The sequence below is a fragment of the Catharus ustulatus genome, chromosome 16, assembly GCF_009819885.2.
Source record: "Catharus ustulatus isolate bCatUst1 chromosome 16, bCatUst1.pri.v2, whole genome shotgun sequence".
Lineage (NCBI taxonomy): Eukaryota > Metazoa > Chordata > Aves > Passeriformes > Turdidae > Catharus > Catharus ustulatus.
In genome coordinates this window covers 10,754,456-10,825,754 of record NC_046236.1, presented here as the reverse complement: position 1 = coordinate 10,825,754, position 71,299 = coordinate 10,754,456, and the positions used below count along the sequence as shown (strand labels likewise).

The window sequence follows — 71,299 nt, the reverse complement described above, 5'->3', positions numbered from 1 at the left end:
TCAGGGGTACCCTGTTGGGCACTAATGTAGTGGTCACTGCCCTCCAGCTGCCTTGCAGCACATCTCTGTGCTGCCTCCCGTTACGAAGGCATGAACGGTGAGAAGCAGGGATATTCCTCATCAAAATTCATGGATTACTATTGCGTTTGCATAACTTCTCCAGAACTTGTGTGAGAGCAGGGCGAGGCCACAAGCCAAGAGCTTTGCAGCATCACATACCTTTGTTGCCATGTAATAAGCAGAAGATTTGAGGATATTAATTTTGTTTGCAGGCTTTCCCTCTCTATTGCTCATGTTTCAACTGTACATAAATCCAGAAGAAAAGTTTGTATCATTTTTATATGAGATTAATAGGTAAATTATGGTGGTTTCTTGACCACTTTCTGCAATGTTAAGATAATTTCAGAGTCCCTGGAGCAGTGACTTGTGGAGGCATCAGGAAAGGTCTGGGGATGGGGTAGGAGGCTGCAGCAGCTCCAGCCCATGGAGCAATTTGGGTGATGCTGGACACCCACCAGGGCTGTGCTGGACAGCCTGGAGCGGCTCCAGCAGGGGCTGTGTGTCCCTCCCAGCCTCACCTCTGTTTTTATAGAATCATGGGCACTTAAGGATCACCGAGTCCAGCTCCAGACCCCACACAACACAACCCAAAAATTCCACCCTGTGTCCAGGAGTGTTCTCCAAACACTTGAACTGTGTCAGGCTTGGTGCTGTGACCTCTCCCCTGGGGTGCCTGAACCTTTTGCTCACACCCACCCCAAACCTCCCTGCCATGCTTTGTGCCACTTTGCTGTGTTTTGATGGCTGTGCCGCTGCGGGGTTAGCTCACCCACCCCACCCCACTGCAGATGTGCTGGGAGGGAGGATGGCTGCCACAGGAGGAGGGACAGGTCTGTGTCCCCACTCTGTCCATGGTGGGCAGGTGGCCTTGGCTGAAGGCCGCCCTCGGGATACCTCAGGATACCGGGCCCGACGAGGCCTCCGCGGCCTGCGCAGCGCCGGCCAAGCAGCAGCGCCGGCAGCTCCTGCCCGAGATAAGGCAGCGTGCTTTCAGGATTTATTGCCTTTATCCCCATGTACTACCAGCCTGAATGTTTCAATTATCTTTCTCTGTGGTGGCATTTCCCTAACAAGCAGCATTATTTTGTTGCTGCTGTTTCGGCAGGGACAGACAGGGCCTTGTTTTCCAAACATGACACACATGCATTGAAAAGCGAGCGGGCCATGGCAAAGCATATTTTGGTCTGCCTTGGTGGTTTGAAAGGTTATTATCTGACCCCACACTCATCACCTCAGTCCCATAAATCTAGCAAAGGGGCCATTCTTAGTCCTTTAGAAATGCATCCTGTTTCCTCTGCAGTGGACTCATAATTTCATTGCTGACCCTACCCAGTAATTCCACTAATTCATTCACTCAGAGTTTCTTAGAAGTTAAACCACTCCTCGGCTTGACTCTCTTGAGGCAAATTCAGCCTTGGGGCAACTTCACCCATAGCTGGGATTAACATTAGCATCAACTTTAGCCCATGGATCCTCCTTTTTTGGTTGAGGTGGCATCTCAAATTGCATATTGGCATCAGATGGTTGTTTTTGAGACCTCACATTAGCTCCAAGTTCTCCTCTCTGATGCTGCATGTGCTGATAACGAGCTGTGTTAGCTAATCCCCCATCAGGATTCATAATGTCAGGAGAAAAACCTGGTAGAAAAGAATGTTCATCACAGTTTGTTCTACAGCACAAAAGGTCGTTCTGGCTGAATAGTTTGTCAGAAAATTTCCATTTGGTGTGAAAGTTTTTCAGGGAAAATTGTGAGTTTCTCCTCAGTTTTCAATAGCTACCAACTGTCCCCTGCACCAAAGTGTATGTAAGGTGAGATGCAAACACAAAAGACCACTTTCTTCAAAAGTGCTCATGAAAAGTGTTTCCAGCAGCTCTTCTTGTGACCCTGAGCTATCTATTATCTGCTGAAACCCCTCCAGACAGTCTCTAGACCAGCACAGCACCGTCATGTCTCCAGCTCCCACAGGCAGCGCATAGATTTCCACAGGGCACAGCCACAGTCGTGTTAACTGGGGGAGGATTATCTGTATCTGGATTCCACACAGCGATGTACAAAATTAGATTGTTAAAGGGAAGAAAAGCAGAAATACAAACTGATGAGAGCTTGCCTTATGTTGCTGCCAAATATGATCCTTTTGCATTAGGAGATTAACCTAAAAAAGTTCTGGCCTCTGCTTTTAAATCCATTTTATATCCCACCCATCATTAGAGGCAAGGCTGTTGGCAGACCTGGAGGTGTGTCTGAGGCAATGGGACCGGTGAATGTCCTCAGGAGGGGACGTGTGTCATGTGGGGTCCTGGAAAAACTACATTACATTTCTGCTGAGCAGGGTGTGATGGAGACAGGGTGCTGGGATGAGAGTGGATGGATCTGAGCTCTGATTTCAGCCCAGACAGCAGGTGGGGAAGGAAAAATAGTCAGTACAAAGCAGGAGGTTGCTGCACCATCGTGCCCAGAAAGGAATGTTTGATGTGCTTCAGCCTGAGCAAAGCCACAGGCTGCCCATCAGCCAGGATGTGTGGGAGCATCCCAGTGGAGCCCCAGGAGAGACCTGTCTGTCCACTGTGCAACACACCCCCCTGAACACAGCCTCAAACAGCCTCTGGCAGCCAATATGCTTCGTTTTACCAACAGAAAAACATTCGCAACCTCAGCTCCCAGGAGGGCATGATTAAAGGAATGTCTTCTGGCCAAAGGGTGGAAATGGATCAAATCTGCACATTTGCCAGGTCTACTGGGTGCTGGGCAGGTGAGGGGAAGGAGGGCTCTCTGCAGAACAGGGTTTGCCTGGAGCTGCTGCTAAACTCGTTTTTTAACACAGCATTTTCGATTATTTCCTACCCATTTGATACGCCACCAAAATAGATCCAGTTCTCCCCTGTTTTAGCCTCTGCTAAAACCCTCAGACCACATCTTCTCCTATAACAAAAAGTATGTGGAATTGGCTAAAAGAGAAACATTCCTGTTCTCACAAAACTTAAAAAAAAAAAAATCTACTCCTTTCCTAAAGAAAAAAATAGCACTTATAAGACTTTATAAAACTGCTTCTGTCCAGAAAGCTCCTGCATCAGCTCAGCTTTGTCCCTTTAACCATTGCTGTGCCAAGCCTTGCTGTGAATTATTAATCATCCCAAAATAGCTGCTGAGAAAAGAAGCAAAAAGGGAAGGCTGGATAACAGCAGCGTGCATGGCAAAATTAATTTTGATCTTACTGGAAGTCTTTAAGGAAATCTTTAAGAGGTTGGGGCAGGATGAGGCAATGATGAAGCTGGAGGGATGCTGGCAAGCAGGAGCCCATGGCCTGGTGGGGGGAATGTGGGATGTCTTTGCAGACTCGGGGAGTAACCCTGAAAGGGAGAAGGAGAGAGAGAGAGAGAGAGAGAGAGGGGAAACCGAGCGGCGAGCTGAACTTGCAAATGTTTCTGGCATGAAATCATGAGGGCAAATGCAGAGCTACCCGCCCACCAGCACATGTGTGGAGCTGCCACTATATGGGGATAGCCCTATATATATGTTTATATGGAATAGAGAATGGAGAGGGGCTGTCATGGGCTCCACACCCAGGGGAGAAGGCTCCTGGCCCCACTGCATAATTCTAGGGCTATGCAATTGCAGAGACAAAAGGGCATCAAGGCACTTGGGATGAAAGCTGGGTAAAAGCACTGTTTTACAGCAATGCAGTGACTCTGGGAAGGTGCCCAGACCCTGTGGATGGGGACTGTGAATGGGTGTTTGTGTCCAGCCATGGGGTAACCCTGTCCCTGCAGTGTGAGTGTTTGTGCCCAGCCATGGGGTGACCCTGTCCCTGTAGTGTGGGTGTTTGTGCCCAGCTGAGGGATGACCCTGTCCCTGCAGTGTGGGTGTTTGTGCCCAGCTGAGGGGTGTCCCTGCAGTGTGGGTGTTTGTGTCCAGCCTGGGGTGTCCCTGCAGTGTGGGTGTTTGTGTCCAGCCTGGGGTGTCCCTGCAGTGTGGGTGTTTGTGTCCAGCCATGGGGTGACCCTGTCCCTGCAGTGTGGGTGTTTGTGCCCAGCCATGGGGTGACCCTGTCCCTGCAGTATGGGTGTTTGTGTCCAGCCATGGGGTGACCCTGTCCCTGCAGTGCCAGCGGGAGCAGAGCTGAACAGACTCCACGCCTCAGTTGCGGGGGAGTGTTGGGAAAACCGCACCCAAGCGAAGCTGCCGGAGAGAGAAGGACATTTTGTTGTGAAGGGGTTTTTCTTCTCAGATTTTTTTTTCCAAGCTGCATTTCTTTGAGAGGCTTTGTGGACAGTGTGGGCAGAGCCATGTGGAAGGAATTTAAAGGGAGAAGCCAGTTCAGGGTCACGGCCTGATAGGCGAATATAAACCAAACAGTTGTGGATGGTACGAAGCAGCTCCCTGGGGCTGACACAGGGCTGTGGACGTGTGGGATGGGACCAGCTCTCAGGGGTGCAGAGAGCAGCACTGGCAGGCTGTGGGCATCTCACATCCAGGAGTGCTGGGGGATGCCTGGGTAGTCAAAACAAGGAGCACAGAATGAGAACAACCTGCACAGGGTGTCAAGGCAGGGCAGGAACCCATGTAACAAGGAGTCCCTTTGGAGTACAGGTCTGAGGAGAATCATCTGAAGGGGATGCAGAAAAGGAGGCTCAGTGGGAACCTTCTTGATCTATACAACTACTTGAAAGGACGTTGTAGCCAGGAGGGTCAGTCTTTCCTCCAGCGAGCCATAAGACAAGAGGAAATGGCCTCAAGCTCTGCCAGGGGAGGTTTAGATTGGATATTAGGACACATTTCTTCACCAAAGGGTTGTTAAGCGTTAGAACAGGCTGTCCAGAGCAGCGGTGGAGTCACTGTCCTTGGGGGAATTTTAAAGGGTGTAGGTGTGGCCCCTGGGGACATCTAGCTAAAACCTCTGCAGGGCTGGGTTAACAGTTACACTTGATGATCTTAGAGGTATTTTCCAACCTTAATGACTATGATTCTAACAAGTCTGACTAAGCTGATTTGGTCTTGGCCCTTAAGCTGTGGAGGGAGTTCCCGGGCAGCTTTCCAGTGGGGGCAAGGGGAATCTGGGAGAGAGCAGCCGGGTGAACATGGGCTGAGGACAGACAACATCCACACCAAAAAGCCTTGCAAGAAAAAGCAGTTGTTTGCTCTGTTTCCTTCACATACAGTTGAAGACTACCTCTAAGGGGTCTGATGCCCTATCAGACTATTATGGCTTTAGTAAATGAAACCTGGGAGGCTGGATTGCTCTTCTGCTCTGTGTAATGACCTTAGCGCCATTTTAGAGTCACCTCTTCTCTGGCACCTGCTTCTTTCCAATTCCTGCACAGCAAGGTTAGAAAATAACCATCAGCAGGAAGGAAGGCTGTGCTGCAAGAAATTGTAGCTTAGTTTAGTAACGCTTTTGGCTCCTGTGTGCATGGCCAGATTTTGTTCTCACACTGTTTTAATCTTAGGGATGCTCCAGACACAAATTCTTACTTGCTTCTTATTTTATTGACACTTTGGCAATGTTCTTTCACCTGTGAGGAGCTTCTCACCAGGTACACATGGGATCAGTCAGACCACTGGGACAGCAGAGTTACAGTTTTCGTGACACTTAGGCACAAGGCAATTTTAAAACTGGTTTGAAAGGTAATTTGGAAGAGAAGCTCCCTGTGGGAGCTGGCCAGGTGGGCAATGCTGCAATTTGAATTTCCCTTGCCACAGAAGGTGCACAAGCACTGCTGGCAACTGCATCATCCATGTGCAGCAGGTGACTTTTCCTCTGTTTTGAGGGACCCTCACACACCTCTTCAGGCCTCCTAGCCAAAGAAGGGGGTGTTTATAAGGGAAGATTTTCTACCATGACCATATGTACACTAGAAATTGGACCGAGCCCACGAAGTTCACTGTGGATCAGAGCTGCATTTTGGAGCAGTGATGTTGAGGTTCTCAATCTCTTGAGCCATCTGCCTCCTTATCAGTATTTTATTTTTCTCAACTGCTTCAAATGCAGAGGCCCTGCTCTGGCGTGAAGGCATTTTGAATTAAATCGACAGCCAATTTGGATTACGAAACCATGAAACAAAGAAGCAAAAGTCCCTCCCAGCAATAGGTGTTTGATGACACTTATGGAGTAGGTGGCTCAGAGCCTTCAGGGGAAATTCCAGATGGATAGGAAAGTAGCAGTGATACAGCAAACCTTTACAAAGGGTGGGAAGGGGGCACGTGGTGAACCACCAGAGGAGCTGTGGTTATGAGATCAGATGGATGGCCTGGGGAAAGTCAGAGGAGATGTGTGGAAAACCAGTGGGCAGCTCAAAGTGTGATACTGAGATAAGCATGAGATGGGAAGGGTGTGGTAAGACAAACTCCAAAGGACTAAATGCTTGCTTAACGCCAAGAAAAGAAGCAGGTCCATCCTAATGACATTGAGAGAATACTCCATGGCCTGGCTTAGTCATGCTCCCAAGTGCTGGGTTGAATCTGGGCTGTGTTTGACCCTCCTGCTCCATCCCTCAGGAAGCCAGGATTGAGCAAGACCACACATCACACCGCACACCTCCGGAGGGAAGTGATTAAGCCATGAATAAGAGATCCACCAGCTGTTGCGCTTTGTGTGTGTGCACACACCATGGAACTACTGCAAAAAGCTAAACCTAGGGCCAAGAGAGACTGGGACCAAAGGTGAGACCTCCATGAAGGACCATGACAACAACTGCACGACTAAAAGCATGAGCAATGGAAACAGACACCATGCTGGCATAGATGTTTGAATTTGGCATCTTAATTTTAAACAAAGGAGGATAGAAGAGTATTTTTCAAATCCTTCTCGTTAAGTAATGCCCAAGCTCCCATTTCAGTGGAAGTTAAACACACACACACACACACACACACACACACACACACATATCTTTGGTGCCCTTGGAAATTTCAACATAGCTTTAGTGTCAGCTCTACAAAGACAGGAGGGGGTTTTTGTAGAAATCAATGATAGCTGGCTTCAGATCAGCCCTGCCATGTTTCTGAACAGCTTTTATGCTGGGCCACAACATAGTTTAAAATCATTGATAATTGCAACAGAAGATTGATCCCCAAAGACTCCTACCTCTGGCTTCTGTAAAAGCAGACTTTTACACTAAGGGCATATATTTTCTCCAGTAGCTTTGGACTTGGACTTGCTGTCTGCACTGAGAGTGGAAGTTGAGCAGGCCTGAGTTGCCCTTTTTCACTGTCACAGCAAGCACACAGAGTTGAAATGGTAGCAACCCCACCCAGCATGTCCCACGGCACTGCCCCCAGAATCCAAACATGCACTGGCTGGAGGATTATCTGACCACTCTGGGGCTGTTGGAGTGTGTTGGAGGTTGGCTGGTTGCAGCTTTCATTCTCTCTGGCATCCACAGAAACTGAAATGAAACAGGAAAGACACAGCAAAAGATGGAGAAAATAAAGTCATGGTGGGAATCTGGAAATCACAAACTAGGGAAAGGATGGGCAGGAAAGAGGGAAAAATGCAGTGAGAGGAAGAAAGAAAGAAAGAAGAAGTCACATTGTAAAAAGCACAGCAGTAACCCCTGTGATAGAAACAGAAGCAGTTTGAGGTTTGTATGCATTGTGGCTGGGCTCTTGCCCGTGGTATTTAACTTCACAAACTAACCCAGCCATTATGCACCGAGGGATCGTTAATGCAGTAGATGCAGCCAGACATACGTAGGAGTGTGTTAATATAAGGCCTGATGTAAAAAACACCTGCTAGTTTGGCAGGGTGTCTCAGGAAAGATACTTGTGGCTCGTGTGAGGGTGCAGTATTTACAAAGGTATCTGCTGCTTTCCCACCACATCATGTGCAACTCCCATTTGCCTTACTGGGAGCTTTGCACAGTAACAGTACAAGAGACTCCAGGCTGAAGCTGGAAGGAGCTGGTCTCATTTACACTAGAAGGGAAGATGATGTCTTAAATGTTCTCCTTTTTCTTTTTTTTCCCTGTCCAAAATATTTAGGACACAGAGAGGAATTCTCTTTCTACAATACCCAGGCTCCAGTGCTGCCTTGTTTACAAAGGCTTAAGCTTTTATAAGTCTGAAGGAATTGCACTGATGCCATGCAAGGGGAAGAGGCACTTTTGGAAGGTTATAACAATGTGGTTGTATTATCCCAACCCCTGACGCTGCTGAAGTGTGTGCCATTACTGAAGTGTTAGAAGGGCTGGCACACTGTGCCAGGATGAGATTCTCTCACAAGCCAAAGACGGGGCTGGTACCAGGCAATTAGGCAGCAGTACAGGGCCTGGCTGCTTGCAGGAGCATCCCAGGGATGGAGGGCTCTGGCTCTCATGCAGAGAGCAGACAGCTGCAGTGGTTTAAGATGTTCCCCCACAGCTGTGAGTCCCAGCTCTCGGTGGGAGGCTGCCTGTGAGCAGGGCTGATGGAATGGGAGGGATGCCTGTGCCTCAGCTGTCCCAGCTCAGGGCCCAGGGGAGGCACTGAGAGCACAGATGGAGAACTGGAGCGGCTGCAGCGTGGGCACCTCCAACACAAACTGGGGAGGCACCTCTGGCACAGATACAAAGCATGATGAAGGCAATACCATAATTGTCCCGTGAGGACTAATAATAGCTCATTTGCTAGGACCCTCAGCAAACAGGTTTATTCTCTGCTTCCCTGTTTTTCCATGAAATTTTGTTGCCAGGATTTGCTCACTTTTGCCTCTCTCCTTGCCTAGCTGTCCTTACTGGAGCTCTGTGATCTCCTACTTCTGACCTCTCCGCAAGGTGCCCACACAGGGAAGCCTCTGGCACAGGTAGCCGTGCCACAGGAGCTGGTGCTGGACAGCCAGAACCACAGCCAGCCCCCACAGTGAGCCCAGACACAAAGCAAGGATGCAGAGAAAGCTGCTCTTTTATGTCCTGTCTCTTGCCTTTCTTCTTGGCAGTTTAAACCTTTTCTGCTCACCTTTCTCTTTCCAGATTTTCTCCCAGCCCCAAATAAATGCAGCAGCACAACCCACTGCCTCGCCTTTCATTCTCAGTCTCGCAGTCGCCGCTTTATTTTGCCTTTTCCCACTTTCATGAAAGAACGCAGTCGCATGAATAGGATTATTTATCATCCTCTCCCTCCCCTTCCAGGATGACTTGCTGTTTATGGAAAGCACTGGAGTGAAGGAGAGATCGTGCTACAGTTAAACAGACAATGCTTAAAGGGCCATTGCCTGCTCTCTGCTTTAGCACTCTACTGCTCACTGACTTCCAAGAAAGAAGGAGTTCTGTATCCCAATTGATGGGAATGGCATCACAAACCACCACCGAAAGAGAAACAAATGCTACGTTCAATAGGATGGAGAAGATGGTTGGGCTTGGTGATCTTAGAGTTTTTTTCCAAGCTAAATGATTCTACAATTCTATGGTTCTACACTTCACTTCTTTAAAGAACTAAGAAATTCAGTTCTGGTGTAAATGTAGATGTGTGTATATCAGCAGTATATCAGGAACACGCTCCCAGGGACCATGTGATGGTGGCTAGCAGGTGACAGAACAAGTTAAGACATGTCCATGTGATGCAGCCAAATGATGTGACCAGAGGTGCTTCTCAGAGGTCTGCTGGACCTGGAATTCAGCAGGGCAATGATAAAACTTGTCCTGAGGTGGTGAGAAAAGGGTGTTGGAAATGGTTGCCCCCAGCTTCTCACCCACAGCTTGGCCATGGCCCCATGGCAGGTTCTCTACATTCTCCCTGCATTTCTGATTACTGATGTGTCTCGTGGCTGTGGAAGATCTTATCAGCTCTCAGGAAGAAATCCCCTAAGTACAAAGTGTTGAGAATAAACAGCTGGAAAGTGCTGAATTCCCTGGGAATTTCTGCTGAGCAGCCACCACATGGATTGCCTGCTGTGGTCTGATCACCACCATCAGTGTGTCTGTGGACACCAAGGTGTCTCAAAAGGATGGAAGTGCTCAGGGAGAGTGAGTTTGGAGACTCAGAATGGGCTCCATGAAGCCTTTCTGTAGAGCTCCTGCTCTGGGCTGGGGACTTTAGGTGTGATCCTTGAATGATGTGCAACCACTGAGATCATGTGAGAACCAAGCTGCTGTAGGTCTAAGAAAATCAAAAGAAAAATGCAAAAAAACTCTATACTAGAGTTTCTGTTAAAAAAAACCAAAACAAACAAACGAACCAATCACCAATCTTTTATTTGCTCTTCTCCTTCCCCTATATTAACTGCGTTTCTGTGTCAAAAAGGGTCAGAAATTCAATTAGGAAGCTTCACATCCTTTACAAACACTTGCAGTTCAAAGTTAGCAATCCCACTACAGCAGCCTCCATGTCTCCAGTGTTCTTTAGGTACTGCTGGATTCTCCAGTCTCCAGTGTGTGGGGAGTTGAAAATGTGTGTATCATTCTGGTGAGTTTTTATTGTAAGGGAGGGAATCTCACAGGACAAATGTGTAATGTTATAAAAGCAACAAGGTTGCATGGATACAAGAACACAAACGAGGCGGCTCACACTTTGAGAATACAAATTCTTCAGGAAGAACAACTATCTCACTGTGTTTGGATGGAGCTTAATAAAAGTGACTGCTCCAAGCTAGGCCTCTACAGGCCTCCAAAGCTACAAACAATGAAGAATAATATCACAATTTTATGGTACTTAGCATGGCTGAGTTACATCCTGGATGGTCTCCACAGAATCACTGCAAGTGGTGTTGATGTGAGTCAGAGGAGAAGAGCTTTACACCCCCATTGCTGAGGAGACATGAGCACACCACGCACAGGACCCCAGGGGCTGAGCCCTGTGTGCTCTGCTCTCATTTACAGCGTCTATCAGCGTACCTTAAGCTGGGCTGGTACTTTTACAGTCATTCAGCTGGATGAACTCTGTATTCCTGACAAAACACAGCCCATTTTTAATAGCTGTATCCACCAGGCAGAGGATATCCCACACTCACAGCAGCTCCCTTGTCCCACAGGGGTGGGGAGCAGGGATCAGCTTCAATACCCACTAAAATAGCGGCCAGTGCTGGTATGCAAGTGCCCTAGTTTAATGCCTAAACATGGTATCTTGCTACCCAGGCTGGCAGGGCTGCCAGTTCGTGCTCCAGCCCTGAAGGTGAACTGTGTGTCACTCAGCAGTGGCTCCGGCAGCAGGGAAGGTCAAACAGTCCCTTGCTTTCAGCCACGCTGCTGGAGCTCCTGGGTGAGGAGAGCTGGGCACTGGGGGAGAGAGGAGCACACTAGCAAGAGCCTTGCTAACTGTTTCTCTTGGCTATTAAACCAAGTCATGTCTCCAGAGACAATTGGCTCTAACCCCCACTGAAGTCAAAAGGGCAATTTTGGCTGGAGGATCAGCTCTACCGGGACCCTGCCCCATTCATAGGAGGGCAAAACATCTCCAGAAATAATGTAGCTTTAAGTGTCAACCCACAAAAGTGGATGCTGGCCACGGCCACCCTCTATGTTTGGGGCAGAGACATCATAAAACTTTTCCACACCACATCTGATCACTCCTCTTAGCTGAAGCCTTGTAGCAGATTTGCATCTCATGACTGTTTAATAAAATTATCAACTGTGAAAGCATCTGGAAAGCTGCACCAACAAAAGTTACAAAGACAACAAAGCTCAGCCAGAAGAACGGAGCCAGTGCAAGGATCCAAAATGAAGAGCTGGAAAAGAAGGCAATCATGTATGTAGGTGCACCAGCTGGAATAATAACAGCCCTGCTTGCTCTCCTTGCAGCTTTCCTTGCTGCTCTTTATGGGCTGAGATTCAGGTAAGGGAATTGTGTGCCTGCCATCAGTGCCTTCTGCATTTGTAATCCTTGCCTGCACTGCACCTGCACCTCTGCCAGACTCATGCCTTTCCACAGGCAGGCAGTAACCAAGCTGCAGAGCAGGAAAATTACCTCCCCTCACTATGGACACATGGTCCTCTGAAGCTACAGGCCAAAAAAATGTTCAAAACCAGAGAGGAACCACCCAAAGTTGGTGATCTTCCTGTCCAGCTTTCTGGATTTTATGTTCTGTACTTTTATCCTTTGTTATACACTGTGGGCACTGATGGAATGGTGCAGGTCCAAATTGCTGAGAGTATTTCCTATGGTCCCTTTCCAGAGCCAGGACAGATGTGGTGGCAGGATGTATCCTGCAGAACACACTGAGCAGCTTTGGCCAGCTCCAAACACACACTGCAGTAAAAGCAAGCCACCCTTCCAACAAAAACCCTTACCCAAACCCACTGTTATGTTAATTTTAACTGGACTATCTATGAGGCAAAATCTCCACTGAAATCAAATCTGAAGAAACTCAGGTGTCCCAAGACTCCCTCAGCAGGAATGTCATTGCAATGAAACAATTCCTCTTGAAACCTCAAGACTTGTCAGGAGGATCAAGCAAGTGCTCCAGCCTGAGCTCTGACATAGATGCCCTGGGTGAAATTTTGGAACCAGCCCAGTGCCTCCCGTGGCTTCAGCCCCCTCCAAGCCCCACAGTGCCCACCTTGCTGGCCAACCCTGACCACACCTCTCCCAGTGACCTTCCCCCAGCCCAGCACTCCTCTGTGAAACATGACTTGGTCCTGTGGCATTGCCTGGCCTGTGTTTCTAAAAACCAAGCCAGTAGAGATTCAAATGAGCTCTGTAGTGGGTGCTGGGCACCTGGCTTCGGGTGACTCCACCCGCAGAAAGCAGCACTGGTGACACTGAAGTGGTCTCATTTCGTGTCAAAGAGCTTCTGCAGCCCATCCCCCATGCCAAGTGCTGTGCAAACCCTGGGAATCCTCCCTCTCAACACTCTGTCATGGTGTAATTCTATTATAATTCCTGACATTTGAGAGACTTCTAACAGTGCGTGCTCTAAATCAGACAAGCGATATCTTGCTCGCTGCTCTCAGATAAGTACAAAAGTGCAAAACCTAATTTTCTGACTCTCTGTTCTTGGTACTGACTTCCTTTTAAACCTGTAACCACCACCCTGTCACTCCTTCCTCATGTGTGGCTTGTGGGTATTACTTAAAAAATGATATTTCATGTCTGGTGCACACATGTGCAATAGACGTGCAGACCACAGGAAGGTGCCATGCTGAAGCAAGCATGCACTGATGTTTTGTTTTTCACACAGCTGTATTGAGGGACTTAGAGGCAACAAATGCAATTTTAGATCAAACAATAGACAAGGACAAAATGTGTTTTGTAAGGCAGACAGACAACCTAAGTATAAAGTTGTTTGCAGAACCTGTGTGAATTTTATTTATGTTTCCTGGTCTTTGCTCTCCTCTGGGATCTTACATATTTCGCATTATTATCAAATATTTGTAATAATCCCATATAAACAGTCTAATGTTAAAAGCTACTCCAAGTGTAACTTGACCCAGAGGAAAGATGCTTATCTGAGCTCCACAATGACAGATTAAAAAAAGATGCTGATGCAGTATGGCTCTTGTAAAATGAGGGAAATATAAGAAAAATCAAAACTGCATAGAAGTTTTTTTTATTATAAGATAAAGCAGGAGTCATCTCTGTTGGCTTTTGCAGTGAAATACCACTAGCAAGAGCTACAGCACTTCTGATCCCAAATGCACTTGCCAACCAAGGAAGGAAGGAGAGGAGTAAATGCTCAGCCAGCCTGACTGTCAGAATCTATTTCACTGTTTAGCAATTATATTTTTTTATTACTATGACAACACGGACCATAAGAATTGCTTCTTTAACCCCAGCAAATGAGACTGTGCAGATGAGACTTATTTAACTGAAGTAGTTGCTTTTTACTTCTGCCATGTAAGAAAGTGATGGCACTACCAGGGTCCTGCCCTGCTCTGCCTCCTCCTGCCCTGCATGGGTGACTCTGCTGCAGTGTGTCACTCGGGTCATTTTTTTTATATCAGGAGGCATTTGAGAATGGCTCCACACTGGCTCAGCATTTTCTGCCTTAAAAAAAAAAAAAAGCAGCAGCATTCTCCTTTTTAAAGTGCTTCCAAATCTTTTACATCTCTTTTCCTTTTCTCTCTTTACAACCCCCACCTTTTTTTCCCCCCTTGTGGTCCTGGAGACCACCCTGTAAGTCTACATGACATCATGAGGGAGAATTAAACGTACTTGAAAGGCCACTTCTGTTTTGGTGGGAACTTCTATGCAATTGCAAAGTGCCCATTAAAGCACAGGTTGTTTCCTAGAAGCATGTCCAAGCCAGTAGCGTGCAAACCCCTTCAGGGCTTCTAGAAAGCATTCGCTTTTGAAATGCTGAAGGAAATTCAGAGATGAAAGGATAAGTCTCCCTGGCTGTGCATTTACAGTCTATTGTCTTCCATGAAGGATAGTATCACTCCTCAGTTGTGTTATTGCAGTTAATCCACTTAAATGCTATTGGATTTTCAGATGAGCTGAATTCTTTGCATCTGCTATTAAGAACCTTTGTTTAGATGAGAAAGGGCTGTTATTTAAATCACAATGAGTTCAGGGAGATGTCAGGGTGCAGCAGGCACCTTGTGCCAATCCGCGCCGGGGGAACGGGGGCAATTTCTCGCCGGGGAGGCGAGGCGGGAGGATGCGAAGGGAACGCGAGCTGTCCCCGCGGAGCGCCGCGGCCGGCTGCGGGGTTCGGGACCGGCTGCGGGGCTCGGGACCGGCTGCGGGGTCCGGGACCGGCTGCGGGGCTCGGGACCGGCTGCGGGGTCCGGGACCGGCTGCGGGGTCCGGGACCGGCTGCGGGGCTCGGGACCGGCTGTAGGGTTCGGAACCGGCTGCGGGGTTCGGATGCGGTTGCGGAGGGTCGGTGCGGGGTGGGTGGCCAAGGCTGTTGCGGGGGTCCAAGGCAATTGCGGGGCGCCGGGGCAGTTGCGAAGGCCGGTCCGGCTGCGGCGGAGCCCCGGGGCGCGGCGTGCCCGCGGCCGCGGCGGGGAGCCCCGCACCCGCGCATGCCGCAGCCGGGTGCCGCAGGGCGGAGGGCTCCGCTGCCCCCCGCCCGCACCGCCTCCCTGCCCCCCGCTGCCTCTCGTGCAGTTTGGGGGTGCTTTTGTATTCCTTAAGGCTGTGCGTGCGTGCTGTCCTTCGCAATGAAGGCTGCGCCGCAACAGCGACGTTAAAACCCGCACACCACAGCCCTCCGCCGCTCTGCCCCTCCCCTTCTGCAAAAGGCAAGGCCCCCCCGCTAAAACAGAATAACAACGATAAGAAAGCGCACACACACGCACACACGATCGCGCCGTGGCCATGGCGATCCGCTCTGCCTTATGTAAAGGCAGAGCACACGGCCGAGCCCGCCAGGTTACACGGCGGCTGCTGCGCAGCAGCGCCCGCCCCTGCGCCCGGTGCCGCAGAGGGCCGGCGGCGGGGGCTGCCCCGCTCCCCCCGGCCCCTGCCCGCCGCCGGCTCCTTGTTTTCCCCTCTCAGTGGGCAGAGCCCCTGGCCCTGGAGCAGGCGCCGCAGCTGCCGGCACCCCCACGACTTGTTGTTGGTGGGTCTGGTGCCGGGAGTACCCGGGAGGAGGGGCGGGGGCGGTGCACGGCGGGGCGGGAGCGGTATATGCTGCTCCTCGCCGGGGCCACGCTCCAGACCGGCCACCGCTCCGGAGCGAGCCCTGAGCCTCGCTCTGCCTGGAGTTGCAGTTCGTCTCCGATCCCCTTGGGATTTAAACCTTCTTGCATATATATATATATATTTTTCCCCTCCTTCCTCCTCCTCCTCCTGTCTTTTTCTCCAGTGCAAAGTGGAGCAGGAACTGCACCAAGGCAGCCCGCGAGATCCTGCAATACTGCTCCGATTTGTCCCTGCTATATTATTCCTAATTAATTATTATTTTTGACCTCGCCCCAAGCCGGGGAGGGAAGCGGGACCATTCTCGGCAAGAGAAACATTTCGCTCCGTATCAATAAAGATTTTTGATTTTTCCCCTCTCCGAGGAGGGGCCGGGTGGAGGGCAGGCACGGCGGGGGGGGCCGGCCCTCGGCGGAGAGCGCAGCCCCGCGGTCCCGGCGCGGCGCGGAGCGGCGGCCGCGGCGGGGGGAGGCGGCCCCAGCGCCGCCCGCGCGAGGGGGGCAGCCGCCCCAGACAGGTGATGGGCGTTTCGGCTGCGCTCCGGATCGACTCCTTGGGTTTCACTTTGGTCTGATCTAAGCAAATATGCAGAAGTACCGGCTGGTCTAGTCCTAAGAGCCAAGAGGAGCGAGCGAGAGCGGCAGAAGGGAGAGCAGCCACGCTCCCGTAGCGAGGGGAACGTACAAACAGCGGCCGCGCCGTCATTGAGCCACCGCCGCCCCGGGCAGCCCCGACCCACCCTGGATGCGGAGGACCCCCGAGCCACCCCGCTGCCTTTCCCCTGAGGGATGGTACTGAATTCCTGCGCGGCAGGAGCCGGCCTGCAGCCCCTCTCCATCAGCGTTGCCTTCCCTCCGTGTCTAAAGTGCACTAGACCGCGATGAGGACCTGGGCTTGCATTTTGCTGATAGGTTTTGGGTACCTGTCCTTTACCTTCTCCGAGGTAGGTGAGAGCGGCTCCCTGCGCTGCCGGTCCCCGGGGCACGCCGCAGCCGGGGGTCGGGGCGAACGCGGCGGAGGGCACCGGGGAGGGAGCGGGCTGCCCACCTGGGCTCCGCGGGCATCTCTGCGCCCCGGCCCCGCCGGGAGCGCTGCCCTGCCCCGGGCCCTGCGGGGCCGAGCCTTGGGAGCAAGTTGCCATTTCATGCATGGCAGAAGCGAAGGGGAATGACCGTGCATTCCGCGCCCGGGCTGCTGGCTGCCCTTAAGAATTAATATGTATATTATATATATAATATTTATAATAAATATATGATAAAATATCCACGCCCCGAGGGTGCCAGCGGGCTGCGGCTGTGCGGAAGCCGAGGGTGCGCGGAGCCGGGCCGCCCCCGCGGCGCCCAGCGCTGCACACGGCGGCCGCGGGCACCGCTAGTGCCGCGGGCAGAACTTGGGTGAATCCCCCGCGCCCCAAAACGCCCGGCCCCGGTTTGTGAAGCTCTCCCGGAGCAGTCGGGAGCTCTCCCGCCCGCCTTCCCGTAGGGGACGGAGGGGGCGCGGAGCCGCGTCCCGGGGTTGCTACAGGTGGCCCCGGTCGGGGCGAGCGCGGTGCTCGGCGCTGCACAGCGGCTCTAACTTTTCCCGGGACCCGGTCTGCTCGGCACCGGCAGCCGCGGCGTGGGGCGCTGGTAGGATGGCGGCGCCCCGTGGGACGCGGTTCTCCTCCTCCTCCTCCTCCTGCCCGGCTCGGGGGAACCCGCGCCCGCCGGGGACTTGGCTTCCGCCGGGGCCAACTTGGGCAGCCGCTGCCCGGGGTGGGTGCAGCCGCCGAGCGGGGCTCGGGGCTCGGCGCTGCCGGGCACACGCTGCCAGGCGGGGCCGTGCGGAGCTGCCGCCCCACGGAGCCGTGGCGCAGTCGGGCGGGCGGCGCGCAGCCCCCGCGGGCGCGCAGGCGGGGGCGGCGGGAGCGCTCCGGCGCCCCGCGGAGCGCTGTGGGGGATTGTGCGCGTGGATTTTCCCCCTGCCTCACCCCCACATGTCCCGCGAACACCCCGCACCCTCCCCGGCAGGGCGGAGGCGCGGCGCGCCGCATGGCCGGCGCTGCGGGCGCGCCTGGCGGGACTGCGCGGTGACCCGCGGTGTGTGTGTCTTTGAAGGAGGCCGAGATCCCGCAGGAGCTCATCGAGCGGCTGGCGCACAGCGAGATCCACAGCATCCGCGACTTGCAGCGCCTCCTGGAGATTGACTCCGTAGGTAAATTAGTCCCGTCCTCCTTCCTTCCGCGCCGTCGGCCGCCGCCGCCCCGGGGGGAGGCCCCGCACGCCCCGCGCTCCCCGCACGCCCCGCGCACCTCGCCCGAGACACCGAGCGGGGACCGGCCCCGACAGCCGGGCCACCCTGGGTGCGTGTCGCTGGGAGGCGGCGGCCAAGGGGCCGAGCGGGAATTAAAACTTCGTGGGGTTCAGGGTGGAGAGGGACCTTGTGACCCCCCCTGGGTTTTCAGAGCTTTCTCCGTCTCGCAGCGGAGAAGAATTGCCATTAAGGTTTGTTGTTGGTCTTGCATTGCTCTGTTATCTTTAAACTACTGTCCTAAAGGTATTTAAAATATTTGAAACAATATTTATGAATGAAGTAATGTCTCTTCAAGCGCTGGGCTTTAATAAAAGGAAAATAAACCGTCCGCGCTGATTTTAAACAGAAACCTGCATATGAAGCTTACCCTCAATAATACACTTTTTTTTTTTTCCCAAAAGAAAATAGTGCAGAGTTATTTTCTGCATCATTAGGCATGCAAATGGGTGTAGTGAGAACGTGCAGTTTAACAGATCGTTGCAGCAGTAAATCAGATCTAGAAGCATGGTACTGCTGGGTTCCTTATCATTTGGTTTCACTTGATGCACTTTGTTCCTGGTGATTTCTTCCCTCAGTTGAGAGAGAATAAACCCGGCACCTTTGATGTGCCCAGGGGAAGCCTGCATCTTGCTGAAGCACAAACATGGAGAAAAATGAATGAGTTCTTGCTTGTATTGGTACTGGGCCATCTCCTTTTAAACCATATGCTGTGTATTTTTGTAAAGTCTGTGCCAGGTTCAATCACCTTCATTCAGAGTTGCAGAATCCTTCTAGAGTTTAACTCACTGCTTTTTGTACAGTACTCTATTAACGAGCAGGAATGCACTAGGAACGTATTTTACAGTCATAGCTTTCAATTTTCATGTGATTAGGGAGCAAACGTTTTCCCATTACACTGAAAATGGGAGTATTTCTGTCTTGCACAACACTTTACCATAGAGGCTAATTACTAATTACCAGGTTGGCATCGGTTTAATATTTTTGGACAGCAGTGCTTCATCATTGTTGTTTATCACCACAATTAAAGAAACTTTCACAACAGGGAAGGGATATGCAGTTCGTATTTCCCCACTTAAGGCTCTTTTGGACCAGACAAGTGCACTACTGCTAAATTTTTTTTCCCAGTGAACTTGGTGGAGTTGGCTGCTGTTGCAGGAGGGCTGGATCTGAGCGCTAGCATTTTGAAATAGTGCGTGCCTTTGAGTCAGGGTTCTGTAGCTACCAGAATACATTATTTTTTCAAATACCTCAGCGTAACAAGCACATGCTTCATTTTTAAATACCACTTAGAAGGAGAGCAAAAGTTCACGTGGCTCCATTGCAAGAGAATCAGGCAGACAAGTGGGGCAATGGCAGGAGCTGAATAAATGGGTAGATGTAGCAGAGAAATTTATTTCAGAAAATAATTATTTACCTCGTGGCAAATATTAACTGGAGGATGCAAGACCGAAAATGGAAAAGGTCAGCCAGAAGTTTACCCATTTCATTTTGCTGGTTTTTTGCAATTTGTCAGTTTAGAAACCATTAGAGAAACAAGAGACATAAATATTTTACTATCTCACTGTGAAACAGTAATTCCTTAAGACATGAACTCAAACAATATTAAAAAATAAAACCAAAATATTCAGCCTTTCACCCGGTTCTTGCTTATGTGAGTGCTGCTTTTGCCTGTGTGCTAAGCTGTGCTCTGAGCTACTGGTTGGGTTTTCATGGAGTAACCCGTCCTTACTACCCACATTTGCTTTTCCTGGGCACAGTCCTGCAGGCTTTACTGTCATGAGTAATTCTTACTAAAGGCTTATCAGAGTGACTAATCGAGTATTGAAATTGCCGTGCTTTCCTCAGTAAACAGGATCGGGCCTGTTTACTATATTTAGTATTAGCTTGAATTAGCGAATCAAATGTTTTCTCGTTGTCCCTGGTAAGATGATATTTCTGAAAAGTATTTCCTCAGGGCTGCAGTTGCCTTTAGGGAACAGCCAGTTCAGTGAGGGCTTGTACAGTAGGTACATCTCTCTTGTATAGCATGTACTCATTTTCAGCTGAGGCTCAGAACAAAATCACTCCAGTGACTGTTCTCTCCCTCGTTTTAGTGCATGGTGTTGCCAGTCCTTCTGCATGTGAGTACCCCTGTTTAAACTCAGTGGGTGGACTTGAGAATTAAGAATGATCTTGTAGGCTAAGAGTTTGCAGGATCAGGCATGCATGAAGAAAATGTCTGATATTCCTGAGTAACAAGGCGGAATCTGTGGAAAACGAAGGAAGAACAGTCGTTTTCTCTCCTGCAATGCAAAAACATATATTTTTAATTGGAAAAGTAAGTTTTGTAAGTCAGAGTGGGCAGGTTTTTCTTCTATTCTGACAGATTTGGTCTCTATATTGTAGCGCAGAGATGACTGATAACCCCTTCATAAAATTAGAAACCACACCCCCAGACCATCTGGCATATTACTTAAAGAAAAACACTACCCAACATGGAGCTTATCATTGTATTCAAAAATGAAAATCCAGGCCAGTTTGTCAGAGTCCAGCGCTGCATGTCCGACTCAGAGCGTAAGGGCAGTGTGCAAATTCTCTGTTTCTGTCAGGAAATAGGGTCTTGTATCAAATTGCTGCGATTGGGATCCAGAGGCAGTGACAGAATTGCCTTGGCATGACGGAGAGCAGAATGACCCTGTTTAAAGGAGAAAGCATGCACAGTCCCAGGAAGTAGGCAGCTCTAGTGTGCAGAGTACAGTTTTACTACGAGCAGACTAAATCCCCAAAACGGGGGCATTTCCTCTGCTCTGCTTGTGAAGTTCTCTCTGGCTCAGCAGCGTGGTTTTTCTCCTCGTGCTTCACCTCTCCCATCTGTCCTGTGGGAGGTAGAGTTCATTTCATCACCTATTATGTTTGCCTCCTGCTGGGAACAGATTTTCCCCAAGTCATCTGCCTGCATGGGGAAAGGCAGGGCTGAGTGTGCCTCTTTGCACGGGTTAAGGGCATCCACCAGGGTCACCTTAGGCCATGTGAATTTAACAGCCTGCGATTAAGAACTAGCAGAGCAGCTTTTGTTAAGTGGAGAAATGTTCTAAATTAACTGTATACTTCCATGGAAAAAGTGTTAGACTGCTGCAGAGCTCAATCTTTTGGAAAATGTGCTGTTGGCTTTGTGAGTTTTGGTGTGGTGCTCAATGAAGGACGTTGCAGTGCAGTTTTGGCTTCCCTTGCACCTCTTACACATCATGAGAGGCATCTTCCATGTGTGGCCTGTGTTTTTCCTCATGAGGGAATGCTCCTCCTCCTCTACAGCTGGTTGATCATACTTAGGTGAAGGAGGAAAAAAAAAAACTAAACAAAACAGGATCTTGCAAGACGCTACTTATATTTCCTTTAACAGATCAAAGTTGAAAACTTAGTGACATCTATCTCTACAGCTGAAATGTCAAAAGGGCAAATTTTGTATCAACCAAAAAGAAGATCAAAAAGCCAGACTGATGTCGCCGTGGGCTTTCTGGCTCTAGGACTGATTTGTAAGACAGACCATTTCAGTTTATTGTACTTTACGCTGAATTCCTGAAAAAAATGATATTATAAGAGTTTCCTAAACTGCTGCTGTTGGTACTAGAAGTCTTGGATCTGTACTTTCTGGATGCACATCAAAGTGAAATCTGAAAGGGTTTGCATTAAGACTGAATATGTTGGGAGTTGTACCTCACATAAAATAGTTTGGTAAGAAGATGGAAATGCAAAAGTATAAATTGATAAGTAGAAAATAGCAGTAAACTTAGGATGCCTTCCACATGCTTCTTGAGTGAGAAGAGTAATCATGTATTGGCAGAATGTCTCAGGAACTCTGTGATTTATATTCCATGACCCAGTGGAAAATCGCCAATCTGACAAAAAAAGAACAATTTCAGCTACACTAATGGATTGACCAAGGCTAATTGCAAGAGTTTTTATGCCCATCATTGATATGTTGTCAGTACATAAAAGATTACAGAGAAATTTCTTGATTGGCTGCCATGAAAACATTTTTTTATTATTAAATCGTTAAAAGAAAGTTGCACTAATCTGGCTCGGTGCAACATCCTCCATCTTCACTTGGTGATGAGCAGTGTTCGAGTTCTAAACTGAGAACCACCCATTTCTAGGCTTTCTGCTCTAAACCTCATTTTGTGAGGTGCTAAGCACCCATAAACTCGCATTTCCTTCGCTGAGAGCTTATTCTCACCCTGCAACTAAATCAGTACATTGTTGGAAAAACTGATACAAATCAAGTATCACCCTTCTTAAAGTCAAGCTAGAGAGGGGACTTTGTAGCATCATGGTTTTAATGAAACAAAAGGAGGTCCTCTGGCCGCACTTTCAGAGCCAAGCGTGAGTTTAGAAGCTGACTTGGTCATTTTTCACTCCTACTTGGCCAAGACTCCGGTTGACTTAAACATTGCTTGAAGTTGACTTCAAGCAGACTTCCCTTGAATTCACTGGGAAATGGAATTCCTTCCAAATGCCTGTGGGAATCAGGGGGACACTTAAGTGCCTTTAACATTGTAGTGTCTTCTGGCTCCAGCCGTGCCCCATTATTCTGTTTATTGAACCAAACTTGGATGATGTGTTGATGGAAATAACACAATTTGTGTGAGATAACGCATTGAGGTTTGACTGGAACTTGTTTTGCTGGGCTGGCTGTGTAGATAGATCTCTTTTTGTAACCCTCACAGAGAGACATGAACTTAGGAACTGCTATATATGCTTAAGACTTGTTTTGAGACAGTGAGTTACACTATAGTCCAGAGGCCTTCTTCACCTTAGAAATAATCTTATAAGCACCACACCTCTTCGAGGTGTCGTTTTGCTTTCTAAACGTGGTGATGGACAATGGTTAATGGCAGCTGAGTCGAGCACTTCTGTGTAAGCACATGACTTAACTTACTGGTTAGCTGATCATTCCAGTCCTTACCAGCTTCTTTAAAGCAGGCAGCGAGGGATCCTTCATGCTAGCAGGGAACTGTGCCAGCCCTGCTGAGTGTGGGATTAGGAACCGTGGCCCAGCCCTGCCGTAGTGCTGGCAGCCCTGCCAGCTTCCCTTTCCAGCCTGATGCCTGTGCCCACCAAGCAGTTGGGATTAGAGGCATTACTTTTGTGTTTAATCTCCTTATAAACACTGTTTGCTTGTGCATGGACATGCTTCTTGCTCCGAGCTTAGCTTGGATCTCGGGCTGAGCAGAATTCACGCTGCTGTCGAGAATCACTTCATTGCCTCAAATTGAGGGAGAGGTAGTGACAACTTGAAGCTGCCAAAAAGGAGGTCAGTATTAAGGTGTTGGGTGGCTGAGTGCTAGGAAACAGAAGAGGGCTGGAGGCACATCAGAACGGATCCTCATTTTGCATAACGCCATTTGGGATCAGGTGGATGGCCTGGTGCCATTGGAATGGGATGTGGGAGACCTGGCTCCACTCCCCAGCTCAGTTGCAAACTTCCTGTGGGATCTCTGGCAAGCCATTTTATTTATACCACTGATGAGTTTTCTGGAGTATGGGGTGTAATAAAAGCAGAAATAAAACCCTTTAGTCATTGCTGTGTTACATGACAGGGCTGGGACTGCAAATAAGGCCCAATACCAGCTAATGAGTCTGGTTCTAAAATTTCCCATTGAAATCTATGGGAAACAAGTACCACACATAGGGACTAGGAACCAATTTACTTGGATAAATTGAGACTGTGGATTTCACAATTAGTGATTTCATACAAGGATCTGTTCAGCTGATAGAGAGAATAGACAGGACCAGTGGGTGATCCTGGCACTACCTCTAGGACCTCTGGTTTTATCTTCTCTTAGCTACTTACAATGCTATTTTCCAAGTAGTAATGATAAACCCTGAGATGCACAACTCTTTCTAAGGTGCTGAAGATCCTACTGTCTTCATGTCTCACCTGACTGTACGGGTGATTTCACAAGCTGCATGTTCCTTAGGGCAAAATTTCTTGGAGGGAGGAGAAAAGGAGTTGGTTGTTTTGTGGAACAGAGCCTTATGATGTGTTTTGCTAATAAAACTGAGATTAAAACAAGTTCCAGAGACAGACAGCTGTGTGTACAGAACAAACTGGAAGCAGGGAGTGTGACAGTGCAGAAGATGGGAGTGTAGGGTGTTGGTAGCTTGCAGAGAGGGTAATTGAGTACTGTGTAATACCCTTTTGCATTTTTTTAGAGCATGTCACAGTTTTTTTAGGAGTCAGCAGTGAAACCCTGAAACTCTACAGTGATGTTCCAGAGGACACTCCAAGCAGCAGAGTGGTGCCAAACCCCTTAGTTTGGGTGTCCTGGGGTCTGTGTGCAGTTCTCTGTTTGGTTCCTTCTTCCTGATCCCCCGTTTGCAGACTGTGCTTGTGGTTTTCAGACCCCACGGCATGGGACACGACCTGAACTGCTTCACTTAACAAACCCAAATAGTTGGAGCAGTTATTTTGTTGTTTTTTATGATAAATGAAATGCCAAGTTTTCCATCTTTGCTTTTTCTCATGGCCCTTTAACCCATGTGGTAGGCTTATTTAGGGAACAAGACAAGCCTGGATGCAGTCCCAGAGTTTGCAGTAGCTTCAGATGCCCCTCCAAAGGTTAGGATACTTCACAGGGGATTTGTTCTGCAACAGAGAGGCTAAAAGGAAACCCATGCTAGTTACTTTTTGCTTTTGATTCTGTCCTAGTACTGCCCTGAAAACCAAGCAACAGAAAATTTACAGAGGCAGCATTGTTGCTGTTGGGTCTAACACCATATTGTCTACTGTTGCCTCATACCAGAACTTCAAAATGTTTGTAAGAAACATTTTACATGCAGGATTATTGTTCCTATTTCTACACCTTTCCAGTAAGAAAAGCCATATTATGCCTTTCACATAAAAATGCAACTGTTTTACTTTAGATATGGTTCTCTGCCACAGTGTGTGCTCTGTTTCTGGGGGCTTTTGGTAAAATGGATATTGGAATTAAATTGTGCATGCTTATATATGACATTCAATGTCTGTGTCTTTCATCCCTGCCTTATGCCCTTGCAATTGCATTACCAGGGGTTACATTAGACTAATTGTAGCAGGATTTGGTCTTGTGCCTATGAACAACACAGATTTGTACCTGTGGAACAGTACACTTGTGCAAGTAACATACCTGAGGTTTAACATTTTGTTTCCTGTTCTAGGATATGATGATGTTTCAGAAACAAACTTGAGATCTTACAGTGTTCATTCTGCTAAACATGTGCAAGAGAACCGTCCTGTGCCCATTCGCAGAAAAAGAAGCATTGGTAAGAAACAAGCTATTTGTACTTTGGGAGTGAAAGCAGAGGGGGTGCTTTTGGTCAGCCAAGCAGGACATTTCACTGGAAAAATGTGACATGCACAAAGGGAAAAAAGGGCCATTTCTAGCTTCTGCCTTTCTTTTTGCACAAAACGAGCCGTTGCCTGAGAAGCTGTCTTCTGGAGGATGTCCATAGGAGACAGACATGCACAAATTCTTTACATTCACTTTCTTGTTGCAGCATGTTGGAAAGCTAGACCTCGGTTAGAAAATGCTGTGATATTCAATGTATAATTCATAGTGTGGGGAACAACTACAGCAATGTGCTTTAAAAAACATCAACAGTTGGTAGAGTTTTCAGTACAGAAGCTCCACAAAAGGAAACAGCTTGACTCTTTATTCACAAGAAAAATACAGTTTATCCCAAAAATTAAAAGCCATTGATGGAAACGCCAGGGCATTGATTTCCATCTCTGTGTAGGGCACCAGGCATGTTAATTGATTAATAATGATGGTGATCCAACAAAGCCCAAATATAAATTTATAAAAGGGATGTACGAATAGGATTTACGTGCAGTGCATGTTTATCTGATTAGGTGTGAGTGTTCCACCATTCCACTGGAGTGTGGAAAACATCCACGACGTAATCTGTGGTGGGTAGCTCAGTGTGGTGGTAGGCAGAGATAGCCCAGCTTGCTGTCAGCAGGGATTTGCAGTGTGAATTGGCAGCTCTGGCACATTGGCTGCCTCGGGAGAGCAGCGGTTCGGAGGCAGCCGGCGACGTTGGCACCTCACCCTGCAAGGTGCTGGATGCCTCCCCTCCACAGGCTCTGGGAACTGGGTGTGCTCCATAACTTGTAGGAGTTGCCAGCTATCCTGCAGTATTGCATCTGTTAATTTTCTTGAGTTCATGGCACTCGGGGCTGAGAGTAAGAATTTTCACTCTGTTTAGTCTATTGAAATGCATCTCTTTCGAAACTAAGCCTAGATTTCTGTGTTGCAGGCACAGGCTAGGCCTGAGCTTCTTGTACTAAAGAACTAAATGAAGAAGTGCAGGCAGTGTTCCAGTTCCCTGACACATCTAACCCAAAGCTATCACAAGCTTGCACTGCAATGCAATAAAAAAAAAAAAAAATCCCAGATGTCTTTGGAGAACTTATCAGCAAACAACTTGTCCCTGAAATTGCTATTTTTTTCTGGATTGTTTTGAAATATCCACTTGACTTCTTAAACAGTCCCTAGGTTGATGATGATATATGGTTTGGATCATGGTAGAATCACACACTAGTACAGAGCTACTCTTTATAATCCTAAACAATCTCACTTTACCTGAGCCCACCAGGGTATTGGTTTAACTGCAGTTTTTTCAGTCATGCTGCTCTGGTGGTTTTGCATCATTCAAGAAATGACAAATTAAATAAAACCCACCATGTACAAAGCTTTGATAACTTCAGAAAAAAATGGCAGTTGCCCTTTGGAATGGTGGATGAACCAGACTCCCTGATGTAGGCACGTTAAAGTTCTGGAAGTGGAAACCCAAGTCTTGAAAGTTTCAAGCTGGTGCAGGTTGTTTCCCAGCTGTGCAAACTGGGTATGATACATATAATCCTCAATTTAACTTTTGAGGTGGTGTTTGCAGGGTGTTGCATGTTTGTGTGATAGTATTTGTGTGCAGTGATGACCCCAGTGCTGGAAAACAACAGCTGCTGTTGCACAGTCACTCTGAGGCTGTTCTAGGGGGTCATTGAATACAGAGGAGCTCCTGGCTTGCTGTCACTTCCAGAGCCAGGATTGTCTTATCTCATGATATGTGCTCCAAGCTGTGTTGGGAGCCAGGCCACTGGAAAGCCTCATTTTAGGGCTGGGCTTTGGGAGCGAGTCAAGCTTGTCCCCAGGGTGACAGCAGAGCTCAGCTGTAAGCAAACACTCAGCTCGCCAGCGAGCAGTGGGGATGGGAACACGGTGTGGGTGCTGTGGGGCGGGAGCAGCGCTCAGCTGGGGCTGTGACTGTGCTGTGCCCGCAGAGGAGGCCATCCCGGCGGTGTGCAAGACGCGCACGGTGATCTACGAGATACCTCGGAGCCAGATCGACCCCACCTCGGCCAACTTCCTGATATGGCCGCCCTGCGTGGAGGTGAAGCGCTGCACCGGCTGCTGCAACACCAGCAGCGTCAAGTGCCAGCCCTCGCGGATACACCACAGGAGCGTCAAGGTGAGCAGGGGCTGCAGGGCCCCGCTGGCTCCTGTCCAGCCTGCACACCCCACTGACCCCAGCGGGACCCAAACCTTCCCTACCCACCCTCTTTGAGTGAGCAGATGGCCTTTTCAAGTTACGTGGTCATTGGAAAATCTTGGGTTTGGATTTGATTTTCACAGGATTCCCTTTAGGTTTTCTCTCTCTCTTTTTTTTTTTTTTTTTTTTTTTTTTTTTTTTTTTTGTACAATGAAAATAAAGTTGATTGTGCCTTTCCCATGATCTCGCACAGTACAGATCTTAAAGTTAAGAAGATAAAATGACTCAAGGGGCATTGGACTTAAAAAAATAAATAAATCACAGTATGGAATGCTGTTTTCTTAATTAAATATTATGCAGCCTAAATTGGGCTTTTATATCTGACAACATAACACTTTTGATCTGAAAAAATGTGTTTCAAATTATCTTACCCCAGGGATAGAAGACTCAACAGCTTCATGCTGTATTTACTCATTAGACAAATTCCCTATTGCAACTTTCCAGTAAATATTACGTGAAATATTTATGTTCATTTGGCTTCACTGTGTTCTAATTTTTATCAGTATTTAAACAAGTACTGTTGATCTACATCTGTGTGTAGGAGATTAGACTTACACTTAGCATTTCATATTGTGAAGACTCTGAGTTCTTGTTGCCCTGAATTTCTCAAGAGCAGAATTAAAATAAACCCCACCACATTCTTGAACGTAAAATTGCTCAGCACAACACACTGATTGCTGCACTTGCAATGGATTTTGAGAAAAGTGCTGTTCATTTAGTGCTGTACATCCTAGAACAAAAATAAGGCACCTAAGTAATTTCATTGTTTTTCATACACTGTTTTTCATACATGCAGACATGTGTCTGGGCAGAATTTCTTTTTCTTTTCTGGTTCTGAACATCTTAGAAATGTTTTTGCATCCAAATAAGCTGGAGAAACATCTGAGATTCTCTCAGTGTCCCCAAAAATAATCACACTTTAGACTTGCTTGCTGCCTTGCCTTAATGGGATCCGCTTTGCAGAAACAATTAAAAATGACGATCAATAATTACTTGAGAACAAACTGGAGAGATTGAAAGACTTCAATTGTAAACCTTTCTGAATAGGAGCTAAACAGCAAAGTGCCTCAGGGTTGTGATATTTGGTGCTGTTGCCTTTGGGTTTGATGCAGCCTCCAGTTGATTTTGTGCAACAGTGAACATGCACAGAGCAGCTGGATGTGCTCAGCAGAGAGCTGGGATGTGTGTGATGAGCTTGCTGTTGGTACCTGTGTGTGATGCTGCAAACTTGTGCTTCTCTCCTCCTCCTGAGGGATGGGGGGAGATGACAGATGAGAGAGAGGGTCTTGGCTGTCCCCCTGCTGCAGGGACTCTGTTCCCTAAGAGCTGCAAACTCCTGGCAGCAGCTTTGCAGGATGTCACTGCTGGGGCTGCTTCCCCAGCACATTGAAGGAATTTTAGTCTCTCAGCCCGTTGTAGTGCTTTTGGATTTACACTCATTTTAGTAGGGCACAAGCTAAAAGTAGGTTCAGCTGAGCAGCTGCTGTTCGTGGCTGTGTAAATATGTTGCCACCAGCAATATCAATATACGTCAGCCAGCTTTGGAGGACTTTTTTTTTCCAAGCTCCAAGACTGCTCCAAACAGTCATTAAGTAGCAGGGGAAAAAAAGGACAAGAGGTCAAGCAGGAACAGGATGTTCATTGTAAAGGTTGTAGGCTGACCCCACTGTCACACCAGAACTCTTAGAACAGAATCCATATTTATGCCCTCCAGAGTCGGATCCCCTTGTAGCTTTGATGTAATTGATGGTTTTCTGAGCCTTTTGCCAATCCTAAGTTTAGAGCTGAATGTCTGCTCATGCCATTAAGCAGCTGGCTCAGAGTGAGGGTCCCTGGAAAGGTGGGAGCAGTTTTGGAGAGCCTTCTCAGCTGCTCTGCAGTGCAGTTGGAAAGCCGGCTTGTGTTTTCCCCTGATGTCAGACTGCATAAAAGCTCTCTTTTGATGGAACATTGAAAAGGCTTTCCCCGCTTCCTCCTCATTGACAAGGTAGTGAGATCATAGCTGGCCCATTCACACTAGAAAAATGTTCATCCAGAAAGGTCAGCAAGTGGGTTTGCATCATCCAACAGGCGAAAGCAAAGGGTGTTTTCTTTGTCTCACTGAGGGCCACTGTAGTCAAGGTTAAGAGACGACTGGGGCAGTGTGGGAGGAGCAGTGGAGGTGCTTGTGTTCAGGCATTTCATTCCTGGGACATGATTCAAGAGCTGGAGAGTTTGGGGATGCCCTTTCTTCATCTTCACTGAGCTCTCATCAGTGGAATACCATTAATGTGGAATTGAAGCTGTAGGGAGCTCCAAGCCAGGGGGGTTGGGGGAACATCTTTTCTGAAATGAGTGCTGTAAGGTTTCCCTTTCACGGGGTGGGTTTCATTAGTGAAAGGTGGGTTTGCCCTGCACGGGCACAGTGAGCACATTAGCACAGCCTCCTGGCCCTGAAGACATCTCTGATCAGCAAACTGCACCTGCTCAGCCCCACAGAGCTCAGACTGGGATGAAGAGGCAGGTTGGGAGCTGCTCTTTGATGGGAAGGAAGAGATTCTGTTTCTCTCCTTATAGAGCAGTGGTGACAAGGATGGGGGTGTTAGGGGTGTTGGTGTCTGTTACAGAGAGATTTTCTCCTCTGTGTGCAAAAGCATTTCAGTAATGTCTGCAGATCCTGTTGCTTCTGTCCAGTGAGTTCAAGTATTTACCAAGTACCAGACCATAATTTATTTGGGGCGTTCTGAACAAGAGTCTTCCTAAGACAAATTTTGAGCATGGTGTTCTTGCTGGATTTCATCACAGAAGCTGAAAATAATTAATATTATGGAGCAAATCCTGCCTATACTGCTAATCTGTAATAGCCAAGTTGAACAATATGATTGCAGCAGTGCTTACATGCAAATTAAGAAACAAGAGCTTAATGACTCCATCTACCTCAGCTTTGCCTCAGGTTGGCCTTGAGCAGAAGCCCTGCCAGCTTCAGCCATTTCTGCATATTCAGTTGAGCTGGTCTGGCGAATCTTAGCCTGGTATAATTCTTAGAGTAAAATATGAGGGTGAGGTGAAGGAAAAAGGAGCTGGACTGAAGGGAGTGAAGGAGGGAATGAAAGAGGGAATGAAGGAGGGGATGAAGGAGGGAATGCAGGAGCAGCTCTTGAGCTATCCCTGGGGAGTTGTTTAGAGGTTGTAAAAAGTGCTGGAGCTCAGGATGAGCTGTTCAGCAGAGCTCCCCAGCCTCGGAGCGGGTTGGAAAGGCCTTGCAGAGCACATGGGAGGTGTAGGTCAAATAGCTGCACGTCACCTTTGCAGGTTTAAGAACCTTTTCCTTCTGCCATTGGGATAAGCAGCCCTTGGAATGAGCTGTGGCTCAACTGCAGCTGCAGGCAGCACTCGATGGGACTGGCAGGACCAGGTATCAAAGGTCAGTTCAGGAATGGGAGAAAGCAGGGAAAGGCCGGCAGAGCTGAAGGCGGAAAAGCAGCGAGGTGCCCCTGGAGCATGGCAAGCCCTGCCAGCCTGGCAGAGGGCAGGTCTGGCTGCTTGCTCGGGGACAGACACCCCACACAGCCACTCCTGTCCTCCTGGCCCTGCAGCAGTGACTTTCCAGGCCCCGAGTCCCTGTTGATTCACATCTTCCTCACACACAGGTTTTCCCTCTGTTGTATCAGCATGCAGTTATTTTAATATGGAAGCAATAGATGATTCCAAGAAATACTCTGATTCAGTTGCTTTTTGGGCTTGTTTCCATCCAGTATTTAGGTATCAGCCACATGAGTTCTGATGTTATGAGGAACTATCTGTGCTGATAGTTCTCTTATAAACTCCTGCCCATGACAAATTTTAGCTTTCTACTGGAGGTGTTTTGGACATTTCTGTCTTCTTTTTTCTCCCCTGCTATTAATCCCTGATTTCATATCTCCTGGAGAATCCCTAAAAAAAGTGTTCCCATGATGTTTCCATTAGGCCATTTATTTTTATCAGATTTTATTTTCATTTTTACTTAGCCACCACACTGTATTGCAGGATGTAGACCTAGAATCTACCGTGATGCAAGTATGGTACCACTGATAATACACTATTTGAGAAGCTAATCATTTATTTCACTCTCTTGCTCTCAAAGACTTTTTATATAGTGGTATTTCCTGGATCTAGATGGTTTGAGGATTTATTTATGTTTTTGTTACATTAGAGACAAATAAAAGGAGCTTGTTGATTTATTGAGGATTGACCACTTCAAAGTTCTGTATAATACACTTGAGAAACTGTACAATATAAACACCAGGGAGAAAAATACAAAGAAGAAAAACCAGTTGTACACAAGGCCAAATCCCATGCTGTTGGCACAACTACCCCTGTTTATACCCACTGAAAATGTGACCTGCAGCCTTCATTGTTGCAGATCAGCATTGTGTGTGGCAGCAGGTGTTAACAGGTGACACAGACACAACAGCCTGTCTGGTTTGTGCTGCTTCACTTCCAGTATTTGCAACATCTACAGAATGACATTCCTTTAACTTGTGTAGCGTGAAGTAGGGCAGTGGAACGTGTGCTGGATTGTGTTTTAACTACAGTAATAAAAGCCAGCTTTAAATTGCTGCATAAATTCATTATGATCCTCTACAAAGTATTACTGTTTCTGTTTTTTTTTAACTGTTATTTAATACCAATAGCCACAGGAACTGCATATATCTTTCAGTTTGTAAAACCAAGTGAAACAAGGACAGGCTTTTAAAAGCTTGATTACAGTTTATTTTTGTTGCATGTAATTTTCAGTGAGACTGGTTTATTCTAACAGCTGTAATAAGCATGGCAGATCTGAGAGCTGTTTCATGATTGCTGGGTCCCTTTCTTTGTCTCTGATGATGGAGGTGTCTTAATTACTGTTTGTTTTCATAAATTTTAAGGATTAGTCATCCTTTGATGCCAGATGACTCAGTTGTACCATACATTTTCAAATCATCGTGTTCAAAGGCTTGATGGAGTTGGGTTCTGATAGGAAATTTTGAAACATACTGCTTTGGCCCATAGTTAGTCTTTCAGAGAAAGTGTTCTGGTATGTCATGGCCAGCTCTTAATCCATTTACATGGAGATCTGACAGTTTCAGAAGATACCTTTTAATGTGGATACTTCAGTTATTGCATCTATTTCTGTAACTTCTGTTTGCTGGTAAATGAAAATCATCTTTAGATCCTGTTGACAGAAAGGGTGGTGGCTAAAATGTGTATCTGAGCTCCTTGCTCTGTGAAAGCTCAGGCAGATCTCCCACTGGCTTTAGAAAGGCCAGGATTTTGCTCTAGCTTCTCTCACTGGCATCCAGAGGCCCTTGATAGTTGTGACCCCAGAGCCAGAAGAGTGTTTCTGGGAACTGGGAATGGAATGGGTTTTTCCAGATACCACTCTCATTTTGTGACACTGTTGTTCCAGTTTTGAAAGGGCAAGGGAATGAGTTTTGCAGTGTGGAGATTGATTTAGAGCATTGAATCCCCACCAAACACACAGGGAAACTTTTAGCTGGGAGTGTCATTGTGGATGCTTTATTTGGTAGAGACTGGAGCTTTGGTTGGACCAGCCTTTATGGTTTTGTCATGTAACTCCTGTAGAGACAACCAGCCTCCCCTGTCCTTCTGCTCCCTCATCTCTCTTATTTATACTGCATTCCTGTGATTTGTAGTCTTGTTTGCTGGGACAGCCACACTGCAGTGCCCTTTTGTCAGATGAGTAGGTCTGAGCAGCCATGATTTAATTGCAGTGATTTCCATTTCAAGCCAGTGATCACCACCTATTCTACAGTGCTCAACACGTTGAGAACTAAACACTGGACCTCTGACAAACTCTCTAGCACTCTCCTTGCCCACATTAGGCCATATTCCCTTGCATGGCCCTGACCATCATGCCCACTACACTTAGCACAAGTCAGTGCCCAGTGTTCCACAAGCCATTTCAGCACCCCAGAACATCACTGCTCTGCCCTCTGCCATTCCTCCTCTCCTGGTTGCCAACCTGTGGGTCAGGGTGTCCTTGTGTTCAGTATCCCCCCACCCCAGCATCCTTCTGTTCTACCTTGGTTTCCTTCAGATGACAGACCTGCATGTAGCCAGAGCTGCTCCAGCATGATCCTTCCTCCAACCTCAACTTTCCCTACAGACTTTTTTTTATTTTAAGGATACCATAAGTGGAGCAGTGCAGTTGTGAACAGTTGGAAGGACTGGGGAGGAATATTCTGTCTGCCAGCTTTCCACAGTAAAGCCAAAGGCTGGACCCAGTTTAGGGGTGGTCGTTCCCTTGGACCTATAAACTGTGCTTGAGAGCTCTTGTGACCAAGCCCCAGGTTATCACAGGGAGTGAGTAGGAATGAAACTGCTTTCTAAGGTGATGTTCAGATCCTTGTTGTGTAGGGCTGAGAACTTCACATGCAGAGGGCTCTGGAGACACCACTTTGTAAATAATAAGTTGTATTACAAACCTTACTAATGCCTTCACTGTCAGCCTTTAACAACACTTACAGAAGATTGTGCTAAAAGTGGCAGTTTACAAGAATAACCACTGATTTGAATCTGTATAGAAGTTTATTGTGATACATGTGGAAACCGAGTTGCTTAAAACATCAAACCAAAATGAATGGGAAATTGTTTTATCTCTTGGGGGAAAATTGTTTCAAACTACTGAACTTGAATAAACAAATAGTCTGTGCAATAAATAGTTACATGATGCACAATTAAGATAAAAGATGATTAGTATGCTAACATTTTGTATGGGTTTGGCTACATTAAAAATAGAGGTATATAGTTATCTGTCTTCAGTTCTGAACTGTAACCATGTTGATGTGTCTCAGTACATACCTCATCGTATTTTATAGGTGGCAAAAGTGGAGTATGTTAGAAAAAAGCCAAAATTAAAAGAAGTTCTGGTGAGATTAGAAGAGCATATGGAATGCACCTGTACATCATCAAATACTAATTCAGATTATAGAGAAGAAGAAACTGGTATGTTTTCCTTTTATTTTTGCATTAATGCTGATTTCATATGGACCTTATTTTTATATTAGTAAAGAACATAAAGCAAATGTTGCTTACAGTGAACTCAGTAGAGAAGCTCCCAGCTACTTCTCTGTGTTGAACATGCCAAATGAGACCCAGTTTGTGCTGTATGAGGAGTTTGGATTTCAAATTTAAAGTGTATCACTTCTCATTAGGCTGGCCTGTAAATAAATGTAAATGCCCAGTAGCGTTCAGGTCTTGCTTCACTAAGTTAAAGGTTGTCATGTTGCAGCTCGTGGGTGAACTCTGTTGCCTAATTTCTTTAGACTTTGTGGAGACAGGGCTAACACTGAGATTTACTTGACCTTGGGGAAAATATGAATGAAATTAATGTAAAGCACTTGGGAATAAATTCAAGATTCAAGGCTAAGGAGTTAGTTTGGAAATAACGTTGCTCATTCCTGTTGTTTCCTTACGTATGTGTACTCAAGAATTTGTCACTTGTTGCATTAAACCTAAATTTGCCTTATCAAGATAACTTTTGAGTTACAATGGGGAAAGATTTATTGGGAAAAAATTACTTTCAATCTGGCTTCCATAAAATCATTCTGAATTAATCTAAGATCATTGGCTCTGATCTACTTACTACAGTGCAATCAATGCAGGGCTTGACACACTTATTAAGGAAAACCACTGTGGTAAAAAGGACATTTCCTTTTCTCCTGATACTGATTGAAGGCAGCCTCAAAAGTTTGTTTTGCACCTCTGCAGGGAATTTAAAGGCGCAATAGAACCAACCCAGAATTAAAGAGTCAGTAAAGAGCAGATAGAGGAGGAAAGCTGTCCAAAGGTGATAGATTTTGTAGGTGGCTGAGTGAGGAAGGGATTTCTGTACTGGCTCCATCCCGCATGGAGACATAAATCTGGTCCAAGCAAATGTAAACTTCAGTTGCTATGTACAGAGCAGAGGAATTAGAATTTCTGTAAAAGCAAAGTTAGACCTCTGCTGCAATTTTACTGGACATCAGTTTATAATCTGAGCTGAGTGTTTATCTGAAACTAGGTGGAGTTATTAGACAAAACCACACATAAAGTGGCTATTTTTAATGTGGGTATGGTTTGATACATTTTCTATGTCTCCTGTTTGGAAAAAAATTTCATTAGATCAATTTCAGTTTTCCAAATTGTCTTTAATTGCTATAGATTAAGCAGCTATGATTCTTAAGATCAAAATTTTTTGGTTCTGATATGTGTAAAAAATGGGGCAGAATTATAATGGAAAAATATGTATTTCTAGGATTTAATTACTGATAGGAGCAAAACTTGCACCCAGCAAGTGGATGGTGAGCTGAAAATAGCTCAACTTTGGAGCTGAAGGCAAATGTTGAGTACTGCATGGTAACAGTAATTATAGATGGATCCTGGGAATGACGTGTGCAATGCCAACTTCGTTTATTATTTCTTTACTTTTGCGTAATTACTTTGTAAACTCAATGTCAAATCAGACGTTATAAAGTTATTACTTTAATGCAAAGGATAATGAGATTTCTTTGAAATGTAAACGGTTTGAGTGTTTATGACTTCAGTGTTACACGAAATGCATTACCTTAGGGCTTTTCACCAGCCCTGCCCTTATGTTAACAGGAAGGCCTAGGGAATCAGGTAAAAAACGGAAACGAAAAAAGTTAAAACCAACATAAAACCTACTGGAACTATTTGATATTCAGGTAGGACCTATATGCTGAACACCCTAATAGCACAAGTACTGGAAAACTTAATCAAATATCATCACTTCAACTTAATCACTGTTCAAAATCTTGACACTTGCTACCTCAAGGCTGCAAAGAGATTAGATGTGATTGGCTTTGATAATTCTACCTGCTGGTATTTTCCCTTTAAGCTCCACATCACCATCAGCATCTTACATTCTTGAGCTACTTCCTTTTCTTGCCTTTTTTATTTCTTTTTTATTGGAGGGTGCTAATACTTCAGCTTCTGAAATCTCAAGTTCCATTGCCTCTGCTTGTGTTTCATTATTATTGATTTCTGAGGTCAAAGCATCACGTGATAATGCATGAATGAATTGAAGGTTACAAATCATTGTGTTCCCAGTCCTTGGCTGTGAAACATTGAGTGTACATACAGCAAATATTATTATTTGTGTGACCATCAAACCCATGTTCTGGCACGAACTGGGTTTGATTGCACATTCACCTGATGCAATCTGATGATCTGCTGACTTGACCAGAAAGATTCTAAAAAATTCCTTTTTTTTTCTTTTTTTTTTTTTTCTTTTTTTTTTTTTTTGTGTTGCAGAGTCCTGTGTTACTTACACCAGAAAATTAAGATCTTAATTTTTGGTCTGTTCAGTCTCAGTAGGATGATGATAGTCATCAAAATTCATGAAGTTTTCAGTGTAGTGAAAAACTAACACCCTCTCAGTGCAAAAATGACTGAAATCCTTTGGCCAACATATTAGCAATGTATGATGATGGCGACACACATTCCAAATTAAATATGGAATTTCCATTTCCTAATGGCTTGAAAGTATGTAAGCTGCAGCAGTTGCAATTGATTCTGGTATTTGGAGTGGGAATGATTTGGATTTTGCAGTGTCTGTGCCTAAGGCCTGGATGGTGGTGAATTTAATTTCAAGCCCCTGTTTTTTGCACATGAACTCCCAGTGGCAGTTTTCATTTATACCAGTGTATCATTTCTAAAGAATGCTAAACTTGATATCCTGTTTCAGATTAACAGGTATTTATTGGGAGTAGTATGATAGAAGCAAAGATTTTCTAAAATTCAACTTTAAAAGTGAGCATGTAAACTCAATCAAAACAGCATTTAGAACTTCTTGTCCCAGGTTAGTGACTCTTCATGCAGAACAGTTTTTTTTTTTAAAGTCATCTACTTCAAGGACAGGACCTTTGATTCTAATCATAGAGTTATTGTATCTTTTTTCTCTCCTGCAGATGTAAGGTGAAAATAAGCTAGAAAAAAAACTTCTCTCTGGGACATGGATGTACATGGTTTGTTACATTCCTGAACCTACTATGTATGGTGCTTATTGACTGTATACTTTATTTGTTCTCCTGTGTGAAAAAACTGGCTCAAAAGAACACTTAATGAGAACAAAGAGACAATGTACATTTGTTTAATGTGACATCAAAGCAAGTATTGTAGCACTCTGTGAAACAATAGGAAGCTTCCCTGTCCAAAAAAGAAAAAAAAACGAAAGAAAGAAAAACAGAAAAGAAAAAAAGACAGTTGAATGAATGGAGGATACCAAAAGTACTCAAAAACATGACAAAAATCTAAGTGAATAGTGGATTTCTGTCAGAGCAGTCAACGGTGCTTTACGTCAAGAAATGTGCCTGCGTTCTTGATGAAGATGGATGGACACTGGTGGACTTCAGGCACAAAAAAAGCAGGAATGTATGAAATGATCAAATGCCACGCAAACACTATAGAACAATACATCCTTGCTTGGTGGTGTTTTAAAAGTCTATACAAAAAAACCTTCTGGGGAGCCTTAAGTGGATTTTTTTTTTTACACCATAAAGTGATTATTAAGTTTTCTTTTTACTCTTTGCCTAGCTTTTTATTATCTCTTGGACTACATTTGCCAATAACACATATAAAAGACTGGTATAACAATAAGCAGAACACAAAACATTATGGTATTTCTCCTAGTGGGATGCAAACTAATGAGATGTATTAAAATAAAAATGGTATACCTATGCATAATTTTCTAGACGTTTCTTGGTTTATGTTCCCCAACCTCCCCCGTAATTTAAAGCATTACATAAAAGAAAAAAAAAGAGAAAAAAAAGAGAGATGTGCGTAAACAAATCATAGGATATCCATGCAAAAATCCTTTTTTTTTTTCTTTAAGACTTATGCCAGTTGCCTACTAGTGATATTGTGTTAGCAATTGTCATTCTTATCAGTATACAGATACTTTTATTTCACATGTTGGAGCTGTGTGAAATGTACAAATTCTTGTATCTGCATTGTATAATGTCATGGTGGCATGGGAATTACCTTGCTGCAAATATTTGAACAAAACCTAAAATTCTTTATTTTTGGTAAAATGTTATGCTTTATGTGTATTCAACAGAAATATGTGTTTTTGTAAAGGTGAAGTTTGTATTTTTATCTAAAAATTAACAGTTTTATATACCTGAGAAAGCCTGCTATGTTTTCTTGAACCAAAAAAAAAAAAAAGAAAAAAAAGAAAAAAAAAACATTTTGTGGTCATATTTTTGTAGTAGAATAGCCCAAATAACATCAAAATCTATTTTAACTATAGCAGGGCAGATAAAATACTCTGGCACCAGCTCCTGTATTTTCAAAGTGCCAAAGGATTAAATGTTCAGTTCCCCACAGATTGCAGTGGGAGCCACATGGATAAATCCTTCTGTACTGCTTTGGAAATTTAGGGCTGTGCCAGATATGACATGGCTACTCACTTGGCCAAAATCACTGCCCCACCCCAGTAGTTTGGATTATGTACCCTTTGTTTTATTTGGATTATTACATTGGATATGTAAAATGAACTACTGGATTCTTTTATTTGTGAAACATCTACAAAGAGATGAAAGAGTTTTCTTAGTTTGGAACAAAAAAAAAGTTTGTCTTGAAGACAGTATTTCCACTCAAATAAAAATATCTTCAAATGTGAATGAACTGCAGAACCTTAAAACAACAAGAGAGCAAGATTTTTAACCTTTCCATTTCTCTAAATATAGTTCAAACATTCCCCTCCTGTTCCTGTAGCTATGTCCAAATTCAACCAAACAAAGCAATGTTAGCTAACAGGTATTATTGGCTTCAGATGCTAATGCAGAGATAGAGTTAGTCACCATTCTATTCTGTGATCATTTTCCCAGTGTATTTGTTGAGCACCAAAACTGGAAATACATTTAACTAAGATTGTCTGTGCTTGTTTTCCACTAAGTGTACTGTTCACGATGTTATGCACATGAATGTATGTGTCTGCGTTTAAAAAAGTGTATAAAATGTAATTTATATATTTATGTTTCAGTGGGATGCCAATAATGTTGCTCCGTTCCTTTTTTTTTTTTTTTTTTTTTTGTGTAAAGGATATCTAATGAAAGAAAAAACCAAACATATATCCATTAAAATCATGTAGATGAAAAGCATTATGTGACCCACTCAGACACTGTGCAGGTGTGAAAGGATGTCAAAGTCACTTAAGTGGAATAGTTTGCAAAACAACTCTTGGAAAGAGTCCTGTGGTTGGACTGGCATGAGCAGGTTGTGTTTGGGTTTGTGGGCCAGCTCCTTGGGAGTGACTCCCCTGGGTATCCTGGAGCTCTGATTTACATCACCAGGGAGTCTGGCCTTGTAGCAGAGTCTTGAAAACAAAGCAAACTGAGAGGTTTTGTTGATGCCAGCAAATAAATGTGTAATGCCAAATTCAGCACACCAGGAGAGAGTGAAGACTGAATGGGGACTTTTCCAATAGCCGCTTGTTTGAGACTTGTAGTCTTGAGTTAATTTTGTTACGAGGAATGAAACGCACACGAGTCTTTGTTGTCAAGCACAGTGTTCATACAGGATGCGGCAGAAAACACAAAAATCTCAGGGCTATGTTCTCAGCTACTATAAATTGGCAAATGTTTCTGACTTCAGATGCCCCCGAGCTAATTTACATCAGATGAGGATGCAGTCCATGGCTGGTAAATTGTGAGGAGTAGTGTCACAACATGAGCATCACTTCCTGTGGTCCAGCTGAGCTCTCACCCGCCAGGCTGTGGGATTAGCCCTCCTTCAAAGTGGCAGATAGAACCAGAAGGAGCAGTGACACTATAGGTCGTGACACGGGAGTCACAATTAATTCAAAGTTAATTCAAAGTTAAGTTGGACATTTCAAGGGCCATATCCTCAGCTGGTGTAAATCACCATCACTCCGTTGCCTGCAATGGAGCTGTACCAGCTTACACCACTTGAGGGGCTGGTCCCTCATTCTTGCTCATCCCTTCACTCCTCGGTCCCGCAGGGATCTCAGATTGTCGTGTACGGTTAATGTAATCCTGTGTTCTCTAATATTTAAGCACAATAAGTGAATATAAGAATGAGTGTCAGACTTAACTTTGAATGTCCAAGCTCTGAAATGGTTTGTTTCACCATTGTGGCTGTAAATTAAACAGTTCTCTGTGCATTCGTGAATGCCGTGTCATATCTTCTTCGGCTGTCTGCTGGAGGTGGACTCCCTCTGGACTTCTAACGTGCTACATTTGGAGTGTTACAGGGAAGGGTGTGAGCAATTGGAGCCACAAGATACCTGATGGACAGCTCTGTTATTTGTGGGGTGGGGGGTGAGTAGGGGACTTAATGGAGCCGAGGATGGTGGTTGTCAAAAGTTGCACTTCCATGCAATGCTTTAACACCTTGTTGGTTTTGTCTTTCCACGTTGAAGGCAACAGTTTGGGGATGAAATGTTTTTCTGTTTTATGTTCCGCACTCATTTCCTCTGTCCAGGGATCCAGAACTTCTTGGACTGATTATAACTTTTTCTGAGGTCTTGTCTGATCAGAAAAGACACACAGAGAGGACTGCCCAAACCCAATCTCAGCATTGCAATATGGTGTATGGTCACTGATTCTTTAATCAATTCATTACATTTAATTCAGTGCTTCGTCTTTCCAGACCCGTCCTTCAGTTTCTTTTGTTGAGTGAAACCAAGGATTGTGTGCCAGTTTGCTTTCCTTTTCTCCTGTTCTGGCCTGCCTGGCATCTGCTTTGTTAAGCAGTGCACGGTGACTGCAGGCAGTTGCTCCTCTCCCAGGTTCCCAGATAGCTCCAGCACATTGGGTTTAGGCTTTTTACTCTTGCTCAAAACAGCATCCTCCTTCCAATGGGTTTCAACATTCCACTTAGGAGGTTCTCTTGCCTGTCCTCCTCAGGTCCATGTTCCTTTCTGTGGGCTGTTTTCCAGCTATTCTCTGCCTGACTTTCCCATCCCTGTTGTTTCTGTCTCTCAGAAATGATTTTCCCTTCCTAAGATGTGTCTCATACCTGTTTTCTCTCCTTCTGCCTGACAAAGCAGCCTTTGATCTGTTGGTCTCCAAATCAGTTGGTTTATCTAGGCATGTTCCCTGAGATCTTCTCTCCCAGACCCACAGGCCCAAAACTGCCCCCTGACATGAAAGGCAAATGCTTTAGAGAAAAAGATTCATTTTTGCATTTGGAAAAATATTACTGAAGACTCTTTGCTAAAGCGCTGTCCAATTCCAGCAGCAGTGTGATTCTGCAATAGAGGCATTGAAGCTGTTCCAGACATCTGACAGTTCAATTAGGATCAGTGGCTCCATTTATGTTTTAATTTGAAAGTTTCAGATTTTATTTTGAAGTTTCAAAGCTACCTCAGATTTGCATGCTCATATTTTACTGTAAATCAAAGGAAATAATGTTTGTAGGCTCCTCCTATGGCTTTGAAAATGTTCTGGGTATTTATCTGACCCTCACTTGCGCTGCTGCAAAACAGACACCACGCAGGGATTTTGAATAAAGTAATTTTCTTGGTGTTTCTAATGCACAGTTTGTACTACTAGCAGATTTCAGAGTCAGGTCAACTTAAAGGAATCCCACTTAAATTTCCTTTAATTCCAGGTACAAAGTCTATTAGTGTTGCATTCCTCAAAAATCAGCCTATGTTTTGTGTTTATTACTCAATTTAATTACTGTCTGTGTTCTCACATTTTATTAGTAAGGCATTATTCTGTGTCTGAGCTTTTCTGTGCTGCTCTTTGCTGTAGCATCTCTGTGGCTCAGCCTTGAGCTGGTTTGTATTCCTATCTCCTCTGAAATAAAGAACTATTGTTATCCCATTTTAGGCGAGACCGAGGCATGGAGAAAAGCCTGTGCAAGGTCATACAGCAAGGCTGTGGCAGAACCAGGGAGAGGACTCAGATCTGAGTGCTCATCCAGTGCCCTAAATCACACGACCATCTTCCCTTTCCAAGAATGAGTCCTTGCACCCTTAGAGCTAAATACTGAAAAGATTGAGGGTAAGTCATTTTGCCTAATTACTCTGCATCGGATACATGATCAAAAGCCACTGCCATGTTGTCAGAGAATGCAGTGATTGATGAAAATCCATCTTTCTGCCCATGCAATTATGTAGCCTTTTATCCTATCATGAGCCAGTCATTTCCTGCTTTCTTAGGAATCAACTTTTCATGACTTACGGTCAAAATTATGCACATAGAACAAGACTCAGATTTTATGGGAATTTACAGAAATTCAGTAGACAATTTTCATTCTCTTTAGTTCAGTGTCATTCCTTCCTTTTATGGTGTGGGTAACATTTCCATGGGGAACTGTTTTTATCATGGGCCCAATCTGAAATTTTTTTCCCAGGCCCTAACATGGAAAAACACTTTCAGAGATCCCTGTGCTTGCTCTTCTTCAAACTGGTGCCTGAGCATGCTCCTAGGTTTGGACAAACATCCCACTGACCTCAGGCAAATGGAGCAGAGTTGATGCTTTATATTTTGTAATTACTGTGTGCCTTCCTGACACAGCATCCCAGTTGTAGGCTGGGGGTCTTTGTGCTCTCAGAGTGTTGAAGTATTTTGTAAGCATCCCCAAAGATGAAGTAACAAGCCTTGTCTATACAGCTAGGAAAACAGCTGGGAGTCTACCACTCCTGCTCCCATGGAGGTTGCCATTTTGAATTACATATTTTGGGGAAAATATTTTCTTGGCATGGTGGGATTCAGGACTGCCATTGCTAATGCCAGTGAGCCCATTTCAGATGGTCTGTTTGGGTTCCTCACAAGTTTGAAAACTCAGAGTTGTACTGATAACAGAAAAATTTGAGATGGGAGAAATTAATGTGAAATTTGGCAACTTTTGGTTTAGGGGAAAAAAAACCCAAAAAAGTTTAGAAGGTAGAATAAACAAGACCAAAGGCTCGATCATTCTTTTTTTCAGTTGTGGCATGCCACCTGTCCCTTTAGTCATTCTAATTACTTGCTACCTCAGTCTAAAGTATGTGCTGAAGTAGCTCAGAATCACTACAACATGTGAAGAGTTAGGACTGGTTCTTGTTGAACTGCTGCCTATTACCATGGCATATGACTATGAGGTGGGGCCCACAATCACAGTTGTAAATCAAAGAACAAGTCATAGGTTAGGTTCTGTTTTCCTTAGATATTGTCTCTAAGTTTGCTTTCTGTATGCTGGTCTCGAGTGACGTTTGGTGAGCTTTCCAATTAGGTGGAAAGTCATGAACACCTCTTTCCCCACCCAAAGGTAAGGAAGTGCTAACCCTTGGTCTAGCTTGTAATCAATAGAAGAAATTCTGGGAGCATCCTGGTGATAGAATTTCTGTCACTTGAAGATTTCCTGTCACATTTTTCCAGCGTTACTTCTTCCCGTAGAGAGGAATAAAATAATTTATATGTTTGACTTACTAGCAGACCATCAAATCTGATTAGCTTTGCCTTTTGGGCAACTCAAGAATTTCTGTTTGGACTGATACTTGTGCATGCTAGATGTCTCCCAAGTTCTTAGATAAAATACACAAAGGAAGGCTCACTTGAGTGCTTCAGCAGAAAAGTCACATGTGAAGGCTGGAGTAGTCCCTCAAACAAGGAAATAAAGAGCCAAGTTTGTGAGTGAGTGTTACACACTCATCTTCAGATCAGACCTGGTGTTTTGGCCTTTATGTACAATCTTTGATCTTGCGTAATGAAGGCAACTGGGTTTGCTGTCCAGCTTTGAGATTCAGAGCAGCTGTTAAATCAGGTGTGCAAAAAGCAGAAATGCACAGAGATGCTTGAAATCCCCTGGGATTTTGAAAACATCTTCAAAAGCAATCACAAATAAGTAGGAGAAAAACATTTTAAACACTTCTGAAAATACCACCCTGGTTTATTTGGCAGGTGAAAAAAGGGTCCAGAAGAGATACTACTTATAAGGATCATTCAGTGACAAAATATATGCTCATAGAGAATGCTCATGCTTAAATCTTTCAGCAGTTAATTATCATCTTTACAGACCATAATACTGGAATACTTCACTTATCAATGCATCAGGGCTTGGATGAACTTTGAGACGCATGAAAACAAGACACTCCTTAGGCCTGTGGTAGCTCTGTGTTCTGGTAACTGATCAACCAATTACATAATTGGTCAGGTCTCTGCCTTGCCTGAGCAGATGCAACTCCATTGACTTCTCTGGAGGTGACAGTTACCTGAGAGCTGACCCGAAACTCTTGCCACGAAGCAGATAATGGTTTCATATTTTGCTGTTTAGTGTTGTTGTAAAAATAGACTCATTTCCTGGAGCAGTTAGAACAAGAAAATAGGGAAAAGCAATTTCCCACAGAGACTCATCCACACTGGAATTCACTGAGGACCCCGGATGTGAACATGTGCTGATAGAAAACATAAAGCAGCAACTTTGTTTAGGGAAGCCTCTGACCTGTCAAAAATGCAGAGCATTTCTTACCAGACTTTTCCTTGGCAATTAGTGGGTAGAATTACTCATAGAAATTGTTTTGTTTGCTCGCAAGGGGAGAAGTAAGACATAAATTCAAGATAGTCCCTCTTTGACCACAAGAAAGATTCTGTTCTATGGGTGACGTTCTGGGTGGCCTCAGCTCCCTTTGGGAATGAACTCAAACTTTTAGACCTCAGTGAAGTATGAAGATCCCCTCCAGACTTGCTGGACATCCCTAGCTGGAATTTTTTCATCAGTGGATTTGTGCATCCACTTTTAATTCATTTCTATGTGACTTTCAAGAAACCTCTGTTGGCTTCAGAACGTCTCTGTTCTGAAGAGAGACTAATTTTGACACAGTGATGTCACTGTGACTTCTGCCTTCCATCTCTAGGCAGCAGCACTCAAACTATAGGTTTCAGTCATTTCAGATGGGAAATGATTTTACATGAAATGACATGTGAAAAAAAAGTTCAAAAGAAGACGTTCAAAGGGGAGCCCCCTTCACTCTGGCCACGCTTCACCCTTCCTTAGCACTTTGGCTTCACACACGTTTTCTGTAATGAGGTTGTGCTGGTTTAACCTGAACACCAGGGAGGTTTCAAGAGGCCAGGTTTCACCCGTGGGCTCTGCTCAGCTGCTGTTGGATCTGTGTGGGGCTGGAGCAGGAGGGAGGGATGCTCCAGCACTTCCAGCGTGGCTGAGGGCTCCATGCTCACGCTCTTGGGAGTGAGGACATTTCTTGGCCCAAACTCACCCACTATAAAGTATTCTGCCAGGAAGACACTCAAAAACCTGCCCAAGTTCTGAATTCCCCTTGATTCTGGGGGGTTTCCACAGCAGAAGTGACAGAAACAATTTATCCCAGACAGAGCGGTTTCTTCAACAGGCCCTGTTGGCCTGCTACGGAGTCAGGCAGGTTAATGCTCACCTTGTGTACTTCACTGATTGCCCCAAACACTGCTTTTAAATCAAAGTTTAACTCTTCTGGGACATGTCTCTTCAGAAGAGCTTGGTTAACAGCTTGTACCTGTTTGTTGTGAGGAGCCTGCTGGCCCATCAGAGTGGCCGGGCTCGGCCTGCAGAGCTAGCAGGGTTTGGGGCCGCGCAGCTGGGCTTAGCCACTGCAAATGTTTCCCATCAGCTCCCTGCATACCCTGAGCTGTGATTCATCAAGGGAGACTGTGCAAAGCCCAACTTGAGGTGTGCGAGATGTTTCTTTGAAGTTACTTGTGCTTAAAGTTAGGCATGATCTAAATTGACTTGCTGGGCTGAGGCCCTGAAGAGCCCACTGTGCTCACTCAGTGCAGTTTAGTCTTTTCCTCTCAAGCATTGTCCAGAGTGATGTGAGTTTTAGAAGGGTCTGAAAGCTTTCAATGAACCATTCCATAGGAATGAGGGAAAGCTTTAACTATTCAGTGGTTTTCTACCAGCAAGCTCAGCTACACTGGAGAGTCCAGAACTAAGCTCACCCTCTCTGGGCCTTCCCCTTCCTTAGTTTCTTCAGCGGGTTTCTTTTCAAAGGCAAGTGGGGGAAAAAAATCTTAAAATGGTATCTTAAAAAGGTGGGAAATTAAGCAGATCATATAATCTTGATTCCTTTATCTCACTTAATTAAGGAGAAGTTTGCCAACAGTGATCTGGTATTTCCTAAAACAAGCATATATGAAGAACATTTTGAGGGACTTCAAAAGAATTTTCAGGCTAGATCAGGAAAAGATAAAAACAGAAGTGGAAACTTCTAATACACTTTATATTTCAGTACTTACAGGAAGTACATTGTTGCATAGGATACTAATGAATTCTGCAGGAGGAGGTTTCCAAAAGAAAAATGAAATGGTACCTTCTCTATCTTAGAGAAAAGGTCTGAGGACTTTTGCAATTATGACAGATATGCAGTGGAAATGTATGGTCATATCACCTGGAGAGAGTCTATCTCTGCCAAAAGGCTATTTGGAGTTTCAAGTGTGTACACTATTGAATTTCTGTAGCAACTTCCTGGTGTAGCTGTGAAAAGTGATAAAGGGAATGGTAAAAGTCTATCCTGCTTTCAGTTGCCCTGTTCTACACCCCAGAAATACTGCCCTGTGTGTAGCTGGCTTCAGGAAGCATGGCAGGAACACACTGGAGGGTGAACACAGAACGTTGGTGCTGATGTTCCCAACCAGGTTGTGAGGCCAACAAAGTGAAAATAGCAGCATGGATGCCCCAATACACCAGTGACACTGGTCTGGAAAAATTATTATTTGAGAGAGTCTTAATTAATTCAAGTGAAGAAGTAATTCTAAAATCTCGATTTTGGAATCCCAGAGAGTTAATGCTCTCAGAAACGATGTGATACAGGATTACTTCACATTTGTAAAGCACACAGAAATCCTAGGGAATAGGTAACGTTTTGTACTGTTTGAAGAGTTCTCTGGTGTCAGCAGAACCCTCTGTGGTGCCTTGAGAGTGGAGGGTTTGTGCCCCAGGCTTGGCTTAAGAGTTCAGACATTTCCATCAGCACTGCACATGGACATTTTTTTCTTTTGCACAGGCAAGATATTTAAATATAGGGTTAGTTGCTCTTTGTATCTTCAGGTTTCCCAGATCCTTCTAAGCCTGTGGTCACTGGAAGGCTGTCTGAGTGAAAATCCAGAGGCCTTTGCCCTTGTGAAAGTTTCTACTCTTGCTTGGAAGTGAGATTTGGACTCCTGAGTTACAAAGATGCTTTTGCAATTGTTTTATCTGTCTTTCTGCTTCTTTATAAATCAACCTGCTTGGCCTGAACTGAATGTTTTAATAATAAACAGCTAAAAGACAGTCTGATGGCTTTTTTCTGAGTGTTTCCCTTAGGGAGCCCTTGGGATCACATGGCATCCATCTGCCCTGACCTTAAGGACCTGCTTTGGGGAGGCTTTTTTTACAATGCTAACAAACCTCACATTTTAACTAGCTGTTAAATAAGCCAGTCAGTGGTAACTATTCAGGACAGGGATTAGGAGAGCATTCTTGCTGGCATACAAGATGGTTCTGTCCATGTGCTGGCCAGGGATGAAGGGCTGGAAAACTGTGTGGTGGAAGAGACTATTAATGTGATTTTCCACAACTTTCCTTGCAGCTGCATTTTTGAGAGGAGAGAGAGAGAGATGGCTAGGCTTGCAGTAACATGTTGTGCCGTCATAAATGCTACAGCCACCATCTGTTTCCAGCCCACGACTTGAAAGAAAACTGAGCAGTAATCTCATAATTCACATGAGCGTTTTACACTTGTGAACCCTTCCCAACCTTTGTCTAATAATGAGGGGAGTGCATGGTGCTAAGTTTTGTATTTTTCCTGTACGTATTAGTGTTTATTTGTATGTCTTTTCCTGTTTTGTTGTTTTGTGGGGTTTTTTTTTCCAGGAAAAAAAAAATCACTGGGAGGAAAATCAGACCAGTTCCACAGTCAAAAGAAATATAATAAAGGCAAAATCCCAATTCTATTGATCTTGCTGGCAAAATTGTCCAGGAGGAGGTGCATTCAACATTCCTCAGTGTGTCTGACTTAGTTACTTGTTGATTAAAAGAAAGAGAGACATTAGAAAGTGAAGAGGCAGGTTGCTGAACTGCCCTTTCCCTGCAGAAACAGAGCTGCTACAAGAGCTGGACATGCGCATTTTAAACCGAACCATCAGACAGGATGGTAATGGTAGGCTGGATTTTAATGAAAACAGATTCTTCTGCTAATCTTTGCTTGAGGCTGGCCCTCGGCAGGATTAAGGATCCCACCTGCTGTGCCAAAGACATGCTCAGGTTCGGGGCTGCTGGTGGGTGGGAAGAGCACAAACATCTGAGAGTGACTCTGGTGAGCGATCCCAGTCTGTCCTGGTGCAGTGCCCTCAGGGAAGCCAAAGAGTTGAGATCATTTAGTTGATGGAAATACTGCTCCCCTCCAGCCTGCAAAGCACGGCTGAGCATCATTAAGGATTTCTTTCTGGCTGCTCTTCGAAACCAAGGGCTGCTGTGTCTCCCGGCCTCCTCTCACCTTTGGACCCAATTTGCACACCTCCTCCTACCACAGCTCGATGAACTCCTGCTCTCCTCTGGCCTTAGGAACAATGGCTTTCATCATCCCTACCACACTGCAGAGCAGTTTAAGGATGAAAGGGCTTCTCATTTCATATATCCCACTGCTGCTAGAGCTATAAATCATCGATGGACTGAATTTATAGCCACTGCAAGCAAGTGAAATTTATTTTGTGTTGTCATATGTATGGTCAAGCTGTCCAAGAAGTTGCCAAACAAAGAACTGAGCTGCTGCTGAGCAACCCATTCAATCTATTTTCATTTTATTTAAAAATAATAAATAACTGTCAATCAAAGGAACTTATTTTGACATGTGCTACCTGCTGGGTGATCCGCAGTATCTCCAGGATGTGTCTGTAAGTGGAAGATAGCTGCTAGCTTTTGCCAGGTCCAGCAGATATGACATGAAGTTCCACCAAGAAAAGGTTTGTGGGCTCACTAGCATTGGAGACAACTTGAGGGTCACCTTATTTTTTATCATTGCTCTTCTGAGAGTGTTTGGTCAGCTAGCCCAAGGGTTGCAGTGACTTCTGCTTGAATCAGTGACAAATTTTCATTGACCTGTACAGAGCAGTGGCCCTTATTCTGTCTCACAGTTTGCTGCCAGGTGGATTGTTGGTGGGTCTCTGGGGTCAGGAGAGCTGGCCTGTGCCTATTTTGGTGCCTTGTGATGGCGATGAGCTTAAAATGAGAGAGTAGAAACTCTTCATGCTGCTGGGGTCTGAATCATGTATATCTGTATGATTTACTCACAGAGCCAACAAGCCTGAAAGGTTATTTTTGTATTTTACCTATTAATTAGCTGTGGGTGTTGGGAGCTGTCCTAGTGAGCAGCCTTTCCCTGCTCACTCCTGTTGTCCGGCTGGATTCAATCCCTGCAGCCTCCCACCCCCTTGTGTGTGTGTAGTTTATGGCCACATCTGGAGTGTCTCCCTGCACACGTGCTGGTAGGAGCCTCCTCCCTGCTGGCACAGACGTCATGGCTTTTGGGGTCTGTGCAGTTACAGTCATCCTTCCCAACACTTGTTTTTCCATGAGAGGGAAAGAGAGAAGGGGTACCGGAAGGGCAGTGGCAGGGAAGGCCTCTGACACGAAATTCCCAGGAACAGGATTTGCACATTTTATGACCGTTCAGATGGAAATGCAGTGGAGCTGAATTATTCCTCCTTAATCCTGCTTTCTCACTTTCCTCCCAGCAGCCTCTTCCCCTGCAGTTTAGGTAATACAGAAGCTTATAAACAAATCCCACCGCGTGAAAAATAGCAAAGGGGGGGAAGAAAAGGGACCTGGGTTAGGGCTGTGATGGATAGACAGGTGGAAGGCAGGCACCAGAAGGGAGGATGAATGGTAAAAGCCTTTGATGGAAACACTAAAGAGCTATTGAAAATCCAAGGGGTGGGGGGAGGGAGGAGAAAGAATAGCAGGAGGAGGGAAAGCAAGGGAGTCGTGCCCCCGTCCCCCCGCCCTCTTTCTCAGGATGTTGAAAGTATTTGTCCTTCGTTACAAAATGATTGAACTGCCGCCAGGCCAGGCCACCCTTCCAGCCATTGCACTGGGAAACTGGCACTTCTGAAAGCCTTGTCGCCTCTCAAATTTTATAGCTTTCCCTTTTTGTGGGAGTTTTTGTGTTGTGCTATTTGCAGGATTGTTTTCAGATTTGCCGCGTATCAAAGAAACTATGTTTTGTTTTTGTTGCTCTGACAAACACAGAATCCAGGTAATGAAAAGAAAAATTAAAAAATAAAGGCACATTTTTATCAGAAAACACAGCTGTCTGCCTTTTATTGAGTCAGAATTTCATACATTTGGTATTCACAGTGTGAATTTGGTTTACCTCTAGTGCTTTTTGAAGGAGGAATTCATCCTACAAATAGAACTTCTGCTTTACTAATGTCTCTGTGTGCACAAAAGTGGTGCCTGTTCTTCAGAGTCAGAGTAGTGAGGATCACCGTGTTCTATCTTAATTAAAATGGATTTTGCATCATGTCCATGTTGACAACAGTGGGAAAAAATAATCTTTCCCCTTTTCAGAATGGTTCCTGAAGCTCTGCAATGTCTTTGACCTGCAGGATCTACAGATGGAAAGAGCTGTTGAAGATCTGAGTACGAGACTGTTCCTGCTGCCAGAGGCTGTATTTGTACCATGTATTTATATGTGTATGTATTTATATAAGCCTGATGCTCAGAAAGGACTGGAGCCGTGTGTGTTCTTAATTAGATTTGGAGGTCTGTAGACGCAGCATTCACCCAGATTCTTGTTAACCAGGGGAGGGTTAACACTGGGGTCTGCCCAGTGCCACTCACATGTCAGAGGGGTCAAGGAGCTGGTGGTGCCCTGGTCAGGGGGTGACCAGGCTGTCCCTGGGCAGGTGCCTGCTCTGTGAGTGGGGTGAGTGCTTGTCCTCCTGTGCCATCGTCTGCATCACCCTCACTGCAGCCCCAAGGGCACTTCTCTGAATACACGGGGCAGACAGGCAGCTGCCTGTTGCCTCCAGGATTAGATCCTGGGATTAGTTCTCTGATGGTCCATGCCATATAATTAAAATAGTCCTGGAAGAGCAGAGAGGCAATGTGCTACTCATACACAGCTGAACACTGGCGGGCTGTGCTTGCTCACAGACCCACTGCAGCTGAAAGCAAATCTTTCCACTAACATAATTTACAATTGCAATTTCCACCTAAACATCTCCAGTGCTTGGTTATATTAATGAGTCTGCAGTGGCCTGAAAGGCAACATTGCCTTTGTCCCCAATTCCAAAGGAGCAGAAGGGGTAAATGGTTCACTCAAGGTTAGATGGGAGTCACTGGAGATGGTGCTCACTCTCCTGCCTTCAAAGGAATTTGCTGTGGTGACCAAAGCAAACAGCCCCTGCAGCTACCACGCCGGACTGTGGCGTGTCATTCGCACTTTGTATCTGTGATGCTGTGTCTGGGTAGGTATCACTGTCCTTGTGAACCAACTTTTAGTTCTGCAGCGTGGGTGAACACTTGTCATCGTGCCAGGATGACACAAAGTCTAGAAATTATGATGGCAATTCAGGTCATGGGATAAAGGGGGAAAAAATGCTGTCTCAGAAGTGTCCCCATCTGGTGTCACTGCTGGCGATTATTTAAGATGCAGGACATGACTGTGACAAAGATCAGGTTGTAGCTGATATGAATCATGCCTTGAAATAACACTTTCCTTCTTACATTGTGAAAATTACGGCAGTATGGGAAGTGAGGGAAAATGGGATTTCCCTGGAGGTTAAAGATTTTCCTTTAATCAGCTTTCATAATGTTAATTAAACGTTTGGAACAATGGCTGAGTCCTGGGATCCGCCTGCTCTTGCATAACCATCTCACAATGCCGATTTCACTTTCATGTTTATTTGCCAGCATGATTCCAAGTGAGAGCTGAGCAAGATCTCTGCACCAAGGAGCTCCTTGGGGGTTTGGGAGAACTCATCTCCTCTCTCACCTCTCCTGGGGAGAGAAGACTCCAGCTCTCCCCTCCTGAGGAGGAGCAGCCTAGAGGGATCAACTTTGTCTGTCATCATCACCCCATCTGCAAATGGGGCTAATAAAAACTTACTGGTATTTTGAGGCTGGTGCATATAAATATATACCCACCCATATGGAGGAAAGGGTGTGTTTATAGAGATCAGTACATGGATACATCTATTCCGGGTAGGTAAGATGGATTACAGTGCCACTTGTTCCCTGAATTTTTCACTCTTTCTGTACCCTAGTTGCTATGTGCCCATGGGAGCCATCATCCCTGGTCCTTCCAGCAATGGGCTTAATATAACCTGGTCTCACATCATACACACACAGAGCTCTGGGGAAGAGAAAATTTGGGGAATGGTTCACAGGGAGGGCATGACAATGATTACCCCAGGGACCGCAGACCATGGGAATGGGAGCTGTGCTGGGCACGTTTCCTGAGCTTCTTGGTGGCAGACTGGGATGTCTCTCCTGGTGGTCTGAGATGTCTTGGTGAGCCCCAGAGCTGGACTAGTGATGTCTCAGAGCAGCCACCAGCCACACAGGTGCAGGGGGTGCACACACATCCAGAGCCACAGCCCGGCCACTTTGTTCTTCAGTTAGAAAGGACTTGCTTCAAAAATAAGGTATGAAAACGTACAAATGTTGGACACAATCAGAAAAATAAAAGGAACCTATTATATTTTAGGTCAAAGAGTTATCTAGCTCAAGATTTTTAAATATGTGCAAAATGCAGTTTGTGCAGAAGGGCCATTAATCAGCCTCTGGAAGAACTGCCTTTTCTGCCTTTTTTTAATCTGCAAAGATGAAAACAAAAAGCGGGGAGTGCAGGGGCAGCTCCATTTTCCCATTGTACAGAGCAGGAGGACACCTCCATCCGTACAGGCTCCTGCTTCCCTGGCAACATGTTCACATCTCTGCAAAATCTGTTTAAATACGCTGAGCCATGCAAACTGCACGGCACTTTCCCTGTTGACACACGCCTTTGTCTGCTCAGAGGAGGTGCTCTGTAAACACCAGTGCTGGACGGTTTTTATGTGACTTATTCCTGATTCATTGGCTCTAAATTAGTAGCCCCAAGGCACATACCTTTTGTACAGGCAGGGAAGGGATTGCCTCTTCTCCCCACCTTTGGAAACTTTGACCTGCTGGGATCACAAATTGTAGGAAATCTCAGAGGCGAAGTCCCAGGTACCACCAGCAGTAAAACCTGGGAGTAAACAGATTAGATGTGTTTGAAAGACATTTCAAGGGAGTTTGGGCTATCTGGCTCAGTTTCCCTACACCACAAGCAAGATTATTTCAAGACTGACTTTGATAGCGTGAAGGCTTCTTCCTTAATACAGGAATTGGCTATGTAATTTCTATATATATATATTTATCTTATTTTCCTCTTTGGCAGTGAGGAATTGAAACTTCTCCACACCCCTTTGATTAGCACAGGAGTGGCAGGAGGCATTTTTGCTCTCTTAGTCATTCTGGGCAACCTTTGAGCCCAGGTTTTCCACCCTGTTCCCTTTAGGAAGCTGCAGAGCCACACGAGTGAGTTCCTGGCCAGCTGGGAGCTGTCAGCTGCCTTCCAAGCCCTGGCCAACCCTTCTGAGATAAATCCATGGCGAGGTGTGTAATGCACATGGTATCAGCCCTGTATCCCACACAGTTCCTGAACCAACAGGGATGAAAGGGTTTTTAAAGACTGGAGTACAAAAGGGAAAAAGCTATTTCTTGAACTTTTGAGTCAGCCTATGGAGCAGCCAAGAGTATTTGAGTTGGGTCTTGTTTGGTTTTAACTGAGGGGTGCTGGTTGTAGGTTTTACCAGCCTCTCACAGGAGTGAGGTGAGAAAGCCCTAAAAGCTGAGCTGGTCCCTCCCAAATCCTCCCTTGCAGATGGTAAAGTACATTGTTGATTTACACAAAAAAGAAATGCAGAATCCTCTCTAGACATTTTGGGCTTAGACAAATGATGATTTTGTTTTTGTTTTGTGATGCTGGCTTTGGCATCACCTTTCCAATTCTCCTTTTGTTTGGTCTCTCAGTGATTCATCTCTCCATTTCACTTCTCTTTTGTTTGTTCCATAATTGCTGGCTTAACCTGGAGGCATGAGGCTTCCTTGTGGAAACATCACCAGGCTGTCAGTCAGCCCTGGAGAGGTGGTACAGCTGGTACAGTCCTTCCTCCCTCTCAGGAGTGAGTGAATCATCCCTTGAATATGCAATATCATCCAGGACAGGAGCCAGGATTCTCAACAGGCACATGAATTCCAGCATCTCTGGAAACATTATTTCCACATTTTGGGCAGACTAAGAGGCAGTAAGTAAATAAGCAAGCTGTGGCATTTGCAATCTCTTGTAGTTTTATTTAAAGTGACTGCCTGTGTTCAAAATGCTTGTGTGGGTATTAAAAACACAAAGAGAAAAGCGTGTATCCTTGATCTGATACTGCCCAAGGCAGCTTCAGGGTATGGCCCATTTAATGCCATTGAGCAGTCCATTGAACAGTTAAGAACCCACCAGAAACAGTAACTGGCTGCTTTCCTCCTGAACACTCACATGAACCAACACATCCCAAACCCTCTCTGTTGCTGGCCTCTGGATCTCTCCCTTGGAGCTGTGTCCGTGCTGGCTCTTGGTTCTGCAGGGAGCTGTTCCCACTGCCCTCACACAGGAGCAGTGAAAGGCACATGGGCTCCTTCCCTCAGCTGGGATCTTGTTCAGAAGTGTCTGCCCTGTTTTCCTGGGCTCTAGGTGGGATGGAGCCAGAGAACCAGGGAATATTCACTGCATCAGCAGGTAGTCCATGACACAGCATTTCACAACAGCAACTGATATTCCTGAGCTCTTGCATGCTGTGCTCATGAATCCAATAAAACTGCCCTGGTGTCAACAAACAATGAGATTTCACTGCTGAGTGTGTGAGATGCAGTGGGAAAAGAGCACTGCTCTGACTGAGTTGGGAAACACTGGGAAGGAGAGCTGTGATATGGATTTCTCTATTCTTATTGATACCAGGAGCCAACACTTTTTCTGCTTTGCTTTTGTGCCAAGGTCATAGCTATGTGTTAACCTTCATCAGTCCTTCTGATGATAACAGTGAAAGCAAAATACCATTAAAATTATCTTCCTATATGTTTAAACCACTCTGGCACTTTTCCAGGCAGTGTTTGTGCCCCTGTTTATGCCGCAGACCCTGGTGACCCTGGAATACTTTTATTTACGACAGCATAAGCATCATTTCCATGGCAACATGCTTTTCAAGCTGCAGATTGAGGATTGCAATTTCCTGAGCAATAGAAGAAGCAATGGTGGATTTTTTTTTTCCTAATCAGCTAGTAGCAACTTTCATGTGCTAAACAACCAGCCACCACAAATCAGTTAAAAGCTACATTATCATCAAGGCAATTTGAAAGCTCAGCATGGTTAGCCTAAAAATAAAAGAGAGTTAGATCCAGTTGTTTAATGGAAATAGAGATGGTGAGATGATATCCTCACTGCTGCTCTGGTAAATTGGCTTCAGCGTGCTCTGCAATGCTGCCTAATGAGGAGCAGAGCAGTTCCCTTCACTGCAGTGACACATTATTTACAGGAAGACTAGGACAGTCATAATCCTATATGGCTTCAGAAAATGCTTTCCCATATTGGAGGAGATGACAAAGCCTGTTTGAAAACAATCCAAACTATCAACAAAGGAATGTTACTAGCAGGGATGTTGGTTAGCAGCTCATGTGAAACTGCACTTGGTGCTCTCTGCCTTCAGAGAGCCCTGGGGTGGAGCTGCTCTCTGGGGTGGAACAGCCTCCTGTGCACACAGAGGTGCCAGCACAGCCCTGGGGACAGAAACGCAGAGTTGACACGGGGAAACATCACAATACATACAACACAATACATAACTAAACTTAACAGCAGTTAAGTGTTGTCTCTTCCCAAGCAGGATCACTGAGGGGCAGAAAGATGCCATGACGTGCCCAAGCTTGCTGTGGTTGGCAGAGGTGATCTCTGGAGTCCAGGACACCATCCAGCCTTACCAGGGGCCATGACCTATGTATCACAGTAGGGTGTTTGCAGGCTGGGTCTGTCCCCTGCTCAGCCAGCTTGGTGCCCAGCACCACTGGGACCATCACTGCTCGCTGGAGATCAGCACTTTCCACAGCTGCTCTTCCCACCATCTCTCACTGGCAGAAAATTTGCACTAAAAACACTGCCTTAAGGAATTCAGAAAAAGGTGAGGACTTTCTTTCTTGCTAGATTACCCTTGAAAGCAAAGAAATATCACTTCCTATCCAGAAAGGACTTGATGCTGACCAGACCAAGCCCAGGGAACTGTTATGTACCAGCATGGGTGTCCTTAGCAGAACTGCTTCACACCTCTCTGTATTATCAGTTACTCATCTCTCTGAGTTCCAAGCTAGACCTTAATGGTGGCACTACAGAATTGTCAGAGACAAATTTCTAAGTCAATAGAAATCATTTAAGAGAAAATAAGTGTTGCTGCTGGTCCCCACCACCAGAGTAATTTGGGGTGACAGGTAAATAAATACTGAACTATATTCTGTAAGGTAAAAGTACACTCTACTTGCTAAAAATCACATTCTGATTTGCTTTGGGCCTCCCATAGTTTTGGGGCAAAACTTGCTCTGGTTTTGAAAGCAGTAGGACAGCAGAGGTGCCTCCAGATCCAGGAGATCCCCACATCTTGTGAGGTCCAGCTGGCTGTTAACTCTCCTGGTGGAAGCTGAGGAGGTGCTGCTTTCAAACACTAGATTTTCCAAGGCAGGGCCTGGTGAAGTGTTCTGGGCTGTGAGTTCTTGGACCAGCCTGGTGCAGAGCTCAATGCCAAAAGCTTCCAGCATCAGGAGCTGCAAGGAGCCCTGAACTAGGTGACATTTAAAGGTTCCTTTGGACCCAAATGATACTGTGACTAAAGTCACTGCATATTGATGGGCAATGCCAGCCACAGCATCCCAATACCTTCCTCCCTTTGATGCCAGTTGTCAGACTTGATTTGGAGTCTAGGCACCTGGGATAGGAGCTCAGGCAGCCACTAAACCCTTCTGCCCCAGGGAGAGTGCTCACCCTCATGCTGGCTGGCGATGGGAGAGCAGGAAGGGTTTTCTGCCTGCTCTCATGGTTTAGACTTGAACTTGGAACTGTTTGTTTTTGCTACGCCACCCCTTCCGCCCTAGTTAATAGTCAACTTTGAAACCCAGCTTTATGTCCCATGTTTGATTTACATTTCAAATGCAGGGCCAGCAGGGCAGGCTGTCTAAATCACTTGTCAGCACAAGGGAAGGAGGTGACACAGTGGGAAGAAAAAAGTGAGACGCAGTTGTGGCCCTGTATAAACGTTCAGGCAGCTGGGCAAAGCTGTGACTGGGAGAGTCCCCAGCAAGCGACAAATGCTCACCTGGCCCAAAGGTTGGGGTCTAACCCAGGCACCACACAGGGACCAGCCTGTCTCCTTTGATTTATGCTCCATTCCTCCAGCTCTACAGCCCTGCATCCTGTTTTCCTTCTCCTCTGCAGCTGTACGTGGAGGTGAGGGCTCAAAAAGACCCAGCGAGAGCAGTTTCTTTTGAAACCAAAAATAGCCTGTCATGATTTTACTGTTTTGTTTTGGTATTTTTTTTTTTTGGGTCAGCATGTCACAATCCTAAATTTATCACTGAACTGGCATACAGGAAGCCTCTCTAATCGCCAGGTGGAGGGCACAGGGCAGACTGAGTTCACCGGCCACTCTCAAAAACCGTCTGGCTGGAAATATCATTTTCAGCTGCTCTTTGATGAGGTAACATCAAGGAGCAGAGTGACTGCACACACCACCCAGGCCACTGCCAAATGGTTTGCAGGGCCAGTCAATGCCGCATTGAGGAAAAGGGAAACATTTGCAAAATCGGTCAGAAATGAATTAGATGTGTTTTAAAGCAATTCCTGTGCAGACTGTTTACTTGGAATGGCACAAATATGATCAGCCTGTCCTTAGAGACCTTCCCAGGCTTGACCTGATGGATGTGGTGCTGCCTAATCCTGCCCTGATGCTGCTGCCTGGAGTTGTGCTGTGCGTGTCCCGACAGCTCATCAGCAGAGTGCTGCTGGCTGCCACACACTGCCCTGATGCGCTTGTGCAACAGGACAAACGCTTCCTTTCATCTTTCTACATTAAACACGAGATCCCTGGCCTGCAGAAGGAACAGCCAGCCCCTTGTGGAGATGGCAGGTGGAGGAGCCAGTGGAGGCACAGCCCAGCACCATCAGAGGCTGGTGGGAGCACTGTGCCTCTCCAGCGAGCCCACATTCATCCCAGCACCCCAAGATTTTGCTGGAAACAGCTACCTCTGTTTCTTGCAAGCATGTTAAAAACTACCTGCCAGGTTCAGCTGATGTGAATCCTCATAAATTCATTCACCAGCCTTATTCCTGCTGCTTAATGCTCTGTTTCTTCATAGCTGCAATTTCTCTCAGTTTATTTTAACGTGGTGCCTTGCTCTCAGCTTCACCACACACATCCTCTGTATTGCCAAAAAGGCACTGATGAACATGAGCTGTGTTACCAGAAATCACATTCCTGTTCCTGTTCCTTGGCTCGTTTCTCCCTCATTTCCCTTGGCCTTCCTATTTTAAGACTGCATGCATGACATACCTGTCAGCTAGACCCACTCAAATATTTATCCAGTAATTTAATCACTGAATTTTATGGTACATTGCTAACTATACTGATGATTTTCTCCTCATTCATGTAGTTTGGGTTGCGGTGTGTTAGGGAGCTGCAAGGCTGCAGGTTCATAGGGCTCTATGAAGTCAGAGAAGCCCATAAACATGAAAAATGTCTCCTTTTTTCCTGCAGCCCTGACACCTGTGAGGAGCCCTGGCTGTGTGCTGTGCTGAGGGGAAGGGGGAAGCTCCAGAGCCTTGCTGGGACTTGGGCATCAACGTGACCCCACATCAGCCTCAGCTGGGGCCAACTGCCGGCACACGCCGGGGAAAAGCAAACAGAAAAGGGGCAGAGTCCACTGAAACTGGGAGCCAGCCATTTTACCTTTAAATTTCACAGCACACCCCCTTTTTTCACTCCCTCCTAATCCCCCCTCATTCAGAAGATAGAAACTAGTTTTTCATAGGGAACTCTTCTCCCCAAAGAAAGCAGTTAAGCCAATCCCAGCTCCCAGGCTGGAACAGCTGGAGACACTCCAGACCTCCAGGTTGTGCTCTTGGAGCTGTGGTGACCCCAGGTGGGGCTCCCCAGAGCCAGGCACCACGGCTGAGCACCCCAAAGGGTGAGCACCCCCTGCTCTGTGCCCCAGGGCTGGTTAACCTCTGCTGGTTTGGCCAGCCAGCCCTTTCCTCACCTCCAAAGGGGCCTCAAAGCAAGGGAGGAGTGAGAGCTAGCACCCTTTTATAGTGTGAGTAATGGCTCAGCAATACCTTCCCCCGGGGCAGGGTATGCTCGGCACACCGTGATTTCAAAAGAAGTTAAAAAAAAAAAAAAAAAGCAAAGAAGGAATGAGGAACTAACTCAACACACCCTGTAGGCAGGTTCTGGCTTCCCAGGGAGAATTAGAGTACAAACTTCCAAACTGTGCTTAACGTGTTATAAACAGCTTTTTCTTTTGCCCCTTCCCCAACCTGAACCCCTCTTTTTTTTTACTCTACCTTGACAGGATGAGAGAGATGTATATGTGTAGATAGAGATACTTTATCACCCATTTCCATTAATAGCTATTAAGAATAGGGATAGAAATGATAATCTCCCTCTGTTGCCTCCTATGCCCAGTCTCCAGGAATCCTCTTACTTAATGTTTGAAACATCCTTTGGAGGAAGGATGGATGTGGCCGCCCCCCACTCATTCCTGGCTCTGGAAGCAGCAGCACACCAAGCACTGGATTTGGCTACAGAGCTCCAGGCATTTGCTGCAGGGCTCTGCTGGGCTGGTGTGCTTGATATCTTGCAGGATAGGGTAGGAAGGCAGCAGGAGATTAAGGATTTTATCGTGTTCCCAGGAAAGTTCGGTGCAGAGATTCATTGATTTGTGTGGAAAAGAAGCTGACCCTCATAGTTTGCACAGCTGGGGAAGAAGCCTGGGAGATCCCAGTGTCCTGTCCTTTTCTCTAACCATTAGGCTACACATCTTGGAGAAATATGGGACATGGGGGAATTTACACTGTCTTCCAACCATGAAGGTTGCTCCAAAATGAAGCAGTATTCTTATATAATAACCAGCATAAATCTATAATAATGACATAATAATGTATATTATCAGTGCATCACAGTAAGTGCCAGGCTGGACACGGTGCCTTTCAGAATACCTTGGCAGTTTTACTAAAACAGCAGATAAGTGCAGATTGATACAGCCTTGTCAGAACTGTGGATACTTTTCTCCCCTGTAATACCTGCACTTAGCTGAAATTCCATAAGTGATTGCATTTAACTTGGGTATATCTCCTACAACAGTGGCATGAGGCCTGTTGGGAAATAACCTCAAACTCACTGAAATTCAAAGCATTTTCAGTAATCTCAAACAGTTCTGGTTAATTGCTGAAGTGACACTGCCTTCAGGTCTCAAACCGCATTAGCTGATTTTAGCTGGAATATGAAGACCAGAAGATGAAAAAATTTTAGGCTGGAACATCTCTTGTTAAGACTCTTGCAGATGCAGCCAGTTAGGTAGCTCAGCATGCCCTGGTTTTCTCAAAACCCTTTGATAAAATTATAATAATAATTGTAGTATATTAGTTAGTCCTCAGGGATAGCTCCATTTTCCATGCATGTAACCTTTAGTGCCTTGGGATGCAAGCTATTTGTCTTGGCAGCCTGAAACAGCCCATAACTTCACCATGATAACCATTTTTAGTTTGGCCTGTAGATGTATTTTTTTTTTCCTTTTTCAAATCCATCTGTCCTGAGAAGTCAAATTCCTGATTTTATCTCGAACCACCCACCCTCTTCACTTACAAAGGAGACCTTGGAAAAAACCCTCATCCTCTTCCCTTGCTTTTTGGTTTTCCCTTGCCTCATTCTCAGAGAGATTCATATTTCTGTTTCACTGTGTGGGTTAAATACTTCTATCCCTGGAATTTCTGTACTCTGAGGTTCTGTATTTATTACCTCACAATAACAGCAATAACAGCCAAAACACTTTTGTTGAATTTACAAGTTTTAAGAACAAGAAAAACAACCCAGAAATTTTCCTGCCTTAGCAAAGCTGTTGATGATGGGTGCATGCATTAGAAAAGAATCCAGCTCTTCTCCCATTCTTTTCTATTTTTTTTCTGAGGCAAAAACAGCAAAAACATCTCTGCTAGAAAAATCATTCAGTCTCGTTGGCAGTGGTTTGCCATTCAGCAGGTTCATTCAAGCTGTTTTCATGGAAGATTCTTTTTTCAGATGTCCAGCATCCAAATATAGCAGATGTGGATGTTTTCTGTCTTTGAAAGGAAAAAAAAAAAGTAATTTTGATGAAGACAGTGGGACTGATGCAAAATGCAGAGTAAGACCCAGTGCCCAGTGAGAGCCTTGAGCTGATTTTCATCTTCACGTCGCCATGAGGGCAGCTTTAATTTAGGGCAGAGCTTGGGGCTATTCTATGTTGCCCTAGGTTCAAGTTCAGCCAGAATCTCCACGAGGTGGGACAGACACAGGTTTGTCTTTGTCCTGCTCTTTCAGACCATGTCCCCTGCAAGCCTTTGCACCACATGTTCTCATCAGCTGCCCAAGTGCAATTAGACCTGAGCAAACTCAGCAGTGGGGGGAAGAATTATGCTGAAGAATTGTCTTAGGAGTGCTGTGAAAGTGGCAGCAATTTGAGAGACACTGGAAAAAACGTCTCTGGTTAAAGGTAGTACAACACCAGTATTTTAGGCGTAGGCAAACAAAATCATGTTGAATTTTTTTTGCTTCCCACAAAGTGCAAAGCTGTTCCTTTAGGTTCATCCCAAATCCTCTGAGTGACTAACTCCCTCTCAGAGTTAGCAGGGAGAGACACATTGGTCTGTTACACAGACTTAGCAGGGATTATTTGGTTTATCACCATCAGTTTTCCTACACTCCAGAGTCACTCTTATTCCCAGCCAGATGTTCAGAGGTGGGCCCAGCATCTGGGCGGTGCCTCACCAGACCCTCTGGGTCCTCACTGACAAATACCTGCAAAAATGCTTTTAATCTGTTTGTTTGGCTTGTCACAAGGCCACAGTCTGGATTCAGTTAGTTGGGCTCCCACTTGGCCATCCCTGCTGGGCATTCAGGGAAATTTTTGGGGTTTGAACCTCTGTCTCCTTGAAGGGTTCATGTAATCACCCATTTTGCTGACAATCAGGATTGTTCAGCAAACTCTGTGGCCTCTTGGGAACCAATGTGTGGATATTCTTCAATAACATTCAGGGTTTTACCTCTGATCAAGACAGATGAATAGTAATATAAGTAACATTAATATATTAATATTACTAGATGTTATATTTTGTTATCTAAAGATACACATATTAATGAGTTAATGGTATTTTCTAGCTAATAAGTTTTTTTGGTTATGTTCTTTGCTCAGTTGACCACTGTACAGCTTCTGGCAGTTAGGTGTGACAAAAGACCTGAAGCATGAAAATGTCTTTAAATTTTTAAAATTGTAATTACTGTTGTTTTCAACATCCCAATCTGAAGAGTATTGGACTGATCTCTCCTGGCAGAACTGGAAGGTGTCCTGTGTCACTTGAAGGAAGGTTACTGGGTGAGTACAAACATGCCACATTTATTCAAATCTGTCATTTCCTTTCCTCATGGTTACTCCTAATTCAACACCATAAAGGCTTTGCCTCCTCGGTGATGTCAAGAAAAAGTCTTTGTTTCAGCCTGCTCTCCCAACCCAGTGACATAACCCAAGCTGCCAGATATCTCTTTCCTCATACACAGGTGTCATTCCTCTGGATCTTTGCAGTTCTACTGCTAAAGTATATCCCATTTATTCCGGTTATCTAGAAATCCTCCCTTCCCCTCCAGCCCAGCCCACCTTTCATCCCAACCATCTGGCAGACTGCTGTCAGGCAATGCTATCTTGGTCTAATTTGCAAGAAATAATTGATTTATTACCCCTACATACCTTCCCTGATTTTCCTGGACATGGCAGAAATAACAGGCTGTCCTGGTCTGAAAGAACTTCATATAAATTGCATTCACACACAACATATCTGGCGATAAGGGGACCTGAGCTCAAAGGAAGCCGCATCATATCTCAACCCTCTGGAGTTTTGAGAGGTTTATTTTAATAATATCCTGACTTTAGCATATACAATCCATGGTATTTGCCAAGCTTAAAACAACAGCCACAGGAGGATCCTGTCGTACGTTTTGCAACCGGTTCTCACATCAGCAGAGTGCTGATCCTGCATGGAATTCATTCCACATTTTATTCATTATCTGAGTGAGTTATCAAGACAGCTCTCTGCCTGGCTGGAGGTACCAGCATAGTGCAGACAGATTTTTTCCCACAGAACTCTCCGAAGTGATACTGTCAGCATGGCTATATTTAATGGGCTCTACCCATGCAGTCAATCTCTCAGTGCACAAGAAATAGTTTACAATCTCTGAAACCCTACACTCCTCTCTGCCATGGAGCAGGAAAAAGTAACATCTATCGTCATTCCTTTTGCATGTCGCTGGATCCAGGGGGAAGGGAAGGCTAATAAGACAATGAGGACATTGAAAACAATATTTTGAGAGGCAGAGCAAGGCAAAAAAAAAAAAATTTTTTTTAGTCGGCATCTGTAAGCAATCTTTAACCACAGCTAAAAGCTGCCTTTAAATTCACATATGTCATGCCCTTCTTACCTTTGCTTTAGGCTTAGTTTAGAAATAAGCTGTGATCTTCTTTATTTCATTGCTATTGCTGAGTGAAGAGTTAGGACAAAGACTGCTGCATGCAAAGAGGTTTCCCCCAAGTTAAATGCCACTAGGCAGAAAATAACTGGCATTTTGGGCAGATAACACAGGGCAGCATTATGTGCTCCAGAGTTCTGTGCTGCAGTCCTGCAGAATGCCTGACAGAGCTGCCACACACATTCAGGTAAAGGTCATTTGTCCAAAAGTGATTTCTGTGAAATAAAATTGCCTGTTTGACAATTTTAAAAAGAGGTTCATGAATATGGCAGAGAAATGTCACTACATGCTAATCAGGGGACTGGGGTAAGTGGCAGGGTAACGGTGTGACCTTCCCTTCACATCTGGACTAAATCTCCGGGGGTGTGGAAGAGGGGCTGGTGAGTGATGTCTGTGAAAGCTGGGCTGGGGAATGGGAAGGCTCCACACTACACATGGCATGAGCACCATGGAGGGAGAACAGTCGTTTTAGTGAGGTTTGGCAGGATTTACCTTCAGAACAATGACACTGCTGAAAAATAGAATGTCCAGATGAGGCAGCACAGCTGGATGGCAGTGACAAGAGGGATGGAGAGCATTTACCTGGGAATGAGCAGTGGCACAGCCGTGCCAGGCAGCTCATCACGACTGAAAATGCAACTCAGCCATGGCAGGAGGAAGGCCAGCAGCTTATATGAGACATCTACCTCTGTAAGTCCAAATCCTTATTTCCAGAGCCTTATTATTAGAAGTGCTACAGAGTTTGGAAGTATAGAGGTTTTGAAATACAAACATTTAAAGGCTGTGCTATAGCTCAAAGCTTTAGGGTTGATGTTCATTGCTTTTACCATGTTGTACGTGATATGTGTGTAGATCCCTTTTTAAAGTCATAAACTACATTAATTGTAACTGTCCAGGTGAAAATTTGCCCTTCTTCAAGGTACAGGCATAAAGTTGACTGCTCTTATGACACAGTTTAATTCATAACTCTTCAGTCAGACGGGAAAAGATCCAGAGTCTTCTTGCCCACTGTGTCCTCCTCCTCCCCCCTTTATGAAAAAAATACCAAATGTGCAAGTTATAAATAACACAAGTTATCTAACATTTCACCATATAAGGAATGTGCAGAAGTGGAAATGATGATTTCTTTTTTGCCTTTAGCATTCAAATGAAATGGACAATGTAGCAAACTGAATATTCCCAGCGAAAATGGTTTGTGGGTAGTTTTGGTGTTCTTGTGTTCTGCTCTGAGCTTTGTTGGCCCCTTTGCTGATGATTCAACAACCAGCAATCAGAAGTTTGACATTATATTCCTAAGGCATAATGGTCTCTGACCAGTTTGAAAGGAAGGGACGTAGGTGTCCCCTACTCTTGTGTTACATCCCGTGTAGGGCAGGGAGCACACAAGAAAGGACTGCTTGTAAAGCTTATGGGACGTGCATGTACTCGCCAGAGACTGTCATGAGCTCAGTAACACCATCCTCACTGCTGCCTTTAGCCAGACAGGGGATATTCTGAGGGCAAGTACAGGCAGTTAGATCTGTTGTCATATAGATTAATCTTGGGGTAAGGTTTGAAGCTAATCTGGAGCTAAAATTGGAGTCTGATTGAACTGGTTGGTTTAAACCATTTTTTCCATTATGCAATAATAGGTGTTCTCCCATGAACATGATTTGGTTCTGGGATGCTGATTCCTTCCTCTGTGCTTCTCCTCTGGAGCCTGAACTGGCCTCCAGTTAATTCATATGGAATTGAAAAAGGGATGAAGGTATGAAGCTGTTCTGAGCCTCTCTCTCTCATACAGGGAGATATCAGCTACTGAAAAGCAGTTTTGTATCCCCTGGTAACACTAGGCTCAAGGAACATTTCACAAATAAGGAATCTGGCTACCTGGTTATTAACAGCCCAGTGCTTACTTACAGCTATCTCCCACTCTGTTTACTCACAACCAGGTATGAAAACATTCATGCTAAAAAACAAAAATAATGGGAAAATTCACTGATTTGGGAAACAAAGTGAGCTAAAGCAATGAACCACAGTACATGTTTTTTTATACATGTACAGCAGCATAAGGAAACTGTGGGAAGCTAATTTGCAAGCCTGTTTACTGAATACCTGGAACAACTCCCATTTCCCATTTAAATTAGCTACAGGAAGCCAAGTGTCTAATTTGCTTCTCCAGTACCTGCTTGTTCCACTCATTTATGTCCTTACCCTCATGCATTTAGCAGACCATCTCTCCTGGCATTTCAGATGTTTATTGCTGCATCTATAGTCTGTGGAAGGCTTTCCAGGGAGAAATAAAAGCAGCCTGCTAGGCAGGGCTGGCTCTGTACCTGCCTTGCACTCCATGGGCACAAACAGCTATTTGGAGTCAGGAGAACAGCAGGTCAGGGTTATAACATCCAAAATCCCTGGGCCAAAAACAGTATGCAGCTCTTGCAAAGGCAGGGACTGAGGAGCAGCCTCCTATTTGTGGTCAGTGCTAAACCTGTTCCATACCCAGAGAGCTCTGGCTGCCCAGTGTTAAAGCAAAAGATGCCCAGGCAGGGTAATAATGTGATTTAAAGTATTCCTTCCACTGACAACCTCAAAGCTGCTTTCCAGCCTCACCTGCTCAGGGCTAACCCAGGCTGTGAAGAAATGGCTTGTGGCATCAAATTTGTTGTCTCCCTGGGAAAGGAGGGGACACAGCTTTGGGCTGTGAGAAATGCTGATGGAAAATGGTCCTGGGTTTAGTCCCTGTGCTCTGGTCTCCAGAGTGTGCGCGCTGGAAGGCTCAGCTGTGCGTCTCTAACCAATTATGGGCTGTGTTAGCACTGCAGCTTGCTTTTCCAGAGGCAGGTTTCTCAGTGGAAAAATGTGAGAAGTGTCAATAAATAGTGACAGTTTTGAGAGCACTGGGCCAAGGTTTCGTCTTGCCTATGGACACAGTTATATAATGGTTCTTCACCATCTGTGGACTTTTCCTAACCAAAAGTCAGCCTGGGATATGCAGGTAATACAGACAGTGGAAAGGAAGCCCTCTGGTTTAGCAGTTGAAAATTGGTTTACTTTCAGTAAGATTGAACTAGATGATCTTTCAGGTCCCTTCCAACTCAAACCATTAAATGATTCTGTGATTTGCAATGGCAAAAAGCATGTGGAGCAGCATCTTAAATTCCTTCTTCAACTTCTGATCAGCTCTGTCACTCACCAACCTGCCCCTCTGATTAGAGGGTGACTTTTCAGTAGAACAGTAAATGTCAGTTCACCCTCATATGTTTTATGCATTTGTTTGTTTGCTACTGACAAAAGAAGAAAATTCCTTTATTCTTTCCCCCCTCTCTCTCCAGAGAGGTCAGGATTTATCCCCGAATGAGTACATGATCTGTTTCATGCTAATTAAATAGAAAGCAAGTAAGAACTATAGTTTATGGAGTCCTTAAGCCCAGAGGTCTTATTTTACATTTCAGAAGGAAATTGAAAACATTATTCCTTGGAGAACAGAGATATAAAAACACTGGGAAATATTCATGTAAGTGAAGCACACAGAAATATCCTTCATTTATGTTCCCGTTTGTTAAAACAAAATGGTACTTTTTTAAGCAAATGATGAAAATTGAATACTTTCTTCACAGTAGGAATATCACTGGTGTCTGTCTTATAGCAGAATGACCACCTACCCCCTGGCCCTAGAAAACATCCTTTACAATACAGTGGAGTCAGACTTTGTCCCAGTAGGTGACTTGTCTTGCTAAAGCTGTTGCAATTTGCACAGTGCTCTTCTTTAAAATAATCATTTAAAGTAGAGGTGGAAAAAAGAACTGTCATTCTTCCAGCATCAATGTTTGATTCACTGTTTTGACTCCTTTAAGCACATATCATTATGTCTTTTTCAGATGCCATACATAGTGAGTGAAATACCTAACCTGTACTTAAGAACAGCATATTTTTAAATCAAGGATGAACAGTAAGTAGTTCAATGGAGTTCTAATAAGAAAAAAACAAACCCCAAAACAAAACTCCCACCATCTAGCAACCTAGAACCTGCAGCTGCTTCTTTTGCTTCCTCAGTGATTTAAGTTTAATTTTACAGGCTTTATTACATTACATGATCTCACCCATTTCCTTCTCCAGGTGGATGAAAACATGGTCATTGAAATGATATTCCTGTAAAGCCACAGAATTCAGTTTGGTGGAGGAAGAATGGAGCATAGGTGGTAAATGTTTCTAGGGCTGAATCATCTAAATTAAATTACAGCTTCTACAGAACCTGTCTGAGAGAACCATTTTAAAAGCAAGGCTTGTAGTAGGGCAGGTACTCAGCAGGAGGAAACCTGGTGATCAATCAAAGTAGTGCTGAAGAAGATGAATTATGGAGAAATTTTGTCTTTAATTGGCTTTGGACAGAGTTATAGGTAAAATCTCCCTCTTACCTAAGGCCTTAATGGACATACATAAACAAGTGATTCTGGGGAAGGTGGGTGGGGAAGGCAGCAGCTCCCCAGGAAAGCCACACAAAATATCCAAAGCCATTTATCTTCCTGAGGATCATTAAGGAAGGCTGGAAAGTTCCTTTCTCTGTGGGTGCTCTCAGTGAGCTTTGGGATGTCAGTGACCCATATCAGCCACTGCAGAGCCAGCTGAGGGTGTTTCCAGCAGGGACACACAGGCAAATGGAGCCATTGCTGCAATATTCCACAGTCTGGAAACCTTGACTGCGTGAACGTCCTTCCTGCAAATGTGGGAAACGCTCAGCCATGCTATCCTCCGTGGCACCTTCTTGAAGGATTGGGAATGTACCTATCAAAATCCCTCCAATTTCATGGTTTTGCACTGGCTACTGATACCAATGAAGTGCTTCAGGAATCCGTCCATGCCCAAAGCAGCTGTTTTGCACCTGGTTTTATGGGAAACTGTGAAATGAGATTTTCTCAAGATTTTTGGGGTGTTGAGTGTGGGACCTAAAGAATTCAAAACAACTATAAGAAGCTTTATTACTTAGTGAAAATCATGCATTCTGGAAGAATTCATTACTGGAAATCTAATGAACTATTAGGACCTCACATTTCATGTTTTGATCTTTTACTGATTTCTGATAAATATTTTCAATCAGGAAGGCTGACAATGGTGACTAATCTTGGAAAAATTCTTTCATACCAAGAGAAAACCACAAAAGATTTTCTTTTTGTGCATAAATAATTCTCACAGAATAAGCATGATACATGATAAGTTATAGAAAATACTGTGCTAAGACTGCTGGAAATTCTTCCATTGAGATGGAAACTGTACTGAGAGTTGAACATTTTTATTAGTATTTGCTTTAGTTACATTTCCATTTTCAAGTAGAAAACTGATATTTTTTTGGCTGAAAGTTCTTCCCTCCTCCAGCTCCCAGTGCAAAAATGTCCAGCCATTTTCTACTAAACAGGTTTTTGGCTTTCAGGTTTCCAAGAAACAAGGCAAATATATCCACCGTGTCCCTTGTCTAAGCCACTTGATTTTACTACAGCACTGGGGAGGTTCCCAGCTCAGCAGAACAACAGTGTGCAGTGTGTGCCAGCAGATATGCAGGAAAATCATCCCCCCCAGCTTGCAGTGTGCAGGGGGAGAGAGGGAGAGGAAGGGGAAAGCGGAAAGATGTGCCTAAGCAGAGATTTAGCTGTGTTTTATGAGCCCAGTCATTCTTTCCTGCAGAAGAGTTCCAGTGAGACAAAATGCCTTGGGGTGAAGTTTGGAAGGAGATGTTATGGGTGAGGTAGGAGGGAAGAATGGTGGAAAAATAACAGTGGAAAGGAGAGAAGGAAATGTGTGAAGGGGGAGGAAGCTGATATAGAGAGGGAAGAGATCAGAAAAGGAGGCAAAAGACTCACAAGAGAGGAGAGTGGTGGTTGGTGGGGGGCTTGAACAGAGAGGAAGGAGCAGAACAGAGGGGACCCCACATCCAGGGTCTCTGCAAGTGATGAGAGCAAAGCCTGGAGTTCCAGAGCTGAGAGGGGACAGGGGCTTTTCTTTGGAAGGGGTCACCTGGTTCTGTGTTCTGGCCAGATTTCTCTAGGAAAAAAGGGAAGGTAGGAACCAGAAAGCTGTACAGTGAGTAATGGCTTTAAACTGAGAGAGGGCAGATTAGATGGCAGGAAGAAATTCTCCCCTGTGAGGGTGGTAAGCCCTGGCACAGGCTGTCCAAAGAGGTGGTGGATGTCTGGAGGGGTGAAAGGCCAGTTTGGACGGGGCTTTGAGCAGCCTGGTCTAGTGGAAGGTGTCCAGGGGGTTGGAATGGGATGAGCTTTAAGGTCCCTGCCAACCCAAACCATTCTGTGCTTCTATGGCTTTTCACCCTTCCATCTGCCCTGATCCCAGGGCTTTTGCCCCAGTGACAGATCAGCCATGGGGTGGTTGGGAGCTCTCAGGAGGGAGCAGAGCCTGGAGCTGTTGTGATTAAACTGGTAGCTGCAGAAGAAGCATTTAGCCCAGTGGAAATAGATCCACACAGATGCATTTCATTCTTCTGCTATTAAATGGGGAACAGGCAGCGGGGCTGAGCGAGCCAGGCCAGCCTATTGCATTTCCAAAGGTAGCTCTAAGAATTCATCTTCCCCACACTCTGCACTCCCATATGTTGTGTGAAGGAGATGGCTCCACTGAAGCTACTATCTCCTGTTGGCAACATGGGTATATTCCAGGAAAGCTATTAAGTGAAACAGCTAAGTCTGGTGCCGGTGGTATTTTTCCTCCCCCTGAGTAAACTTTCTTTCTTATCTCTGCCTGTCTCATGTATTAGCAGACATGAACATTTTACTGATACAAACTATATAAATGCACTGGAGAGGCTGCTCTGCAGCAGCACAGAACAGGGAGGCTCTATTGTAACACCACAAAAGCCCCTCATGGATGAATGAATATAACAGAACAACAGAAAATCATTAACAGTTCACAGGCCAGCTAAGACTGCTAACCATAATTTATTTGTATTTGCTTGGATTTCTCTTCTCATTCTGATGAGACATAAAGTAGAAAACCTGGTCAGCCATATCATGATCTGGGGGAGAAGTGCATCTTAAAAGCTGATGGCAGAAGTGCCCTCTTTTCATCAGTCCTCAGTGGG

General features: G+C 45.3%; 1 protein-coding gene across 7 annotated transcripts; it reads left to right on the top strand.

The window, feature by feature from the left end:
* The first annotated feature begins 16,019 nt into the window (after positions 1-16,019).
* On the top strand, positions 16,020-52,198 carry PDGFA (platelet derived growth factor subunit A). Of its 7 annotated transcripts, XR_004419533.1 has the most exons (8): positions 16,020-16,496; positions 17,650-17,746; positions 25,022-25,126; positions 27,144-27,331; positions 34,252-34,378; positions 36,017-36,099; positions 37,122-37,235; positions 37,345-40,567. XR_004419533.1 is itself a non-coding variant. In XM_033073740.1 (7 exons), the coding sequence occupies exons 1-6, from the start codon at positions 16,434-16,436 to the stop codon at positions 42,366-42,368; spliced, it is 714 nt and encodes a 237-aa protein (XP_032929631.1). In that variant the 5' UTR covers positions 16,020-16,433; the 3' UTR covers positions 42,369-42,408; positions 50,965-52,198. The 7 variants fall into 7 exon arrangements, 5 of the variants coding, with proteins under 5 accessions (XP_032929631.1, XP_032929630.1, XP_032929632.1 ...); XR_004419534.1 differs by lacking the exon at positions 36,017-36,099; XM_033073740.1 differs by lacking the exons at positions 36,017-36,099; positions 37,122-37,235; positions 37,345-40,567 and adding exons at positions 42,235-42,408; positions 50,965-52,198.
* The last annotated feature ends 19,101 nt before the right edge of the window (positions 52,199-71,299 follow it).

Excerpts from the sequence above, each read along its gene's own strand:
- PDGFA (XM_033073740.1), top strand. The coding sequence starts at position 16,434 with ATGAGGACCTGGGCTTGCATTTTGCTGATAGGTTTTGGGTACCTGTCC. Across the intron at positions 16,497-17,649 it reads TGTCCTTTACCTTCTCCGAG|GAGGCCGAGATCCCGCAGGA; the intron begins GTAGGTGAGAGC and ends GTGTCTTTGAAG. Across the intron at positions 25,127-27,143 it reads TCGCAGAAAAAGAAGCATTG|AGGAGGCCATCCCGGCGGTG; the intron begins GTAAGAAACAAG and ends CTGTGCCCGCAG.